We start from the raw sequence: 60,948 nt of genomic DNA on the forward strand, positions 1-60,948 counted from the left end.
TCACATTCACTCATAAGGAGAATTTAGAAACACCAATTAACCTAACATGCATGCTCCTGGACTTTGGAAAGAAGCCGGAGAGAACCCACGCAAAGGAGAACATGCAAAATCCATTTAGAAAGGCCCCGGCTGAGGTTTAAACCACGGCCCACGAATTTAAATAAATCACATTGTACTGCACTGTTTTTTTGTGGAAGAGAACAGCTCTCTGTGATGTGGAGTGGATGTTTCACATTAAAACAAAAAGAAAAAAAAATATTTAATAAATGTAAATTAATGACAAAAGCATAATATGACATGATCACTTAATTTTAACTATCAAACTTAAGAAGAGCAGATTATTAATGAATGTTTTTTTTCTCCTCTCAGGCCAGACTAACACAGGAAAAGCCAGACTGCCTATTACTCTAACAGATTGTTACACCTTACACACATTACCATTTCCTTCCTAGCCAAAATAAACTCTAGTAATGATAATAGTTAGGCCTTCTGTGTGTACCTGCAGTATATTTATGTACGTATGAAAGAATGGCTGGAGGATGAGAAGAATAAATGCTTCAATCAGACTGTGTGCTCATTTCTTTCTGGACAAATGAACACTCATTACTGCTCTTACCCCTTAATTCTCATAGTTTCTAATCTAAGGACTGAACATTGTCCTTCACTGCTTTCGATCTCTGTGCTCGAGATCTGATTGTTCAGTTATGTCATCTCCACAACCCCAGTTGTTGAATTACGTGTTCTCTAATCTACATAATCTTTTCAGCCACGCAAGCAGCCGATCCTTGAAATGGCAGAATCCATCTCTTGGACAGTCTAGAATACCGGCCAATAGAAATGAGCTGCTGGTGGTAACAACTGTAAACAGAAGTACTCTAACACGGTGCAGTGTTATTATTGTGATGTTGTGATTATGTTAAGTGTCTTGATTAACAAAAAAGGCAGGTTTTGAGTTCACTGAGTCCAATCTATGTCATTTTGAAACATAAATAATAATAAAAAAAGATAAATTTTTGAAATAAAGTCCAAAAAAAAAAAAAAAAAGAAGCAAATAAATAAGCTTCAGAAACCAACAAGCTTTGGACAAGAAGAGCCCAGGTTCCGTTTCCTGGACTGGCAACAAAGGTGAACCAGAACGTGAACAAGGCCTCTACACCTCTAACTGTGCCGAAATCTGGCCTGGCTATTGCTTGTAGTCTACCAAAGATGAATTAAATGCAGAGAAGGAATTTTCCAGCTAATTAATAAAGTAAAATTAAATAAGAAAAGAAAATAGTAGGGTAACTAGCTGGGCTAACACTCTAAGCTGGTTGCAAAGATTAATTTAAATACAGTGTTGGCCTGACTTTGGCAGGGGTCCTGTAGATGTGAAACCATATTTGATATTGCCTCCACTGGCAGCTACTCTTTGTTTTTTGAAGAGCATAGTTGAAATGCGGTGCTGCAGATGCTGGAGAGCTACACACCATGAAGAATCATCACATTCATGCTTGACAGATGGAAGTGTCAAGTTAAACTGGCATTGGACTGGTTCATTTAAACCAGTCTGAGATATGTCAGTCAGCATTTTTGACTTAGACTAATTAGTCTGTAGATTTTAGCATTAAAACAGATGCAAGAAAAGAGGTGAGAAATACATAGTCAAAGGATGTTGGAAATAATTACAGCACAGAATGAGTAACAACTCTCTTGGCCCCCAAAATAAGCATGTTGCATTACATCACTATAACTGGAAGTGTATTTATTCCGCATTTCCCTTGTCTTGGTACTGATTTCCACAAACACACCCAGTGAATAACAACAAAATTTATGATAATGGATTTCATAATGGTTATATTTTCTGATGAAGATCTTGCAAATATGTACAACAGATTGTAACATGTTTTTTTTTTTTTTCTTTTTTTCTTCACTGTCTCATTTGGCCTTTTTAATAGGAATTCATGTTAAACTCAGACATGCTGAAATAACCATGAAATAAGAAACATCCTGAGGATGATTCACATTTTTGGATGGAAATTCGTGGAGTTTCTTAATTTTCAGAGGAAAAGTCTTACTCAACATCTTCCCTGACAAAACTCCCCTCATTTCGAGTCCAAATGTACTTTTCTGAAGAAAGACACATTTATTAACATTTTTATAAGTGAAGAAATAAAGAGAGGCAGTAGCAATAAAGAATAAAGAATTAGAAATTGAGATGTATGAAAAAAAAAACAATTGGGATTTTTAAATTATTTGTCATATACAGCACATGTGTTTTGATCATTTTATTTTTTTTTCCCAAATTACCTATTTAAAATCTTCTATTTCTTTTGCTTTTGTTATGTTTTAGTAACTTTTTCTTTTACCTTAACAGGATTATCAAAGTGTTTCATGATGTGACTCATTCAAACAGTCATAATCCAAACTGCTTTGCTTTGATATGTTACAACACAAATTTATTCAAGCTTATGATGAAATTCGTTTTGCATTCTTTGGCCAAATTTGCTCAAGAAATGAAGAGGAAAGAGTCATTATAAACATAAATGAATGAACACATGTATGTTGGAATTTCATAACCAGTCCTAAAAAGATCTCTGATTTCTTTCTTGCATTTTTTACTGCACTTGTAGTTATAAGCTTTTCCATCAGCTTTAGAGAAACTTCTGCTTCACCGAGTAAAAGCTGTTTCTACCATTTTAGGTAGGTTTGATTTTTTTTTTAACAAAATGTGATTGTGTTGTGTGAAGTACTTCTGATAGTCTTCTCTTTACAGTGGGCAGCAGTCAGATCACTCAGTGTTCGAAGAAAAAGTAAGGAATTGTAATAGGGGACAGGAGAAGATCTAATTTTTACTAATGTACAACAACTCAGGCTTAAAGAATTACATAGCCGTCGGAGCAAATGCTATATATAACATTTTTTAATACCACGTCACCTTTGCATCACCAGACAGTATTGACCTGTCAATAATACTTGAGATGCCTGTGGTGTTCAGTTTTTTAACAACTTTGCAATCTTGTCCCTAAAACATCTGGGTTTTGCCACTAAACTAACTATTTATCTCCAGAAGAAAAATATGTAAGTCCATTTTTGTTAACACTTCCTGCACTCATGAGGCAAATCTGTTGGTTGGGCTGTGGTTGCATGGTGGCTGCATCACAATATCCAGCCATGCAACCCTCCCTTCTAGTATTTGCTGTCCACATCTTGTTTAAAATAAACTGAGCACAGTCATGCTTCTTGTAATAAAGTGCTACAAGTCTTGAGTTTAATGTGTGAAAGTTTGCAACCCTGATCATTATTAGCTGTTGGGTCTTAACAGTGTCAGCCACATCTTAGAGAAAAGAACAAGGTGGAGCTTGTTCATAGCTCTTAACATTATCTTCAAAATACAAGCTGATAATGTTATCAAGCCAAAGGCTCATTTTATCTATTATTATTTATTTAATAATGTGAAATGTTAATTTTGGATCAAAACCTTTATGGAACATTTTGAGGAATGTAGATTAGTTTTAAGGGGATTAATAGCTAATTTTCTTGGAAAAGGACATCAGCTCTCACTGCAATCCTCTATGTGGCGATACTCCACCTCCACCGTCTAAAGTTAAAGAGTAAACTGGTCTTTATGAAAAGACAGCATCCATCCTAATGACAGACAGTGCGGTTCTCTTCCAAACAAACAATCTCTCAGTGCTCATTACTTGTTATGTGCTGAACTGGACTTACTCTGTATATGGAGCCATCTTAATCTCCACTCAACCACACATGAGCAACTATAGCTGGATTGACTTATACTTAGATTGAATACAGTCTCTATGTGCCTCTGTTATTTCTATGGGAGGGAGCTGAGGAGAGAGATGGGCCATTCCTGTACCATTTCCAGTGGCAATCATTGAACGCTGGTCCCCTCACAGTTCAGGAGGCTTGGAAATGCCTAGAGCTCCTTGCGTGTTCAAGTAAGGACTCTCTTTTGGTCTGAGGCCCCTCCAAGGGTCAACACAGTGTTACATCACAAAAGCTGGATTCATGGATACTTGCTCTGAGGTCTGGAGGAGGAGGAGAATGGCAAAGGCCTGCTTCTCTTGTGCTCCTTGTCACTTTTACAAGATTGATCTGCCTGTCTGATCATGCTATTTTCTGCATTGTTTTTCTTGTCCCTCTAATCTCTCATTTGCTTCCCTTGTAATTAGTGTAAATATCTTTATTTTATACTGCTGCTGTTTGTCAGTCATTCTAATTTTGTTGGTACTGTCTCCTCCTTTCCAGTCTCCCCATGTTGAGCACAACACACACACTTTCACTGTTCTGTCTTCAATTTTTCCTGGATCCAGGTAAATGAAGGCTCAGAGAAGGAACCGGGTGATTATGGCCATTGGCTGCCCTCCCCAAAGATGCACAAACTCTTTCTCAGAGGTGAGAATGGTGGAAAATGTTTTTATTATTGAAAAACCAACAACATCACTTTCATAGTTGCCAAATTTAGAATTCTGGTCTGAGAACATCTGAATCTTCTTTGAATGCTTTATTAAGGAAGACCTAACCATCTGATTTATATGTAAAAATTATTGGAAGTTTTTTTTTTTTTAAATCTTGCATTTCAATTTGCATTCTTCTTTTTTTATTTCAGCACTGGAACAAATGTTAATGAAATGCTTAAGAGTCATGCATACATAAAGCAACAATGCTACCTCTGGTGGTTGCATATGCACAATGCATGCTGTAGAATAAGCTGATTCACTGAAGGCAAGGTATTTGCATCATCCAGGAGAACATACTGACACACTATATTGTGGATGGCAACCAAGGAAAAAGAAAAAAAAAATCATCATTAGGTGTAACAGGATACACATGACCTTAGAAACAGCCGGCAAAAACTTATATTTCTACAACAAGACCTGACTAAACACATCCAATCCCATAATCCCCCTTTACACGGAGAGGGCTTGTTACTGAAAGTCTAATAGTCAAGGGACAGAGAGAAAATTAGTAGCTAGCTACAGTCTACTATACTTTTCTTTGAGCATATACAATAATTAACTTTATATATACGTTCCCAAACCCAATCCTTAGCCATCCCCAGCTGTGTATTTTTAGTGCCCGTAACCAGGCTGAAGCCACTGTCATTTCCCAACAAGGATTCAATCGTATGCAGCCTTGTCTCATATGAAGCCTCCTGACTTTAAACCACCACACTTGTCCCAGTAAACCAAACCTTAATGACAGGCCTGTCTAAAGTTGGAGTCTGTAAAAATGCCTCTGGGCACTTCTATTTGTCTGTGTCTATTTCCTATATCTTCTGCTCAACGTTTATGAGCACTTTTCTTTTATATTTGTGGTTTTTGCTTCCGGTTGTGGGAGAAAAAGTTATTTCAGCTGTTAAAAAAAACAAAACACAAACACACACACACACACACACATACAAAAGCCTCTGGGGGATTCACCTTCAATGTTTCAGGCTACTACAACTGAAATATAAGATAAGTGTGGAGTTTACACGTTTTGATTTCACTCCTTCCTACTCTCTGAGGCTGGCAGGGGCCAGTGGGGTCCTGTTTTTCTTTTTTTTTCTTCCTTTTTTTCAGGGCCTATTTTGAATGGAGCCTTTCTACAAAACTCATTAATATCATCGCACAGTCACACCTACATTCGCTAGCTGAACTTCCTGCAGAAATCCAAACAGGGCAGAGAGAGACAGATGGACTTTTGAGAATTCCCGAAGTTTGCCTCTCACTATAACAGCAGGTCTGTGTAGAATCAGGGCCCTGCTCTATGAAGGGTGCTCACTAAGGCATCTCTGTGACTTGTTTCACTGAAAACAGCCATCAAAAGGCTTCATTTAAGCAGAGATGAAAGGTGAGCCTTTTAACTCCTTCCTCTATCCTAAGCCTAGCCTGTTGACTTTCTCATCTTGTTTACGTTCCAATGCATAAACATGGAAAGCACCTCTGAGGCTCCTTCCTTCATGATTAGTGATAGTCTGCATGAAGTTCTGATATTTTCTACATGAAGATAAAACATGGCTGCCACACTGAATCAAATGCTTCCTCTGTTTTCCCTCTGTATTCCTCATTATAACATGTTCGCTAGTGCTTATACAATAAATTGAAAACAGTAGCATTACTTATAACAGCGGCTGAAGGATTGCCTGCTGCTTGGCTGCGAGGCCTGCGTGACGTAAATTTGGTGATTACTCACCAGTTCGCAAAGTTCCACCGGGTTCCTCTGAAGCCAACAACCTAAATATTTGTAACCATGCTGACTGAGCGTGCCAAAGATGAGTAGGCCTGGAACAAACTCCATTCAGAAAAACCAACATGGACACTTGTTTTGTGGAAAGGGTTTGCAGGAGGATTACAATTATCCACACCTCCACATATACTGTAGATGTGTTTACATGCTAAAACATGGGAAGCACCAGCACAGCTAACCCAAAAGTGGGAATGTGTGGGACCACATGTGTTTCTGTTGGTTTGTGTGTGAGCACCTGGAAACCATGCACCCCATCCAGTCATCTGCACAGTACTTCATTCACAGGACATCTGCATAAGCTTCAATTTTCATGTCAAAGTTTGCTTGAAAATACCCATAATTCAAAGTAATGTATGACTGCAGGATATATTTGGTGACTGCAAGTATCTGAAAAGTTTTGTTTGTTTTACTGTCAGTTCCCTGATGGAGTGACATTTTCCAGTGAGACTGTAATATTTAAAACGTAGTAAGCAGAGTTATCACTTCTGCCATTTCTAACGTTTAACTACCTGCTCATACCCACATTTTCCCACCCTTACTATCCACAAATTAACTGACAGCAGGGCAGAATGCAACCACAAGTTGCAGCAGTTGAAATTTTAAAAGTTTCTTCTATGCTGGTGTCATCCATGAACAAAACCAGTTGTAACTGGTGGTAATGAATCTCTTGACTGGTTGCAAACTTTGTTGTTGGTTTGTGAATGCCAAATCAGTAAACACTACTACTTTGTTTATTCTCCTGAAAAGGTATCACCCCAGTTATGTAAAAAGCATGAACATGCAGGCAGATGTGATTCAGTGCACCACTTCACATCTAAAAGAAACGCATCATCTCATCATTTCTGGTTGCTACCCCTATATGAAAAGCATTAAAATAAAAGATATTCTAACAGCACTTAATTATGTTTTAAAGTTTTATTCTATATGTGTTATTTTGCAATCATCATTAATATACTTTTGAAACTGACAACTTCAATGAACTTCATATCATGATAAAGATTAAGAAAAATCTATAAAAAATGATGCTGTGGTTATACTTCCACATCACTAGTCCTATGCTGGTACACTCACCATCATTTAAAAACCTACCCTAATTATTATTTTAGAAGATTTTTAAAACAACACGCCAGCAACTGGATATTACTACACTGGTCGGCTCGAATATGGATTTAGCAATGAAATGCAAAAGGACATAATCGAGGGAGCAAAGAAAAGAAGGAGAGAAAGTGACAGCAAGAGATAAGACAAGAATCACCATCAGACTGACTTTTAGTGGCTGAAAGAGCTCAGAGAAGAGACAAGAGGCAAGGCGGATAGAGGCACCAACGTTCACTAGGGCTGCTTTAATGGATAATTTAATTGCATATCAGCCGTACCCTTTTTTCACTTTATTTCTTATTTATATCAAATGCCAAAAAGTGGATAAAACTTTTTTTATTGTAAAATATAGCAGCCAATAGTTTTGGTACTGCAAGATCATAGAGGGGTAGGACATACAAGACAATCAACAATAGCACAATGATCTAGAGACTGTTTGGAGTTCAAAATGAAATGAAACAGTTACAGGACTTATAACTTCTTACTTAAAGGGTGGTGCGTTTTTGCCGATTAAAAGACTACATTGAGGTCGGGTTAGAAGGAATGTATGTGGGTGTGTTTGAAGCATCCATACTGTATGTTCCATACAAAAAAAAAAAACTGCAAACATGCAATACATCAAAGGAAACCGCTCCTCATCCACAGAACACACACACACACACACACACACACACACACACACACACACACACACACACACACACACACAGAGAACACTGCTCATAAACACACCCAGCAACAGACTGGTAGAATTTGACTTTTATTACAAAGCTGCAGTAATTATTAAAAATAAAATAAAATAAAAAAATAAAGAATAACGGAGGCATTTACACCAACAGATGATCCTAAATCTGATATTACTATGGAAGGTCATGTAGAAATATTTACATACTTGTAGGTGCAACACTCTTCAGTACATTGGTGATAAAGTAATCTAAACCACAGCAGCTCAGCAATAAGCTGTAACAAATCATTCGGAGGTTAATGCAGTTTTTACCTGAAACAGTGGACCAGACAAACTGGCTGACTGACAGACATTAAAAGAAAAACATTTTCTTCAGTTGCAGTTTGTGTCATGCATGATCAAGATTTAAATGGACAACTAAGCTCTGTTTAAAGAAAGAAGCATAAAAATTAAGCACAGAAAATGCATGTAAGGCAAGTGAAGAAAGAAAATATAGCAAATTGTAGCTTTGTAAATAAAACTATTTTAAAGAATGCATGTTTGAAAATTCATCCAAAAGAGGAAAAAGAGGTGGGGGGTATTCAAACAATGCCAATACCAAAGCACAACAGTCTGATCCTGGGTATTTTCTCTGGTTTTGTTGTTCTAAAGAGGGCTTTTTTTTCATATTTCACCTAAATGGGGAAACATTTTTTTTTTCAAAGGGGCAATGCATATTCATGAACATATAAATGTAAATATGCCAGAATTAGCCTGAAGGCTACTTTACATCTGTAGTCCCTGGCAGGTCAGGGAGATAAAAAAATCATAAAACATTACACGACACACAATAAACATACTAAGATCGAATTGTCAATGACAATTCATAGGACATAGTAGAAAGCACAATAAAAGACAATCATGACATGCAACAGTAACATTTTCATAAAAGCATAATGATCACAGATCAGGTTCCTCTTGAGCCATTTCTTCAAATTGGTTTTAAATGTATTGAATGTAGTAGAGACTCGTATTGCAGCTGGGATGTTGTTCCAGATTTCTGTACCCTTGACTGATAACACCTGCTGACTGAATGTAGTGCGTCTATTAAACAGTCACCTCTGGTGGAGGCTCTTGTTACCCTGTCACTAGTACTGCTTTTGACCATACTGAACAGGCTAGTTTAAAATTTCTAAAATTTGCAAAACTTAAAAATCTATATTTCTGGAGTATGAGGCAATGATGAAAGGATAACGTTTTTATCTCAAATACTTTTAAAGCTTTATTTAAAAACGATTCTATTGCTTTAAAGGTTGTCATACTTGTAATACTCGTCAATGACCAGTTAGTATTCAATGTGAGACAAAATCATACCATATATAAACTTTTTAGCTGCACTTTCTGGCAATGATGATCGAATTTGCCTAAAATTGTGAATATTAAAATGAAGAATTTTTGATAGGTATTTTACATGTTTTTTAAAAGATAAAGTAGAATCCAAGATAACTCCAAGGTATTTAAATTCACGTACAAACTGGAGCTCCTCTCCTTTCAGTAACGCATGTAAAGAGACATTTGATGGTAGACATTTGGAAAATAGCATACAGACAGTTTTTTAGTTTAGTTAGTTTAGTTTTAGTTTTTTGTCTTTTCACTTCCTTAAAATCTCAGATTGTAATACATTCTAGAAAAACTGGAGATTATATATATATATATATATATATAAACTTTTTATTTTACTTTTATATAGAAAATTGTTAAACAAACATACTTTTACAGACTTTAAAAGAACTCCACTGATTTTTTTCTAAAGGAGTTTAAATGAGTCAACAAGTCCTTCTAAACAAGCTGTGGTATTATGACAATTTAGTGACAAAACATTGTCTCTGTAGCCGTTAGGTCACGTGGGTGAAAACATTATCTGGGAAATATAACATGCTCATGCTGAACCCATCACAGATAAAAATCTGAGGCACAGTGTCTGTTATGGATCACAGACTCTGTAGATACTGGCTGAAAAATAGTTGCCAAAATAACCATGTTTAATGATTTTTCAATCCCTGGCATGATCCAAAAGCAAGGATTCTATATTTCAGCTTTCGTCATAATTGGGGGGACATTGCCAAGGTTAGTGATGTTGATACAACTAAAACGATCTTTGTGAGTAAAATCTATATAGATCCCCTTGAAGAATTTAAAAATATGTATGTGATTCAGGGATAAAGACTTACCAGACAATAAAGATTCACACCCAACATTCTTCACATAGCAGCTGAGCAGTGAAGAGTGGACCGAACAACAACATCCAACCCTATAAACATCTTTGAAGTTACGAGAATCAGAACCTGCTTACAGTGCTAGTATAATGCTAGCGGATGTTAACTTCTGCTGTTTCACAAGCATCTTTACATGTATGGATATGTGTGTGCAGAAATGTAAAAGACTAAGAAAGACAAGAGTGAAGGCAGAGGAGCATTTTCTGGACTTAAAAAAGAAACAAGAATAAAAGGAGGGTTAGCAACAAAATCCTTAAAACCAGCGATCTGGCACCTGATCTAATAGACAGAATAATTTGGTACCACAAGAGAAGTCTTATAGCTTAGTGCAACAAGTCAGAGGTTTCATTACAAAGTAGCTGCTTTTCTTTCACAATATAAAGGAATAACTGTCTTAATTTAGCGGACATATTTTTATATCTCAAGCTACATCAACTGCATTGCTTCAAATAAAAATGAACCTTACACGACTCTCAATAAAAGAAAATCACAAATGCAAGAAAAATTTCAAGTTTCAAGCAATGAGAGCAATAAAAAGTACAATAAGATCTGCCATGATATAATACACAGATAAAAGACACCATTAAAACCCAACTCTGACTAGTTGAAGAAGCAAATATTGCAGTGAAACTTCACATAAAAAGTAGCTTACAGCCGAGTGTCTCGCGTATGAAAGGTTGAAAGTCATCCCTAAAACAAAACCCTATTCAGACCAGATTAAGATCACTTTCTGAAGGAAGACAATGGGTCCACTGATCTGGGCCCAGGGGAAATAGAGAAGGTTGCTCAGCTGATTTTAATGTGAGATACACTTCTCTCCACACAAACGCTGCAACTACAAGGCAACTAAAGCCAACGTTGTACACACTTAAGGTAAATCTTTAATCCACATTGATTGAGTGGCAGTATCAACTGGTTGTGCAACACTTTAATTAGAAATATTGAATATAGTTAGCTCAGAGAACAATAACTACAGCATTTAAAGAGGGATTTTAATTCACTGCAGGGGATCCCAGAGTTTTTCCATTGTCTTCTTTTTAGCTTCCCCTGCACTTCCTTACCAATCTATAATCAAATACACAACAAACACAACTGGCTGACAAGCAGTATGAGGAGGTTTGAGATGTGAACTCCTCACATGTGGCTTTTTTAAGTGAGGTAGTGACCACGCTGTCACACTGTCAATGATTTGTTACTTGTTGAAGCACCAACATCCACAGGAACTGGCTGGGGCCAAAAATAATCAAGGATAGATTTGTAGGATGCTTGTAGCTCCAAACACAAAAATAGTATAAATCTCTGGACAGTGTAGCATTGGACGTCTAAACCTCAACCATGACCACAAGTGTTAGGTTTGATATAAATATTCTACGTACGTACTTAAGTAAAGCTTTCTTTGGCCATGTCATAGATTTGGGATGTTGATAATCCATCAGTTTACTGTGTGCTTCCGCTGTAATGAGATGTGTTGATTTTATTGGACACTCATGTTTTATAAAGACTAATATGAAAAGACAAGCCTGTCTGTACAACACATGCTCACACTGTCCTGTCCAGTGTGACCAAGTAGCATCAGCTCTTTTTTTGTAGTTTTCATAACTATTTAAAGAAGTCTTGCTGTTTATTTATTTATTTATTTATTTATTTATATGTTTGTTTGTTTAAAACATCCCCTTGAAAGTATGCTGTCGTTTAGGGAGCTTCCTATTCCCATAATTCTCAGACAGTCTCAAGAACTACTTGTTCCAAATGTGCCTTTAAAGGGATATTTCAGTATTTGATTACTGAAGCCAAAATAAGCACTTTCAGATCTCCCTGATATTTATTTTCATGATTTGACTTTGATATTAATTTAAAAGTTCGGGTTTGTGGTTCTGTACATGTTTCTTATTTATTTTATAGTAATGCAAGAGCATTAACTTATACTGTGAGTGAACTTTATATTTTATTACTCCCAGGTGGAGTACTTGCTGCCAAAGTAGTGGAGCCAATTCCAGCAGAAATTGGATGATGTAGACCCTGGACAGTCCATTACAGGACTAATACAGAGCCAAAGAAGTGCTTGTGCTGTAATGGGCTATCAATTTAGAATTTCCAATTAGTCTAACAAAAATGTCATTTGCATACTGATGTCCAGACACGAAACCTACATTACTACAATAAGAATATTAATAGCTTGTTATTATGCTTATTGAGTAAAACACAATCTCTTGAATTTGATGAATGGGGATGCATTTAAGAGTTAGCACTTCTTCTTCATTTGGTAGTGAAAATTTGAGACAGAGTAAAGGAGAAGATTCTGTTTCCAAGCCATATACAGATGCAGTACAAGCCTCTAATAACATGATATGATATGCTCCATTACAGACTGAGTCTCCACCCAAAACTGCTGCTGACAAGTAGGAGAAAGGAACGTTTTGATAAATTACCCAGTTCTTAAGTATACTTTGACAAGCCCAACCCATTGGTACCAGTAGTACCAGTAGCAATTATGTATTCCTTTTGAATTGCCCAACATCAAGTATGATGAGGCCAATCATATGCTGGTGTTAGAGGAGTTGGTTAGATTAGATGGATAGATTCTAAAAGTGCACAACATTTAAATAACATAAAAAGATGTTTTTAAGGAAAAACAAAATTGGACATGCAAACAAAATAAAAAGCAATAGAATAAGTCTTTTTTCAGTTTTCTTGTTTATAATTTTGTGTATTGGAAAAAGAAGCGATTTTCAGATATATAGAATGCTTAAAGAAACATTAAGAACACAAAGAGAGGAAAAAGAGTAACACAGGACTAGAAAACTTTCAAACTGGAGGAAAAAAACACTGAACAGAAGAAGACATGTAGATATAGATAATGAATACAGATAGAAGGACAAACACAGGCAGAAACACAAGAATAAATCCACAATGTTGGAAGTAACATGAGGAGACGTTTGGTGAACTTGTCAACTGAAAGTAAAACATGACACTAAAGACAAATTAAATGGTCTTTACATCATTACATTATCCAACATTTATTTTTCTCTCTATAAAATGTATGTTTTAATGTTTTAATGATGTTCATGCTCAGTTGCTAAATGTCAGATAAAGAAATGCAACTGGGGCTTTCATGTTATAATACATGTAATTTCATCCAGATGGAGTTCTTTTTTTGGAAAAAGAAAAAGTCATTCTATAGAATCAAAAAATAAAACACAAGAAGTCAAATGCAGCTGTAACCAGTGGCACAAACTTTTGGTTTGGCTAAGTTTCCAAAACCTCATGGGACAGATTATGGAGTCTTTTTTATTTAAAAAAAAAGGAGCAGAAACCAGAGATGTCGTCAGCTTTTACGTCAACGAACGTATACTGGAGGGCCACATGAATACTGAGCCTCAGCTCAGGATTGTACACTGATGAATAAAAACGAACACTATATGTTTCCATGAATGACATATGAGCACATACAAGTTAAAATACTATTATTTCTTTCATCAGTTGTGTAACTCCCACTCAAATCAGCAACCATGGCCATAGAGTACCAGGCTTCTTTCTTCAGTGTAAACACTCTAAATAAAACAGTCTTCTCTGGTTTGATGAGTCCCACTCTCTTTAGAGATGCTTCTCTTTGAGGAGAGCTATTCATTAGAGCACACCACCCACATGCAGCTTACCGACCCCTCAACCTCACATTAACAATCTCTACATGCCGTCTTATAATTGCAAATGTGTGGATGTGTGTATATGCATTCACTTTGGTCTACGTGTGGTTTGAGGGGGATGATGGATTTTCCCACTCCGCTGACCCTGTTTCCACTTTCTCTTGGAAAATCCTACCAAACCTCAGCAGAACTGTAAGCCAGCAGTTTATGTTGAGGAGCTCGAAAGAAGAATAACTGCACACATGATTCAACTTTTAAAATAGATCAATAGCAAAAAAAAAAAAAAAAAAAAAAAATGTTTGAGCTTCTGGTTTTCTGTGCTTTTAGGTATTGTAATTAAAATATACTGCCAGTCCCAAATGTTAACATAAACATGAGGATCCTGTGTAGGTAGTGATTATATACATCATCAAAGGCAGGTTTCCTCACTCCGTCTTTGCCAATTCTTTTTTCTGAGTTTTGTACTCCGTCTTTAACTCTGCCAGTAAAATGAAGCTCAGTCAGTTACAGATCAGGTGATGGACTCAGGCATGGTAAAACATTTCTACTTGTTGCCTCCAAAAACTCCATGGTTGCTCTCACAGTATGTTTTGGGTCACTGTGCATTTGATCTGTGAAACACCGTCTAATTGGCATTGCTGCATTTGATTGAGTCTAAGCAGGCGGTATCCCTGCATTACTATGCTTTTGGGTACATCATTGCTAATTCTTGACAATCTGGAGATACTAATTCCTGATCAACCTATTTTGCTTATATTGAGTGATGACTCCTCCATATGTACCAGATTAGACCAGAGGAAAATCTGGGGGTCAGATACTTCTTTATTTGTCTTGTTTTTTATTATTTAACTTTTGATCTTATTTTACATTGTTTCATTATGTTCTTAAATTTATTTTAATTCTTTTAAATGTTATTTATATTATTACTGCTCAGTACTTTGATCAGTACCTACTGTTTTTAATGTGCTTAAGAAATAAAGTTGGCCTGGTTTGGCTTCTCTCATGCTTCTGTCCTGAGTTGACATCGGTGAAGAATGGTTGATCTGTGATTAGTAAATAGTTAAAATAGATAAAATAAGTCTGTGTCCAAACATTTACGTTGTGTGGAATGTCTTTCCAAGCAATAAGGTGTTGCAAAGTAAAGTTTATTTTGGCTTAAAAGCTAAATTTCTCCTGTCTGCAGAGGCAGAAATATTTGTTTCTGTCATGGCTGTTTAGATCATGTGCTGGATTATTCTTACATTTTTCTGTTGTGATAATGATCTCAGCCTTCTCTCAGTAACACAGTAATTATCATAACAACAACTGTTATCATCTTCAGTTGTTTCCTTACCATTAACAAACAACCAAAAACTTGTTAAAAATTAAACAAGTAAGATTTTAACAAATATTACATGACAATATACAACTCAAGCATCATGGGGTAGGTTGTTAAGTAATAGTCAGACTAAGGGCCATTAATCATTGTGGGTTTAATGGTGTTTAGACTCTGGATGGAACATGTTGATGCTAATTAGTTCTGAATAGTCCTGCAGAGAAATCTGGGTTCACGTTGATAGTATCTCCATCAAATTATTGCTGTAACTAATCATCAGCCAGGATGACTATAGACATCCAGTGATATTATTCTCAGAATAATTTTGCCTGATGCAGAGAGCCAGACATCCAGGGAAAGCTCTGCAGACACAATGGAACCTTGCCAAGGTGGAGTCGAGTGTTTCAGTGTGAACTATTGGCAGGAATACAGGAAAGAGGAAGGTTGTAGAACACACACATTTTGTTTGGTCAGCTCATTGTGCTGGGATAGAGGCCAAACTTTCCTATGTGGAATTTAAGGAGAAGCTTGAGCAGCATTTACAGTTGGTTCATATATTTAAGTTATAAAAAACTCACTGATAATGACAATATAAATATTTCTCACTGAGAAAATAAGTATTCATTAACAGTGCAAAGCTTTTCTGTGTGAATTTTCTGTTGAAGTACAGAAAAATTATATACGCTGCTTGAAAGTGTGCTGCTGTGCCCCATACTGGCCGCTAGATGTCCTCCTTAACACAAAACGAATGCTTCTAGTTAGTATTATATGGGGTTAGTATTATTCTGGATGACTGTTTGAAATGACTGAAAGAATTAACACAAAAAATAATGTTTGGAAAGTCAATAAGTCGATCACACTGTGACTAAATATAATTATTTAAAAAACTAGCAACTACATTAAATTAACAAATAAAATAATCACAGGGAAAAAAGTCTCCAAAAATTATGAGTTTGCTTAAAAGAGAGAGAAAGAGAGAATTTCAAATTTAGACACAAATCATAAAAGTATTATCAAAAGTTCTTCCCCTCTCTCATTTCATTTCCATCCACCTGCCTGTAACCAGGACATCATTTTCAGCAAAAAGGTTTCTTAATTACTAAAATATGCAATAGCCTTTACCAGCGTTTGTTCAGCTACTTTATAAACTATAGATTATTCCCCAGAATCATCCCAGTCTGTAAACTGAATTAAAAGTAAATGTTTCCTTTATTTATTTATTTTTAACAGAACAAAGAGATGTGAAAAGTGGGTAAAGAAACAAAGAATGTAGAAATTAAGGAGAGAATAACCACAAAGAGGAAGACACAACAAAACCACACTCAAAATAACCTTAAATAGTCGCAAAACCACTGTAAAGACAAACAAGAGCAGTCCAAGACTGGATTTTCATGGCAAGGTCTGAAAAAAAATCTGGAGACAAATCCGGATCCGCATCAAAAGACAATCACTTAAAATAAAAATAAAATAAAATTTTGCTACAAGGCCATCCTTACCATTTTTAATTATTCCTCAAACAAACAATATCAAAATGTTAACCACTGGCTTACATAATTGTTTTTGAATGAATGAACTAATTATATCACTTCACAGGGATAACAAAACAACCACAAAGACACTCAAAACACATCCTCATCCTCTGAAGTGGATTTGACTTTAACATGCTTGTGCTCATTTTCTGTCTCGCCTAGGAACTGATGTGAAAAATAACATTTCCTGAAAATACACCAGTTATATTTGAGATAAACTGTCTTTAAAGCTATAATATAATAGACAGCTAAACATGAATTAAACTCTCCATGAAATAAAGAGGCCATCTCACATAGTTCACGAACAAAATAAAACCATGTCTTCTTTAAATTTGTTATAATAGTTATATCAAATTTTAGTTAGATACTTTAAATCAAGTTTTAACCAGGGTTTTAGATATCAGAATTTGTCCTTTACTGAAGTATTTTTGTTGTCCTGTCTTCAACAAAATAAACACTCACCACTGGTTATTATTGTTAATTATTGGTGCCTGATTAGACCACCTCTCAGGACTGTGTGTACAGACTGTGCTTCTTTAATGCTCCATGACTCATACACTTGTTATTTTGCAGAACCAGAAAGGGCGAAACATAATCTTCACAGCATGCTTCACCCACATATTTTCAATGATTAAAGCAGGCAAAGCACACTAACATATCCAAAAAATGTTCAACTGTCCCAGAGAATTGTGAGAATGAACAATACCAAGATGCAGAATCCTAATGTCACACAGCCAGATACTGTATATGTGAAGTCATTTAATCATCTATCTGATCTTAATTTGATCATGTTGTTCATGTTCATAAGCCTTAAGGTCTAAGTGAGGGATGTACACAAGAGACACAGAGATTGGAAAATTGTTTAATGTAATATAGTCCAGTAAAACATGATCACCCGCATCATTGATAAAAATAACCCACAACACATAAACGCTTTTTTAAAGAAGAATTTATGGCCAAAATGTTTGTTATGATGAATATTTGTTCACATGGAAACATGGAAGCTTCATGTTGTTACAGACAGAGAAATATTTTGTCACTACAAAACACCCTTTTGTAGCAAAGTTAGCCTCAAGATGCTCACATCGGCAATAAAAAGACAAATTACATTTAGACTGTGATCATTTAGAGCGACTGGTCTCGTGGGTAAGTTGATAAGAACCAATGACAATCATCCCATCAACCTGAGCTGCTTGCTCACTTGAAAGTGTCCGGGTGTCTTATTTTCTCTATCTTTGGAAGAGAATCATACAAGATACATAGATATATTGTATTTGATTGCTGTAGATTTCATTGGGGCAGCTACAAAAGTGGGTGCAAAATTAGACATTTCTAGAATTTGATGTAAAAAACACATCAGCAACAATTAAGTTGTGAATTATCTTTGCAAATTCCATCCAGCTAAATTAAGAAATGATTGATTGTTGAGACTAAGAAAGGGATAAAATAAAGCTCACAGGGTCAACTACTGACTCTCAACTATTAACTATGCAATAAAGTTTGTTTCTGTGAGTCGTGGAAGGATGGTTTATGTAAGTTTATCTAAGTATGTGTATATCTTGCACATCACCAGGCTGTAATAGGTTTTAAAATATGAGCATCTTCCACCTTTCTGTCCCAAGTCTGTCCACACTCTCTCTAACTCACGGCTCCCAATTCCTGCTGAGCAAAACAGATGGTGGTAGCAGCAGGCGTTGTAGTGGATATGTTTCTCTCCCGAGAACCAGGAACTGTGAGTTGGTGCAACACCAGCCCTCTGAGCACAAAGACCCACAAAAACATCAACTGGCACAGGAGCCAGAACTGCTGTAGATGCTACATATATTTTTCGGACCACATCCTGAGACAGAATAAAAGCAGTTCCATCACAGTAATCAGGAAGGTACTTGTTGGGGTAAAGAGCTGGCGGCAGGTAGCCAGGACTGCTGGGGTCCCTGTTGGGGGAGTCTCTCTGGATCACCCTACCTAGGTACAGGTCTTCAGGGTGCCTGTGTAGCCCCAGCAGATAGCTTCCAATGGCAGGGAGGTTGACAAACACATTCTCTTTTGTCAGCAGAACAAAGCGTGCAAGAGGACAGAAGGTGATCACCCAGCGCAGAGCCAGCTCTGTCCTCTCAGTTGGGCCATGGAGGGTCGACTCTTCTGCAGCGTGACCCTGGATCATGTCTCCATAAAGATCAGACTCTCTCATGATGGCATCCTGAGGAACAGAAGTTTGAGTTGATCCTAAAAAGAAGAGTATCTTCACTGGAAAGCCTTGGATTAATGTTTGGTTTGCCCATGTTCTCCTGATTGCATCTCTTTGAGTAAAGTTAGCTGGAGAGCTGAAGACCAGAGCAAGGAGGAAGAGGTCAGAGTTTCTGCAGGCATCAGGGTTGGGGATAGCGTAGGCCTGGGAGATATTCTTCCTGGCGTTGCTTAGATCTAGTTTCCGTGCCTTTTCCCTCACACCTACAACCATGACATCAGTGTAAACCCCAGGCGTGGGCTGCAGGAGGTATTCCTCGACAAAATCTGCTCCAAACAGCAAGGCATGGAAGAGCAGCACATTGAAGAGGATGAAACACCACTGATGAGAGCGCAGCTTGCACAGAGAGCACTGAAGCATTAAAAAAAAGAAGAGAAGAGAATGAAATACCATAAAAGCAGCTGATCACATTCAAATTTAAAATTATAAGCCACAAGGGACCAGCTCTGTACCTGCATGACAGCTGTTTCAGTCGCCTTCTTTTTTATCTGGTAAATAGTCGCAGGTGATGAGCAGACCTGCTGGTGTGGTCTGCTCCACAACAATAACAGATGACAGACAGGGTTTCCACTTTCACGAAACCTTAGTAGCATGTAACTCTGCACCTAATCACCAAGTCAGGTCCTCATTAAGAGGAGTGTATTCTCCATCATTCATTCAATATTAATGACATATAGCAGGACAAGAACAATAGAAGAAGAAAAACAAATAGGTTGGTTGTGATAAAAATTTTAAATCAAAACATATAGTATCAGTCTTCTGGTTATGACATCGACTATCCAATTAGAGAAGTTACATGTTTCACATATTTACACACAGAAGGAAAGAGTGGGGAGAGACATTTGGTAGGACTGGGATTGTTCACAGCAGGGTGGCCAGCCAACAATCAAGATCGAGATTAAACTTTAGGAGCAGCCAGGATTGTAAGTTAGTAAAATTGTTATATGGATTGGTCAAAAGCCAAATGTATAAAAATTTATTATCTGAGCTCTGGTCTGCGGCTTTGCAAAGACACAGGGGAACCTGGCCAAGTCGCGGAAGAGTGTGCTATGTGAATCACAGATGTGAGTTGTAAACATACCTACTGGCAAACAGGAGAAAAGCTACACTCGACACAAATTCAGCATGTTTATCTGATGCTGAAAAAATGGGACTTCGGGCCATAATAACAGTATTTGTTGTTATTTTAGCAGTTTGCTTCATTCTTTAGTCAAAAGTGTTGGTTTGATTTCAGCAGGAGCTCTTCTTATGTTCACTATCAAGCTAAGATCAAAATTAAACTGCAAATTAAGCAATTTATAAGAGGTCAAATTACTGTAATCCTACAGGCAAATCAATTATATGGCAATTATTTATGACTGTCCATTTACTAAGCTAGCAAGAGGTTCATATGTCAATAGAAACAATGAAGGTCAAAAAGATGTAGAAGATGGAGAAGATATGTAAGTTAGATACGAGGATAAACATTTGCAGGCACTAATAGGAATAAAGTGGTTTATGATAAAGTTGCAAAACCTTAAAAGAGAATTGACTCTGAAGTCACACAATATTCAACATCACAGTTTTGTGGCTTCGCAGAATAAAACAAGACAAGATAAGATAAGATAAGATAAGATGGCACAATTGGATTTATGTAAGCATCAAAAGTAAATCCAACAAATTGTTAGTAATTGTTTGCTCAAACAATTGCAGCCCACTACCTCCGAAAGCTGGTTAAGGTTTTTGCTTGAAGCTGCCATCAAGTTAAATCGGGGAAAAAAAAAAATCAATATTTGAGGTTAATTAATTCTTGCTTTATGGTTTTTGGCTTTTATGACCTCAGATGTATTTCAATGTAAAACTGTTTGTAAGTGAAAAAAGAAGGGAAATTGATAGGTGTATCCACATTGTTCACTTTTAATAACATATAGCAGCAACTTGTCTAAAAGTGCCAGTCATACTATGTGAACAAATAGTAAGGTAAGAAAAAAAGAAAGACTTAAAATAGGAGTGAAGCAATAATATGGTTATTTAGGGCATTTAAATAAAATATATCGAATAGAGCTTCCCACATGGGACACCAGGTGGCAATAATGTGCAATAACGTTGGAAGATTACATTGTAAACTATAGAGAAGAAGAGGCAAAAGTCACGTTGGTAATAGGCGGATATATTTGTCGGTAGTTTCCAAACATTGAGTCATGGCTTCCTCCATTCAGTGTTTACTGGAGGAAATCTCCGGCGTTGAAGACCCAATAGAAGAGTTACAGAGTTTAAAAACAGCTCTGTTTTCGATACCAGTCAGTGCTTTGAGAGACTCAGTGAGCGGTCAGCGTTTCGATGTGATTTTCTCTTTGCTCAGCTCAAATGAAAGGTTGGTTCGGCTCAGTGCATCTTGTTTGCAATGATAAGTGCTGCCTGTTTTCTGCTGAGTCAGTGCCTGTCAGTTTTGTCCCCAACAGTTAGCTACTTGAACGATAGGGTAGCAAAACTCTTGCAAACATTGTCAAGCTAAAGAGGCTGTATTTAAGTTAGGCTAGTTGTTAGCAAGCTAATTGGCTACAATGCTAACAATATTTTATTGTTTTGTTTTCTAAAAGTATTGTGGTTTTTTATTTTGCTTCTTTGTTTAAGCAAAATATATAAATGCCTGAATGCGTATTCCATGCTGTCGAGATTATTTATTAACTGACCTCATATTGTCCAACTAGGTCTTTGACAGGTTCGTACCATTTAACTTGACCAATGCAGATCAATAACATCAGATTAACTTAGAAAATATCTAGTAAACTGAATAACTTTTAATCGCAGATATAAAGCAAATACTTAAATGGTTGCTAGTTTCCAATGGGACGTGTGTTCACAGGGAGCAGGTTGAGCTATGTGTGGACATCCTTGAACGCATCCTAATGGCCCTCAGCCCCGTGCACCTGGTCCAGAACTACAGAGCAGAGCTGCAGGGGGGTTTGACCCATCCTAATGAAATGGTTAAGACACTGGCTTTGACACAGGTAGGGTGTGTGTACACACAAAGAGCAGAAAACTAAATAAAATGTTTTGTTCATAACATAGTATTTATAATATCAACAGGATCGATTATTCCTGTTTTTATTGTATCAGATTGGCAGAGTGGTGGAGCATCCAGATGCTGTCACTGAAATCCTCAGCAACCATGGCATCCTTCAAGCTGTGATCCTCAGTATTGGGGAGGAGAAGATGGCTGTGGCAAAACAGGTAATAACTGAGGCACTGAAATGACATTAATGATACTTTAGTAAAACAACAGTTCCTGTTGTAACATTTTTTTTTAAAATAACTCCCCTCAGGCGATTCAGTCCTTGTCTAAACTGAGTCACTCCAAACCTGGTTTAGACAAATTATTCCACAGTGATCTGCTGAAAGTCATGAAGGATGTGATGGCCAGAAGTGACATAATCAGATACAGAATATATGAGGTATGGTCAAATGGCTTTGCTTTTGTGGCTTAAAATACAGGAGAAATATCCTTGTTTGGAGCGATTTCTAATTACATTAATTTTGATAGATAAAATAATTATTTTAGTCTATGTGTTTCCATGGAAGGTGCATTGTTAACTGAAGGTAACTCCTTTGAAATTCATACTTTCTGGTAGCTTTTTTTTCACTCTGTGACACATGAGATAAATGCAAATTTTTGTGATAATGATTTAAAGAAGTTCTGCTTGTTCTTTCTGCTTGCAGCTGGTGATTGAAATCTCATCGGCTTCACCCATTTCTCTTGGTTACTGTGCCAGCAGTGGCCTCATTTCTCAGCTGCTCAGTGAACTGACAGGTGATGATGTCTTGATCAGGTAATGACTTGAGGACAAACATATGTCATTATAACTGCATTTAAATTAGGTTTATTCAACATCTGACACATTCTCATGCTTTCACAGTCTCATTTTTATCTCTCTTCATAACGATAAGTTTATGCCTTTTTCCATCAGGGCTACAGCCATAGAGATGGTAACCACTCTGGCTCACAGTCAACATGGCCGGCAGTATTTGGCTCAGCAAGGTATAATGGATAAGATCTCAAATATGATCAGAGGAGCAGATACAGACCCCTTCTCCTCCCTCTACCTTCCTGGTGAGTATTTCTGAAAACTGCTCTGAAGTTGAACACCAGTCTATTTGCATGACTGAATACTGACTTCCAACCGTTATCAATCTCATCATAACAAGAAGAGGGCGTCAGTATGTGAAATTTTCTTAGCTTTAAAGGATAAACAAGCACTAACTTTGTGTTTAGTCCCTTACAATGTGAATATTACTGCTTTAGGTTTGGTCAAGTTCTTTGGGAACCTGGCCATTATGGACAGCCCACAACAAGTTTGCGAATCCTACCCAGCCTTCCAGAACAAGGTGTTCGAAATGGCTCTTGATCCAGACCCTGTGATGATGGGAGTGGCCCTGGACACTTTGGGATTACTTGGATCTACAGTGGAGGGGAAGCAGGTTCTGCAGAAAACAGGTAGGTCTGGTATCTTTGTAGGACTTGATCTCCTGGGCCTCCTCCAAAAATCAACAATATGAATTGAATGTTCTAATGCAGCTGAATCAAGAGATTTTGAACAATTTGTAGGTTTAATCAATTTTTACTCCCAGTTTCTTTATTTTTCTTGCAGATATGAACAAAACTAGAGGTTATGATCTGTCATATAAACCAGTGACTGTATTTACAAAGTGATAAAAAAAAGACTTGTTTTACTATGAGTTAATCTTCTAAGATATTTAGAAAAAGAATGCTGAAATGCATGCATCCCATTGTTTATCTTGTGTTAGTCAAGCTCAGGTGGAAGAATAGTTTTTCTGTATTAAGTCAAAGGTGCTATAGGTCTCATAAAAATCTGTGTTCAGGGGAAAAATTCAAGGCAGTTTTCTCAAGAATGAGCCAGCTTGCCAGTTCTGGAGCTACTGAGCTTCGAGTTCGCAGCTTGGAGGCCATATCACAACTTCTCACCTTACAGGTATTTATGTTGACTTGTGAAATATATCCACAAGCCGAAATTTAGTTTTGTTCCACACACAAAACTTTAATCAGTTTATGTGTTTCCATTTTTTCCCTCTTTAGCCAGAACATCAAACAGAGGACCTTTTGGCCCTGACAGAGTCCTGGTTCCACCTTCTGTCTAACCAGCCAATGGACATGATTTGCAACATCAGCACTCAGCCTTTTCCAGAGCTGCATTGTGGGGCTTTACAGATATTCACTGTAAATATATTATCTCTCTGTAACAAACTTTTATAACCTGTGAAATGAAGAACTGCATCTGATACTGAATTATTCCTTTTAATTTGACTTATTAAATCATTCCTCTAAGATTTTACATAAGCATATGTCGTGACCACTCTCTACTGATGATTGTTTGATTTTGTGTGCATGTGTTTGTTTTCCAGGCCATTGCCACTCAGCCGTGGGGCCAGAAATTAATGATAAACACTCCCGGATTTATGGAGTTTGTTTTGGATCGTTCAACCGGTCAAACAAAAGATGCCAAAGATGCCAAGTTTGAACTGGTGGGGTCACTTGTGGGTTCATCTACAGCAGCAGAGATCCTGGGCAGTCAACATTATATACGCCTGAAGAGTTATCTGAAAGAAGGACCTTACTATGTTTCAGCAGTGGCTGCAGTCAGCACAGAAGGAGCAGACTGATTGAAATAAAGTCATGTGCACATTATGAGGCCTTGTCATTGCTTAGGTAATGGATAATTTCCTGAGTTCTGTGTTATGGTTAACATACCAGTTTTATTCTCTCCTATATCAGTCTGTGATTAAAAATGTGGATAATTCTTACTAATCAAATCTTGGTGTTGCTCAGCTGAAAAAACTTCTTTAAACAAAAATTTACAAATATAGTACAGATCCCAAAGAGTTTGTGTTTAAGCATTCAGTTACTTTAAGTTAACATTAACCACCTGATCTTTGTCGTTCCTTCTCTTTACTTCATTAAAAAAATTTATCATTATTTGCCACGTAAATACATTAGTAAAGTAAGCCCCTAATGTGTGTCCTTAAAGAAGTACATGGAAAAATATTTGATATTTACAGAGTATTTTTAACAACAGGGTTCAGCTTGGGGACCATGACTATTGCAGAAATTGAGAAACATTCATGTTGGACCTTCTTAAGACATTTGTCATCACATCAAATCTGAAATAAAATTTTTAGAAAAATATTTGAGTAACATCATAAAGGAAGGTTGAAATAACTGGAATAAAATATGAGTAGTTTGTCTTGCAGTAAGTTTTCTATCTGCAGTTTGAGGTTTTTCTCCCCCTTTTATCTTAATTTTCTAACTTTATTAAAAAGCAGTGTTGGTGTATCCTTTAATAAGAAATACTTAACATCTCTGAAACATGGTGTAAACATGTGAGCTTTCAAAATAGTTTTGTCTGAAAATCCACTGATAAGAATTCAGATGTGATGGCTTAATTGCATAACTGAATCCACATTGTATGACAGCAGTTCAGCAGAGTACACATGGTATGTTACTGTGTTTAGTTTACCAATTACTTAAGCAATGACAGCACAACCTTACAAAATATCAAACATTTTCAACCGTTTATCATCCATTGAGTTAAACAAATACATTTTACAGAAAATGAAACTGGTAATTCACACAGAGCAAACAAAAAACAACTTGATTATTGAAACATTGCTCTCAAGATTTAACGTTTATCAGATCAGCTTTTATTGTGGGAGATTTTTGATTTATTGTTTTCTAAATAAAAAATAAAATACAATTTCACAGCTGTTGTTTTTTAATCGTTCCTGTTTTACACACACATTTGGAAAATCTAAATGATCTTGTTGAATGTTTTTAAAGCAATATAAGTATATGCAGATATATATAGAGAGAGAGTGAAAGTACCCTATAGGACCTCTAGCTAAGTTCTGACAAAATTATAATAGTCAGCCAAACAGAAAGTCTTGACTGATGTAGCCATTCAGAATGATAGCAATATCAGGAAAAAGGAACACAAGAAAAAAGAAATAATGGCTTAAAGTGCTAGAGAAAGCCTGAAAGGTGAAGGCAACAGTAGTGCCTGTGGTCATGAAGCACTTGGAGCAGGCATGCCTGTCCAGAAAACCACAATCCTTTGAACATTTAAGATGCTGCACAGGACCCTGAAGCTCCCAGGCCTCTGGTAGAAGACCCAAGCTTAGGAGGAATGAACAGCCATCCAACACAGAGGAAAGAGGAGTAATGATGGAAAGGTGTAAATTTATTTATTATTGCTCCTAAGTGTTGATTTTAAATATATTATTCTTACCATGTCATTTTAATGATTATACTGCTTGCAAGTTTCTTCAAGATAATAAAATCATATAAGACAATGCAAATAATGGTTTCTTTTTATCCTTTTAGCCCTAATCAGAGAGCTGAAAGAAATATCCCTATTACTGCAAATTTAAAGCTAGTATGGTTTCAAATAAAACACCTACTTTGTGCAAAGAAACAAGAAAACACTGCAGAAGGCATGGAGACAAGTGACATCTGGCCAATTTAGATTTCCTTATGGTTTCCAAATTTAGCCTCTAGTTTATGCATGAGTTGAGGGCTGGAGTTCAGGCAGCACAGTGGCTGCAGACACCAGATGGAGATCACGACATCACAGCGGAAAGGTCCGACTTCTGAGTGAATATAGCCGGAAAGTTTATGTTCACTCCTCCACATGCAAGCTGAAGCCGTGGTAGAGAAACCTCTTATCTTTCTTACTGTCACATCACAGTGATTGTAAGCATATTTGCAGATGTGGCTGAATCTGTAATAAACAGCTTTATTTGTGAGCATTTTTCCACAGCGTAAAGTTTTTAAATGAAGCCTTTTTAACCTTTTTAGCCCTTCACTCTACATATTTTACATAATCATCATACAACTTAAAAAATGTTGGTAAAATTTTAATTTTTCACATTTCTTGAGGTGGAATCTCACAGACTTACCTTTTCATTCACACATCAGCAAAAAAGCTTTTCAGTCTCGAACATCAAGCACACGCTTGAAACTCTTCGACTCATGTCACCTTCTCCACTGTGAATCATATCACTTCTCCCACGTCTTCTCATACTTTTTCCTGTTGCATAATCAAATAGTCAAGTGATTAAATTATAGAACATTGAGTCTTTTTACTCTATACGAGATTTTTATATTTAATATTTTTGCATGAGTAACATTGAATAACAGCACAGGGAGAGAAATCCAATTTATTGCCAAAGAAAGACACATGTAGCTGTTTAAAGATTCTCCTTTACATATGTTTTATCAGTCTTAGGATGTGCTGGAAATTCTTTGTTATGAAATTAATATAAACCTTCAGCATTACCTCCTATCTCTATCAGACGTCTTTATGTTTCCTGCTGTCTGCTGGGAAGAACATCGTTGGGTAAAAGGCCTTAGAGTGACCAACAAGAGGCACAAAGTAGAAAGAAATACAAAAATTTGAATGATAAATAAAAAACTATATATTCCATCTATTAAGTTATTTATTTATTTAAATTTTTTTAACTTATATTGTGTAGGACCACCAGAACTGGATGAATTAAAAGTAAATTAAGCAAACTGATTAATATAGAGTTACAATCAAAGCAAATATCTTGCCTATTAGGTGCAAAACACACCAATAAAACCAAAGCCTGGTCTACAGATGTGTTTAGGCAGATGGAGAGTGAGATAAATGCCAGGTTGTAGGATTTTCCATCAGGATATTTCATTCTAACATGATAAGTTGTGAACTTTACTTGAATGGTTTCATTCTTGTGGCTGATTACTGCAGTCATGTCTTAAATAACCTGCTGAAGCTGATAGTTCTCCTTGTTTATTCAAGTAAAAATATCCATGTGCCCAAGTGTAAAACAGAGAGCTGAAAGAACTCAGAGCCTCCAACAGATGGAGCTCATCTTTCTTGCTCCTGAACAAGAGTTGGGTGATAATTCAACAGTTATGTTCACTGCTGCAGACTCCTCTGCATCTCCCACAATATTTCCCCTTTAGACGCTGCCAGTTTGCTTTTCTGCTGCCAGACAAGTAGTTCCACGTGCATCTTCTTAGTTTATCAATTTTAATAGTTCATGAGACATCTGTCACTTTGCCTGCATACGTTATCTGCGTAGGCCGAAAAAACAAGATCAGCTTCAGAATGCACCTGTATAGGTGAGACACAAGTACTGGGAGGAATCACTTTCTTTTTCACAAAAGCCCACTCCTGTCTGGCAGGTCACCCTCCGATGCAATTAACCCAGGAAGACGACTTCGTAAAGGGGGACTCAACGCCGACCACCGCAGCTCTCCGGTCCGACGGAAGCGCCGGATCTCCGGCCAAAATGTGCAGTGAATGCTACGTGAATCAATCATTTGTGAACGACGATGGAACCGTGAACAATCAAAAGCCACGGTAAGAAACACACAGACACGCAACTTTTTTCTGCATGTTATGCATATTTGGTTTGTACACAAAGTGTTTCTAAAAGTTAGCTTTGGAATAAAAAAAAAGCTTTCTATAAGGTTTCTTGTGCAGCTAATAAAACCTGAAATCTACGAAAATCTATTGAAGTATTATATTTTTTATTGTACAGTGGCTGAACATGTAGATTTCACCATGTTTGTTTTTCATTCATAGAACCTCTCCTGTCAGCACTCAGCTGTTAAGCTGTTCACTGACCTGCTGTCTCAACATAATAGATGACAGATCATTTCTACAGTGAATATTATTACAATGTTCATACTAAACACAGTCAGTCTGTTACTACAGCTAAATACCTCCAATGTGTTACATTGAACCAAAAAAGCCAAGAAATTGGCAGGTAATAAATAAATTAATTAATCAATTAATTAAAGACACGTCCACATGACCTCAAAAGGCAACTTTTCTCCTAGCAACCCTGTTGTGCTTTCTTCATTTGTATCCCTAAGTAAGTCATAAGCTTTGGTGTGTTCACAAGGTCTGACTGCTCCTCGTTGCTGTTGTGTTTGGTTGGATTTAAAACAACCACAAGAGAAATAAACCCTTCATCAATTTTACAATTACTTAGACAAGCAGGATTATAACAAACAGTGATGGAGAGAGGATGTGAGATATGTTTTTTTACTTTCTGATTTGTGGATGATAAATCCTGTGTTTCTAGGACACTTGAAATAGCGCCATCTTTACACCATAACATAAATATAAACTTAAGTTATTGTGTTAACTAAGGGGATAATATTTATTTATTTATTTATTTTCTGCAGCCGGTGATTTGATTGATATTAAGACTCATTCATCTAATCTGAGGTGTCTAATTGTTCTAATGTTTTTCAGCATCCCAAATGTACTGTTTCCTCTTCTCATGCCACTCAGACTAAACAGCTGAGCCTCTGCAGGCATTCAGAAAAAAACCTTTTAAGTAATATTGATAATTAGTTAAGGATTAGCTCTTCCTGTGTCAGCGCTGGCTCTCAAGGGATACTCTGACTTCCTCCCACAGTCCAAAAACATGCATGTTAGGTTAATTAGTTATTTTTAATGAATTCCTAGGCGTGAGTGTGAGCATGCATGGTTGTTTGTATCTTTGTCTGTGTGTTGGTGATGTACTAATTACCAGTTTAGGGTGTGCCCTGCTGCTAGGGATACGCTACAGATGATCTGTGCACCTGAATTTGATAAATTGGGTATAGAAAATTGATGGAGGATGTCTAGAGATTATGATTAAGCAAAGCCATGAATCTATGACAGCAGTAATATAGGGTTGTGCTTCATTGTTTAGGTGATGGAAGAAGTAATCAGACCCTTTGTTTATTGAGAAGATTCTGCTTATTCCAGAGGGTTACACTGGTTGTTGTGAGATGACCACAGAGGAATGTAAAGGAAAGCAAATCTACTTTCCTCAACTGTTGCAGCAACAAAATGAATAGATTCATTTTTGGACACTGATGCCTTGAATGTAGTTTTCTTATCTAAAATATATCACAGAGCGAGCTGTATTCTGTGTTAATATAATAAATAAATTCTTCTCTTAAAAGAGAGAAGAAGATCTAGACTTCAAGGTGGTTGTTCACATTCCAAACCTACACCTTAAAAAACAGAGCATTTACTAGAACACATCAGAACTCTTCTGCGTATGCTATAATGATCACACATTAAGCTTTTAGAAGCAATTACTGTGTTTATTGCTACATCTGCTCCAGGGTAATAAAGTAATTTCATATGGTGTTTTTCAATGAGCATATGTTCATTGCCTCTAACAGTACAACACAGTATTCATTTTTGACAGTGTCTTTTTTCCTTACACATGATTGTATGTATTTCTGTAAAAACTCAACATTTCACACTTTTCCATCCCATGTTTCTTTCTTTGCTCTCTCTCTTTGCTCGTGCGCCTTGTCCTTCCAGCTTTCTCCAGTTTTACACAGCCCCTTTTTTCCCACCCTTCATTTTCCTTCCGCCTCTTTACTTTTCTCCTCTCGCTCCTCCAGCTCTTCCTCAGCACCACTACAGACCAAAAGCAGCAGCAGCAGCAACAGTGGAGTCATCTTGGACATCTCATCTCTAAAGATGGAGCAGCTGGAGAGTGAGGTGCCTCCACTGCCGCCCCGCTTCCGCTTCAGAGACTTGCTACTTGGTGACCAAAATTTTCAGAATGATGACAGGTATTCAGCAGCGTGGATATGAAGAGAAGCTGTAGGGTGAGAAGAGTTTGTCATGGTCAGAGACAACAGATAGGGAGAATATTCTGTCAGTGGTGATTAGAAGTAAAAAAAACATTATAAAATTTTTGTTTCCATAATACTGCAACCATCTGTTATTGTTTACTTTCTCAGCAGTTTGTTGAGTTATTATTTTTCCCAAGCAAAATGGATAGAAGTTTAGCTAAAAATTCATATATTTTATAGGGTTTTTCCACCATATGAATATGAATAGGCTTAACTGATTTAAATTATTTGTAAAAAAAAAAAAAAAAGAAAGATTGCCATTTTATCCCTATTTTCTGAGACTCTGTAGACTAAAAAAAATTAATTGAGACAACAAACAATCGGCAAAAAATTTGATAATGATTATCAGCTGCAAAGTCATTGTGTTCTGGGCAGTAGTAACCAAAATTAGACCTCTTTTTTTGTGTTCATTGTAGAGATGCATCAATACCAGTATTGGTCTGATTGAATATGTGTGGACTCATACTTTTTTTTCTGATACAACACAATCCAATACCCGTATGAAAAACTAGGGTTTTCAAACTTAACATGTTAATGCAAAGAGATTAACTGATGATTTTTATCATCAGGTGTCCAGAAACAAATTTATTACCGGTGCTATTTCAAAAATCCAAATTTGGCATTATCTCTGTGAGAGTAGCTGACAGAAGTGCCTTGTCACAGAGATGAACCAAAGAACCACTTTATCCTCCATATTTATGAAGATTTTGACAGTTTTTAAGCCTTACATTTAGAGGATTGCCGCAGGATGACCCATTTAATGACCCATTTGTTGGATCACACAACCACCCAGTCATCACATTCTGATCCACTCTCCTTACCAGTGAACTGTAATGGGATTTATTAGTACTCATATCAGTACTCAGTATTGGCAAGTACTCAAATGTAAGTACTTGTACTTGTACACAGTTTGAAAAAATGTGGTATTGGTGCATCCCTAGTCCATTGTGTTCCCTCTGTTTTGTTTAAAGTAAAAGCTTTTTGATAGCATTTGTTTACATTAAAAGCAAGTTAAAGTAAAAGTCGTGAGCCACTCCTCATTTCTATATACTTAGCCAGGAATACAAGCAATAACTGCAAGAAATCATGGAGACGTGCAAACAGAAATGAAATGACAACAGATGAGGCAAAAAATAATACATTTTAATGAGCTTGAAAATCAGTTTTCTGTACGAACACCTTTCAACACAACCTTTAACTGTCTAAGACTATTTTCTTATATCTTTAAGTATTCATCAGGAAAAATTCTTTAGGCTTCTTGAAGTACTATTCAAAGTTCTTCTTCAGATGTTTGCTCCCTTTTGTTCATCAGTCAGATCCAGGTTTTGCTGAAGTTTTCTTGTTTTATTTTAGGCCTACCACTTCTTTTGTCTTTCTCTTGACCTTCAGCTAATAGCTCTTTGGAATCACAGTGCTTTGGGAGCAGTTTGTATGCCTGTCAAACTGTATCATTGGTATTTTCTTGCAGTTACGAAAAAAAAAAAAAATACTTTCATCACAGATAGTTTTATTTTATTCAAGCACTGGTTGCCTCAGATTATTTCCACTTAACATTTGTTGACTTTTTTTAGCTAATGTCAACAAATGTCCCCTATTGACATTTGAACCCACTTGTTCCACCTTTGTGACTCTGTTTTTAGTGGTTATGAATTAACATAAGAGTGACTGTGCATTTAGTTTTCACCCCGTCTACCCTGTGCAGTTCGAGCATACGCGAGTGTCGTGTGAAGTGTTCTCCAGATTCAATGGGAAGTAGAACCAGAAACAGAAGAGCTTTGGTGCTGTCCATGGTACTGAAAACCAAGTTTTATGAATGCATAGTAAAATTGATTAGTCTTTGCATGTTTTTGGCATCTGAAACTCAAATGACTTTGTGGTGTAATTCACAATTAAAACTGGGAAAGAGCTCCCATCACTAGTCTTTCTGTTATTTTCTGTTATTTATAACTTTTCTCATTAATGTATTACAGATGAGAAAACAAAACCAAATATAAGGATATTTTCCTAAAGAAAGTCTCAACAACAAAAATTTAAAAGAAAAATGTGATTTTTAATTTTTTTTATATATACATATATATTTTGAAGAGCACTTACATGCAGTTCTGTGCTTCTTTAGATTGTGATGGTGATAATCACATGTAGTTTTACATAAATATGTAGCAGCATCAAGCCTCTCACATTGCTGTGATTTTGTAAGATTTATTTATTTGATGAGAAAAAACAAGCTATGCCAAAGCTTTTAAGTCAAAGATGACCTTTTCCCCCAGCTGTTCTTGCAGCAATCATCGTTTTCTCCTCGATAAAGCAGCCTGCATTTCCAATTCCATTTTTGTTATCGTTTTCCTGTTCAGTCCCTGCCAATGAACCTGCCTCCTGTTCACGGTTGATAGTGTTTCTGGAGGTGAATGATGCTTCAGGTTATGTTTGCAGTGGTCATCCTGCAGGCCGGTGTAGAACTGTGTCATTGAATTTGCAAATGTCACCGGTCACATCTTAACTGGGTCATCCGTCACTCAGATGTCCAGTGAGTAGCAGCAAAACATCAGCTTTAAATTTAGACCTTGTGCATTACTGCATTCTGTCTGCAGTTTGAGGTTTTTGCATTTTTTCCATTTTAAATGGTGTCATTATCCTGTTTCCAAGTGGAGTCTTTATGTGCTAAATATAGCAAATTATTAAAGCAGAACACCGAAGAGATTTTTTTTTTCACTGGCAGATGTCACAGTATAGGGGTAAAGTGGTCACATGTAGCTTGGAAACCACATTAAGTGGCTGTCCCTGTGTGGGCGAAAGGGGCTCAAGTGCAGTGGCCGATTCCCATATTTTCAAAAGCACTGACTCATGGAGGAGGTCATCTATAAATTAATGCTTCAGACTTTCTACCTTCTGAGCTGAAAAGAAAGGTGGGCAGTACAGAAGAGAGTGGGAAAGTTTCTTTTTCTCTGATTTCAAGCATCAACTGCTTCTATAGCTGACGTCTATCATTTTGATTCCAGAAGCTCCACATCATTAGAGAGCCCCCACCACCACTGCCACAATAAAACCTCTTGTGCTTTTTCCTCCTATTAGACAAATATTCAGAGAGGACATGCCTCTAGGCTCTGTTAGTTATAAGTCATAAAGACTATTTGAATCATTGATACAACTGACGTGGTGTGAATGCCATTCAAAGAAAGACAAAGCAGTTTTTATTTCAGTTCTCCAGTAAGTTACTGTGAATGTTTAGAGCTGTGTCAGATGCTGCAGTACTGCTGGAGAGAGGCATGCTGCAGCAGCATCAGTTAGGGTTATTCCTGTCATGGTAGCGTTGCTGTGGCAACAGGCCCGCGCATCAGAAAAAAAAAAGAAAAAGAAAAAAAGCGAAAGCAATTGTATACAGTTCTAAAAATAGTTTAATTCCTCCCAATAAATGATTAATCATGTTGCAGATTCGTATTTTAATCAGTGTGCATTTTGTTTTCTTAGATGGCATTAAAGCTGGAAAATAATCATTTACCGAGAGACATAGTTAAAGCTGTGTTATTTTAGAGCTGCAAGGATGTGCGTTGGTCAACAAGCCCCATACTGGAAGAATTAGGACGACACAGCTACAAGTGTCCTGCACAATGGATCCAGAGATCATCATCCACACCTGGATCAGTCCATCTGTGGGAACTGGGAGGTCAGAGACTTTTGGTAGTGACGCTGGGCAGAGGTAGGGCCATGTGAAAAAGGTTTGCTCCGTAGCATGCGTGATGTTCTCATTTAAGTGGACGTAAACTGGTTGTACAGTGAAGGATTAATATTGTTAAGTGTAATTACTGCTTTGTGGATGAGCTAAAGTTAGAAAGAAAAATGCACTCTGTCACCCGACACAAGTGTGTCCAAAAAACTGCTAAGATACACAAAACTGCCTACCTGCTTATTTATTTTATTAATAGACACAGTAATTTATCTTATTCATGAACACACCTGTTGTAGCATAAAAAGTGTTGCAGCTGAAAATGATTATTTTCTCCTTCTCAGTCCAATTTGTCAGTTCTCAACGCAATGACAGTTAAAATTAATTTCCAAATTGGAAATTTGCTTAAACCTAAAAATCTTTCAAAATGTGCCTGTATTGTGATGAATCTTCTTTATTAAATTCTCCCTTTGCACTCCATATAATCTCTTCAATATTCATTAAGTCAAATTGCTAAGGACCAGCAGCACCAGTAGCAAAGTACTAATCCACAAATGTTCTTTCACTTGACTATTTGATTATGCCCTGGTTTTAACTTTTTGGGTTCAGAGCAACATGGCACTTGTGCTGCTGATGAGCCCCTTCCAGGCAATGTTCCAGGTCAGATTGCCAGGGCATTTGCAAAATTTGCTCAACTGCAATTAGTTGTTTAAAAAGATCTAATTAGCTACCTGGAGCTCCAATGTGCCATTGCTGTGTAACTGATGTCAAACCACTTCGGTTTGCAATTTTGTACTCAACGAGAGCTAATTAAAGGTGAGTGTGCCCTTATGTGCATGTCTTATTATGTGGGTAGAGGTAGGAGAGACCAGAAAGAAAGACAGGGAGCAGTCTGTGTGACTCTCATCATGTGACATCTAGCTCTCAGTTTGAGTGTTTCTACCTCTAGAGCCCATCTCTGACTGTCCTGCTGCTGCTCTGCTGGATAGAGCAGATGTTACAGCTGTTTTCAGATCTCATTTCAGAATTTTTATGTTCCTCTTCTTTGTCCTTGGATGTACTTGTACTCTTGCAAAAGCAGTGGAGAATATAATGCTGATCATCCAACTGCTCATGTTGTACTCTTTTTCCCATAATGATCCTTTTAGCCTAAACGTGGGATTTAAACAGATGTATAACCTCACAAGCTTCTCGGCTTTTCTAAAAATCTTCTGATGTCTTAGGCGTGCACTTTCCCTCGTCCTAACTCCCTGTTTGCACTCCTTCCGTGGTCTGTACTTTAAAGATTATACACTAATAAAGCAAAGATTTATTCCTAAGCCACATTCCATTGCAATTTGTGCTTGTTCATGTCTTTTTCCTCTAGACTTTGTCTGAGAATGTAGATACTTTTGCAAAGTTAATCTTTTATATATATATTTTAAATATTCTACAAGAACGCTGCTCCTTCTTCATGGTTCAGAACCAGTACCATGTATGTTGCTTTTGACTATTGGAATGTGTAAAGAGACATGAGTGAAAATTTAATTTTTTTATAGTTGATTACATTTCTCACATATAAAGTTTTTTTTATATGTGCTTTTAAATGAATACTGGACAGAATATCAGTTTGACAGGTCAGTGTTCTGTTATCTAACATTTATTTACAATCTTATTATCTTTAATACTTAAAAAAAACAGGCACTTGCTATCTTTTCTGGTTAAAACTCTCTTTCATATTGGTTTTGATTACTTTGGTTTACGCTGCCTGTGGTAATCCTGGTTTGTAACTGGGAATAATAAAGAAGATAGATAATTATCTAACTCTCCTCAGGCTGATGGTTAGTAAAACTGCTGTATGAATATTTATGCTGAATTAATATCTCTGTGGCTTTGTTCATGCTGCTGTGATGGTTGCTTTTCTTTTCTCCCTGTTAGGGTGCAGGTAGAGTTTTATGTGAATGAGAACACCTTCAAGGAGCGTCTAAAGCTTTTCTTCATCAAAAACCAAAGATCAAGTAAGTGGCAATCCTTATATGTACCTAAATTGGCTGTTACATAATGCATGGAAGAAACAACACAATAAAAGCAAACCCAGAAAGTTCCTCCTAATGAGGCTCAGATATATGATTTTATGGGGGGATTATATAAAAAAATTTGGCATGCATACAAGCACATACATTGTACAATGATGCTGTAGAATTGCTCTTTCTCTTTTCTTTTGTCATCAGGCCTCAGGATTCGTGTGTTCAACTTCTGCCTGAAGTTGCTCACGTGTCTGCTGTACATCATCAGAGTAATGACAGATAATCCCGGTCAGGGCACCGGCAACAGCCACAGCGCTGCACAACAAAACACTCAAAACAACAAATGGTTTGTTCCCACACTGAGACATTACATTACTTTAGTTTGTCAGAGGCTTTTATCCAAACTTGTGTGTTAGTTTAGCTAAGAATACACCAGTATTACCACACAAACATCTCTCAACACTCTCTATGACAGTGACAACAGATGAGCATTGACTGTAGAATACTTATAAAGTACTGATTAGAGACAGATGGATTTATCATTTTCAGCTGCCAAACTACAGATTATATCATATATTCATTAACTTTGTTGTCTCTGTCATTTTGCTTTCTTTTCTGCACGACTGATGCTCTGCAGTGTCGACTGCCAGTGGAACGGATCAGTGCAGGACAGAGAAATTAACTGGTAAGCAGCAGAAGGTGTTATTACAGCTTGTTGCTTCGTCTGTTGCCTCATTTTCTATCACTCACCTTATTAGTTAATTTGGCATCAGTGTTTTTTATTACTCACGTTGCCTGTTGTCAACACCTATTTAAAGAGATACCCAGCAGCTTCATCACTAATAGCATGTAATATATAAACATAATATTGTATTTCCTCTGTGAGAGTATTTCTTATTAAATACAGTTCAGGTGTTGTTGTTTGCTATTTTTTTGTCAGGGAGTTGATCTTCTGGGTGGATAGGAAGGTTCCAGTCTGGGCCATTCAAGTGAGTTAAAACAGATTCATGAAAAATAAACAACAACAATTCAAATGTATATATACTTTAATGTGTGTTTTACATGATGGTGTTGATCAAATGTGGGATTGCCTAATCTGAACTTTATTATACACTACCAGTCAAATGTTTGGACACACTTTCCCATTGAATCTAATGGGAAGATGTGTCCAAACTTTTGACTGGTCATGTATGACCCTCTTAAATTTAAATTCTGAGATTTTTGCTTTTGTAATTAATTTATTTACATGTTCATTGTTTATTGTTTGCACAGGTGATTGTGGCCATCATCAGCTTCTTGGAGACTATGCTACTAATGTATCTGAGTTATAAGGTGAAATACACAAACAAAAGTTACTAAAGAAATAACTATACTTTGCCGTCTAGGATAATTAATGCATTATGTACGATTGATGGCTTTAAGTGTGTGAGACTGACAGCCTGTAAGTGGTGTAATTAGTGCCAGTCATTTGTCACAGCTGTATCAAGGATGGATGGTAATTGCAGGATCTGGTTGAGGTTAAGGAATAAGTGGATGGGGAAGATGAGAGAATACAAAGAAAGAAATTAATGTGTGTGTGGACTGACTCATTGTCTTTTGTATGCTTGAAAAAAAAACTGAGTAAGTATGTGCTTGTTTTTACTTTTAGGGGAACATTTGGGAGCAGATATTTCAGGTGTCTTTTCTTCTAGAAATGATCAACACAGTTCCCTTCATTATTACGGTAAAGCTCTGAAATCACTAATTCTTTCATGCACCAGCACAATATATTAAATGTGTTAACTGTTTTACCTTATCTGACTCTCACTGTATTTTTAGTTATTTCTCATAATACATTAGTAGCAAAATTCTACCTGCTGGAGATTATTAAAGTCACATAGTCATATGCTCTGCTTACTTACAGTACTAAACTTAGCACAAAAGTATGTAAATTTGTGTTTGGGGGTTATTTCATTGTTACAACAATGCTTCTTGGAAATAAATGTTACACTGTTCTACACTGTTAGAAAGCCTGTTTATTTCCCTATTAAAGAAAAATACTTTTGTGGGATGAGTAGCAGGGTTGAATAGAGTTGATTGGTGCCTGATTGGCAGCACCCATGAGCATGGAGCCTGCTACAGCGCTCAGTTGGGATCATAGGGTCAAAGAATGAAGAAGATGTAAAAAACATTATGCTGATTGCTGCACCAATAGGATAACAAGTTCTGGTGGAGGCAATGTGGTGCTTTGGGATGACATCTTCCCCAATGGAAAAACAAGGCTTGTCATCATTGGAAGCAATCTGAGTGCAGAAAGATACTAAGATGAGATTCTGCAACTAGTGGCAATCCAGTATTTCAACAGTCTTGATCTCAACCTCTATAAAGATTGTGGGATCAGCTTAGGCATGCTAGTCATGACTAAGTGACCAATACAACCACATTGACTGACTTGGGACAAATGCTGGTTGAAGAAAGGGATGCCATCTCACAGCAGTGTGTGACCAAGCAGGTGACCAGCATGAGGACGAGAAGCCAGGAGGTTGTGACTGTGTATGGTTCTTCCACAAGCTAACGAGGCCCTTGTTTGTTAAATGAAAACATTGTTAATCTACTCACCAATTTCAATCATCCGAGTTTTTCATTGGTGCAACCCACATTCTCAACTCTGCTTCTCATCCTACAAATGCATTTTCTTTACAAACGTAGCAGCATTTAAAAGGAAATTAAACGGGCCTTCCAACAGTATAAGATTTATTGCCAAGAAGCATTGTTACAATACAGAAATAGTTAACAAAACACAAATTTATTTACTTTTTGTGCTAAGTTCATATGATTGTATATGTTTTTCCAAAGGTTGGTAGGGTTCAAGAATAGTCTTCAATATTCAAAGAAGTGGTAATACGTAAATGTTTAATTTCTAAACAAATGTGTGGACAGGACAGGACAGTAAAAAGATCTAAGTGGGCTTTCTTTTGTCTTTTTTTTAAAGGTCAGTTTTATTTATTTATTTATTTGCTATAATTGATAACCACTTTGCTCTGTCTTCAAATTCTGTGACACCAATGTGGTTTACTGGGACTTAAGAGCTCCTGCAGCACAAGCTGAAGATAGAATGATGTCACGGTGCATTATAGCTGGAGCTGCATAGCTGCAGACTCAGACAGCCCATGCTGAGCAGTGTCCACCTCAGGAAGAATGGACACATAAATGTCAGTCCTTGACCATGGAGCAATGGAGGTCTGATGAGTCATGCAGACAGGTGTTTGTACATTGTTTACCTGGGGAAATTGCAGCAATAAACAATACATGAAGGAGTCAAGCCAGCACAGACAGTGGGCAATAGTGGGCAAATCTTTCTCCTTGCCACGCAACAGGAGCAACACACTAAAGTGTAGGATTTGTTAACCAATTTACTTAACCAATTTAGTAGCTATTTGTTAACAGTTAACAAATAGCTACCAATACCACAGGACAGCTTTTGGAAATCATTTGGAGCTGTTTTTGTTCTTATCTTACAATGTTAGGTGAGTGGTTTTAATGTGGCTGATCATGAACTGATAACTATCTGTATGTTATCATCTTTATATTATGACGATGCATTCACTTTTGTTCTATAGTTTTTTTCTGTATGTACACTAGCAATCAATGACTACATTCAGAGGAACACAAAATTTGCCTTGCACAAATCTGACAAACCAGCAGATTGCACTTCTTGTTTTGGGTGTTCAAACATCGGACAGCCAGGGAATTTAGTCACTTTCAAAGGAAAAACATTTAAACTAGAAATAATTGTTTTACATAAAGTATATAGTTTCTACTAAAATCAAGCATTTCACTTTCTCCTTAGATCTTCTGGCCTTCAATAAGAAACATCTTCATCCCTGTGTTTCTCAACTGCTGGCTGGCTAAATGTGCTTTGGAGAACATGATTGTGAGTAGAAGCCATAAACCTAATTGCGTCTGTTAATGATCTCTTATCAATCAACATTTTAATAACTCTGTTTAGGTGGGATAATCACCATTACATTTTATTACTCTGGTTTATGCAGCAGTTCATGATTACAGTCACTCACTCATCAACAACACACTCTTCTCCTGCTCATTGTATCATGTTCATTATTTTATGCTGTAATGATGGAGAGGAGGGCAACTGAGACTCATTTACAAGAGCAGTAGGTTTAATGTTTTGATTTTTCATCTTCAGATGTCCATGTTTTTTTTCATTATTGCATAGAATGATGTCCACAGAGCAATCCAGAGGACCAACTCAGCCATGTTCAACCAGGTCCTCGTTCTCATCTGCACTCTGCTCTGCCTCGTTTTCACCGGGTGAGGCTGCTTTTTCAAGTTTAAGTTTACAATATGAAATGTGGATATATGCAATCCTTCTGTGTGTATATTCAAATGGAAAAATAGATACAGAAAAGTAGAGGGAAAACAGATAAATAAGTTTAAGTAGCATCATTATTTAACTGTTAGTTTACTACAGGCTAGCTGAACATTGAGAAAATGTGGTATTTTTTATTATGCAAAAGGAAAAAAGAGTCAGTAATATTTTAATTATTATTATTATTAATTTAATTATCTATACCTCCACCCAAATATTTTAATAATGAATAAATATTTTTGGATCTGAATAGAGGAGGTCTTTCTTTAAATTTTCTAGTCCTATTAATTGAACTCTTAGGTTTTGTTTTCATTTGTGCTGAATTTCATGAACTGCATTACATTACATTTAATTACTGGAAACTTTAAATCAGCTATCAGGGAGCTATTGATAAATAATAGTTTTATAAAATTTAATGTTACAGTAAAGTGAACAACTGTGGGTTCAAAGTTTCAAAATTATGTTCATATTGCCCAAAATTACCCAAAATATATCTTTAAGCTAGACTGGGATAGGCTCTAGCCCTTATGACCCTACATTGGAATAAGAGAGTAAAGCAAATAAATGGGTGGATGAATGACTTTAAACTCAATAATTATTATTTAAACAGTTAATTTATTCACTTTATCCTGTTACTGCCTGTTTCATCTGTAGATTGTATGTCTGGTTTCCATAACAATAACATTTTGCAACCAAAAATACTGAGTTCGTGTATTTTTGTCTATTTTGTAGAACATGTGGGATTCAGCACTTAGAGCGAGCAGGCAAAAACCTCTCCCTCTTCAAGTCCTTCTACTTCTGCATTGTCACCTTCTCCACTGTGGGCTTTGGAGATGTGACTCCTCGCATATGGCCCTCTCAGCTGCTAGTTGTCATCATGATCTGTGTGGCTCTGGTGGTGCTGCCTTTGCAGGTTGGAATCATGTTAAGGCAATGTTTACTCAGCACTTTTCTTTGTGAGGTCTAGTTTAACTAAGCTTTTTGTCAGTTTGAGGAGCTGATCTACTTGTGGATGGAAAGACAGAAGTCTGGAGGGAACTACAGCCGCCACAGAGCTCAGACAGAGAAACATGTGGTGCTGTGTGTCAGCTCCCTCAAAATCGACCTACTCATGGATTTTCTCAATGAATTCTATGCACATCCCAGGCTGCAGGTACCGAACAACACCTATACGTTGTAAATTTTTCTTCATAGTTTGAACAGGAGACATGATTCTTGTGTAATCTTCAAGGATTACTATGTGGTGATCTTGTGCCCGAGTGAAATGGACCTTCAGGTGCGGAGGGTCCTGCAGATTCCTCTGTGGTCTCAAAGAGTCATCTATCTGCAAGGGTCTGTCCTCAAAGACCAGGATCTGCTGAGAGCCAAGTGAGTAACAATCAAAACACATTAAACTATATGAAATGTCTGAGCTCACTGCAGTAGACACAACAAACTAAGCTTAAACTTGCACACACCAAAGGAAAAAAACCAAAAAAACCAAAAACAGTCATTAGCAAAACCACTTCTGGAAAGATTAGTTTTTTCTGAGGATATTCTGTCAGTGACGTGTACACTCAAGGACATAAGCTCCTAAGACCTCACAAAATGTGCAGGTTGGCCAAATTACAAAACTTACATTTTCATATAGCATGCTAATAACTAATGATTATTTAGTTTATTTTCCTTTAGCTTGCAGATCAGAAATGACCAAACAAACATGATCTCTTTTAGGTACAATCATGTTATGAGTCATGTGCTAAACAAGCCCAGTTTAGTAAAACACTGACAAAAGTTGTTGGAACACATTAGAGTTTTGCTAAGTATTCCTGGAAAATTTTCCTAAAAAAATAAGTCTATCAGCAGGGATCTTATCCCCACTAAAGCTGGGGGATGTAGTTGTGCTTCACCGTACCACTGACAACAGAGAAGTTTGTGTGATAAGCTTATTTCATGGTTCTACCTGGAACGTAACATCTGACTTGGCTTCACATCTGAACAGCTCACTGACTGACACATTTTCAGACCAAACAGGGTTTTGGTATGTACAAATTTTTTTATACCAGCTTTACTGATTTCTTCTGAAACTTAGCTACTCTATGGAGACTGTAAGAAATTTCTAGCTGTATGCAAAGCCAAGTATATTTTTGTAACCTTAATGACATTAATAAATCAGTCACATTTCATTTAAACAGCAGCTTTCATTAAGGCTGATCCAGTTGGCCAAACACAGGGGATTTTAAAAAAGCTTAGGAATATTTGTATGTATTTTTCATAGGTAAGACCATGTAATGAACCCTCTACTTTTACAGATCATTATCTCACTTTGGTGGTAACTGACCACCTGTAAAGCAGCTGAATAATTTGTTATTAGTCTTTATTAGTCACAAGATATATCTCATTTTTTTAAGTGAAACACATTTAAAAGAGAGCAGTTTAAAGAGAGAATCAGTTGAACCGAGTATGATATATCCTATATCAAAGTAAGTATTTTGATGAAAATAATGTAGGTTATATAACTACACTGTATATATTGGGCAGTGTTTTGAAGGAGCAATTAGAGGTAAAAGGCTGGGTGTGTGGCGCGCTTACATCCTGCATCTGGCTTCATTTCAAATCCTCCCACACTTGTTTTGAATTCTGCACTCCTCTGGCTGTGTTAATCATATGCAGAAACAGTTTCACATTTTCAGCACATTAAAATACAGTACATTTCAAGTCTTATGTGTGTCTGCACAAACTCTATGAAGGCAATAAAAAACTCAAATTAGAATGAAAGAATGCTACTGTTTTCTCCTTGCACCCTAAATCTCCTTGCAATAGATTTGTCTGTGACAGGATTTGACTTTTGTCTTTTTTATCTATCTATCTATCTATCTATCTATCTATCTATCTATCTATCTATCTATCTATCTATCTATCTATCTATCTATCTATCTATCTATCTATCTATCTATCTATCTATCTATCTATCTATCTATCTATCTATCTAAAAATAATAATAATAATAATAATAATAATACATTTTATTTCTAGGCACCTTTCATGATAACCAAGGTCACCCTACAGTATCAGTCAGGTTGTGGATAAGCTGAAACCTATCCCAGCAATTAGCAGGCAAGAGGCAGGGTAGACCCTAGACTGGTCACCTATTCAACGCAACCTTACAGTTAAAGATACATAAAATTAAATAAAATACAGTAAAATAGGTTAAAAGAACAACAGAAAACATTAAAAATGAACAGGATCATAGGGAGTAGCAGAGTTTTAAAAGAAGAGTCTTGAGTTTGGATCTGAAGAGTGTCGGTGAGTCTATATTGCAGAGGTCAGGGGGAAGTGAGTTCCATAATTGGGGTGCAATTGAATGCTCTGCTCCTCATGGATTTAAGGTGTGAATGGGGTACAGTGAGACAGGTGGAGGAAAAGGATCTAAAAGTACAAATGGGTTCAGCAACATGGATGAGAGCTGAGATATATGCAGATTTACAATGGCCTTGTAAGTGAGTAAAAATTTAAATTGAATGTGGTATAAAAAGGGAAGCCAATGGAAGTGCATCATGACAGCTGTGATGTGGCGGGAAAATGGAGTCCTAGTTATGACACAAGCAGATGAACCAGTTGCAATTTGTGTAAAGTTTTCTGAGGGAGACCAAGTAAAAGGGAGTTGCAGTAGTCTAGGCAACACATGACTAGAATGTGAACTAGGATATAAGCAGTGTGCGGTGTGAGGTAGTGGCGTATATGGTTGATATTGTGGAGATGAAAGTAGGCTGTGCTGGTGATGTTATTGAAGGAAAGTGTGCTATTAAGGATGACACCCAGACTCTTGACCTGAGGGGAGGGAGAAATAGAAGTGCTATCAATGACAGTAGTGAAGCTGTAAGATTTGGCTAGAGTGGGTTTGGTACCTATGAGAAGCATTTCAGTTGAAGTATGGTGTTTCTGGAAAATAGAACCAAGGGGAAACATGTAAATGCTGAATAGCAGAAGCCCCAGGACTGAACCCTGGGGCACACCTGTAGTGACTGGAAGCAAGCGAGAGGTGAAAGATTTTAAAGATTCAAATCAGTTGAGGGGTGTATGTGTTATGCCAGTACTGGAAAGTTTGTCAAGAAAGATGGAGTGTGAAATGGTGTCAAGATCAGCACTTAGATCTATTGTTGTTGTGTTTTATTGTTTGTCACCCTTCTGCAGGATGGATGATGCAGAGGCTTGTTTCATTCTGAGCAGCCGTAATGAGGTGGATCGCATGGCAGCAGTAAGATAACAATTCATTCATTCATTAGCATTTATGAGTTATTCATTAACGCGATCTATAAGAAAGACAGTCTCTCATTAAATAGAAAATTCACAATGTTTTGGTGTTTCTTCTCAGGACCATCAGACCATCTTGAGAGCTTGGGCAGTAAAGGACTTTGCTCCAAACTGTCCTCTTTATGTCCAGATACTGAAGCCTGAAAACAAGTTCCATGTTAAATTTGCAGGTGAGTTAAAATGTGAGTGATTTTTTTATTTTATTTTATTTATTTATTCGTTTATTTTATTATTTATTTATGGAATCAAATGATAAAAAGGCATTCCAAGGGATAACATGCTAAAATATGAAACTTGTTTCCAGCATGGTCCTTGGTGTTAAACAACAGAGACAAGAGCAAGAGAGCCAACTTCTATAAGAAGATATACTTAGTTTAAAATCACATATATACATTCTATGAAGAAGTCACATAACAGTAGTCAGTCCATCACACTTTACTAAACAACATTCACCTTGTTCCATAAAAACTGCTTAACCTGGCTTTTAAAACTTCTCTGTGATGTTACAAACCACAGCTTTTTGTCCATCAGGTGAACATAAAAAATATGATCCCAGACTTTCATGGCACATTATAATTTCTTTGATCACTCAACTTATTGCATGTGGAAGACATGCAAAAGTAAGGATCATGGTAATAAATCATAATCAGAGATAAATGGGCAGTGTAGGCCACCGTAGAGTCAACAAGCACATCTGTTAATATCAAGGAGTCTGTAGTTCATCAGTGACTCAGGTGTTATAAGCCATACATGCACAAGCATGATTATCTGGTCAGGTAACTTTTTTGAAATTCACACTTTGACTCAGTGCGAAAAAAAGCATTTGTCTGGTATAAATAAAGTCTCCCATAAGTGTAAAACTTCACTCTTCTGTTTTTATTACATTTAAATTTGTTGTTTTTTTTCACGTTTCTGAAAATGTGGAACGTTAATATAGCTGAAGAGGTGTCATTAAAGTCTAATACAAATAACAACAACAATAAGGAAAATTGTTAGGATTTAATAACATTTAGCTATTAGCATTACTTTCTGTTCACCCTTGTAATATCCCTAAACAACTATTGTTGCAGAGCATCTTATAAGGAGACATGTCAATAATTTTGCAATGCACTGTAATTTTGGTCAGAGATAATTCCAGTTAAAAGCAACATCATTAGAAAAAATAAATAAAAAAAACAAGAAGCAAACTTAAAGGAAAAAACAAAACATGAAGATCAGTAAAACATTGTGGTGCAGCAGGTGTTACATAACTCCATATAATCAGATTCATGGTTGTGTTAGATTAGTTCCTGTCAGTCAGTAATAACACAACCTGGCTGTTGTTCTGATAACATCTTCTGGCTTTACGAAAAAAGCTGCATGAATGATGAATCTTTTCTCATAAGCTGCTTTTACACAAGAACTGGAATCCTGACATGTTGTATATATAGATTGAAAGTGAAATGCAAATTTCCACAACATTCACTCAGGACTTTCTGCAAAGATTCGCCAAATCTCCAGAACATCACAAACAATTTGTGACTGTGTTTCATGAGTGTGTTTGCTGTTGAGATTTGACACAATAGGGAGCCTCATCTGATTTAAATTCACCAAAAAAACAGTGATTTCTACAACATTTCTGCACCACATGTTGGCTCCTGAGTTTCTAGGCAGCCATTCCCTTCCCAACTTCTCTCTACTTTTCTCTACAACAAATATTCTCTGAATTTGATTTGCATGTGTGAACAACAAATGCGAAAAAAAGACATTACCAAATTGTCTAGACTTTTTTACTTATTACTTTACTTTTCACTGTTTGCACAGTGACGTTTTCAGCTGTATTTTTGGAGAAAAATATTTTGAGGAAAAATTGCTTATAAACAAAAAAGGTGAATAAATGAAACACTGTACCCCTCCTTATCAAATAACAGAGACTAAATTAGTAATTTAGCAATGCATTGGCAACGTTAGACTTAGAGCTTAATTTGGTTTTGGAAGCCAAAAACAAACTACTTTAAACACAACATTGGACTTGTATATTTCAGTGTTCCAAAAATTGCTGTATGAAATAAACATCACATTATCAGGCAAGTTTGCCATATAAACCTAAAAGGTGCTATTTTGTCAACTTGTTTTTGGGTTTTTAGCTCAATCAGGTCATAAATCAACATAAAACACTCCAAAAACTCTAGGATTTGTTGTTAAGTTTTGTGTGAAAAAAAACTCACCATAAATATTTAAATGATTGAAAATTCATTCTCTCATACGTGGAGTTAAGTGTTGATATTTATTTATCTCTGAAAGCAACCAGCAGCACCTCTATATAACTGCTGCAAAAGGCCAGTAGCCATAAAGAAAAAAGGTTACAGCCCAAAACTCACTGTAACCTTTGAAAGGGTTAAAGATGTGAGACTTCCTCTGTTATTAAGGAAGAACTAGAGGTGTTAAGTGGATTTTTGAACTTTGCCAGACAAAGCAAAGTGATGTTAGACCTCACTGATCTCACTGCATTACCTCCTAACTCTATGTAGCGTTACCTTATGCTGTGTACAAGATGGTACTGATACTCATGAAACCCTCAGCTAGAAAGTATATCTTTCAATGTTTCATACTCAAGCATATTATTCAGTATACAATGTCCTGTAAAATGCTTCCTTACTTCTTTTTTGAACATCAAAAATTTAAAACAGCATGACCGCTTGAGAATTGTTTCATATTTGTTCTTACGGACACAGAAGGAAGTCAACAAAAGTTAGAACAAAAATCATTCATTAGACTCAAATCTTTTATCTGTAACTTGTGCATGTTTTAGAACTTGTATCACCATGACTGAATTGTCAAAAAATGTACCACAACAAGTAAAATCTCAATATCTGCAAGTAAAGAACAATACAAATTCAAAGTTCAAGTGCAGACGAATACTACAAGTCTGAACACAGTGAACATAAGACATGTGTTCACTGTTTTCGTCTTGTCATAGCCACATTTTAACTAACTACAGATTTAGACATGTTTTAAATTTTCCTTTTCACCAAATTTAGCTGAATTTTAACATAGACGTTTGCATCAGTTTTAAGATTTTTAAGTTTTGTGCCCTTTTTATTATTTAAAAATGGGAAAATAAACCTCAATTCTGCAAATGCAAAGCTTTTGTCTCATATCTAAAATGTATAACTGAATACCTAATGCAGATGCTTTGCTGTACTCACATGTATATTTGGTCTTCTCTAATTGTTTATCAATCAAAAGCCCTCTGTGTCTGCAATCAAACTTTATAATGACTTGCAAATCACTGCTACAGTAATTAGTAATTTGGACTAGTGAGTCAAACAATACAAAATCCACTGGGTACTCAGTAATGCATGTATAAAAAGCTTTGTACTGCAGAATTTCCCTAAACGTTCAGGCTGGAAGAATGAGTCTGTACTTGTAGATTTGATTTGTATTTGTATTTATTTTCATGTCTAAATATGATGATACAAGTTACAAAACATATATCTCTGCCTTAGCTCCATCAATTTTCCTCCCACAATTTATTATTTCAATTTCTTTGGAAATTCCTTTACATGTGCAGCAATAATACAGACAGGACCCCTAGGTCCAGGTAATTTTATAATCATGTTAATGCTGCTAGACTATCAGAAATCCCAGGTCTTCTTAGTATACCAGATTTTCTATCCTGTGTGTTGGTTGGTGATCACAAATGTATTTTATATTAGTGCAGGGTGTTTTTGCTGGGCCTGTATTTTCAGTATAATCTCTCTAAAATCATCATAAAAAGAAATAGTGAATGCCAGCTTAGAAATATCATAGCTATGAAGAGATTAAATTAAAATGAATCATTTGACATTTCAGTGTTATTGCAATGGGTTGTACCACTTCTATTATGTTCTGTAACTGTTACATCTTGTTCATTTTCAGATCATGTTGTTTGTGAGGAAGAGTTCAAGTATGCCATGCTGGCTCTCAATTGTGTGTGCCCTGCCACTTCCACCTTGGTCACGCTCCTTGTACACACCTCACGTGGACGGTCAGTCATCTTCCATAACCTCCTCAGGCTATTTGATTTCCCTCTAGTGTGAGGGTATGCAGTTTCTTTAAATGTTTCATGTCTGCTCATGTATAGTCAGATCCATGGACAGTACAGACAAAAGTCAAAGTTTATTGAGGAGCTTAGCGGGAAGTAAATAGAGTGCAGCAATAGGCTGCTTACAAAATAATACATTTTACTTTTTAGAATCCTGTTTTCCCTGAGAGGGTTTGAAAAGCTCTCTGGTAGAAAATGATTTTCCACAGCATGCAAAAAGATCACCTTTACAGTCAGTGGCAGTGACTGATGGACGTGGCTTGAAAGAAGAATCAATAGACTTCACCACTTACTGTGTTCTCGACATTTCTTCAGAAAGTGAAGCTTTGTTGTTTTTTTGTTTTTTATATATATATTTGCTATACAATCTGTATGAGTGTCTACATATACTGTATATACTTTATATAGTTAATATATATCTATATATCTATATATATATATATAGATATATATATATATATATATGTGTGTGCGTGTGTGTGTGTGGGAGTGTGTTTGAGTGGATATGAGAACATATTCGAGCCAAGCTGACTGTCACAGATGGATCAATCTGTCTGTTTTCACCAAGAGACCCAGTGCGACCCTGGGGGTCTGAAGGGAAGTGTGACTTGAAATGAAGAGCTTTCTATTTCCAAGTGAAAATCATAAATTGGTGTTAAAAGTAGAGTTTCATTATTTATCATTTGCCAGGACTTTGTGTTATTACATCAACTTATATTTTAAACTTAAAAATGTATTTGGTTTACTCATCTGTCTGCATTTTCTCTGAATGAATGCAGAGAAGGACAACAGTCTCCAGAGCAGTGGCAGAGGATGTATGGATGTTGCTCTGGCAACGAGGTCTACCACATCCGACTCTGTGACAGCAAGTTCTTTGGAGAGTATAATGGCAAAAGCTTCACATATGCCTCCTTTCATGCTCACAAGAAGTGAGTATGGCAAAACATCTTTTTCAGATGCAGGAAAGTAAAAAATATATTTAGAATTTGCAGAGGTTTTAAAAAATTTCTGACAGTTTATAATAGCAGGTGTCATCTTGAATAAGTACAGCAGAGGCACTTTAATATTTTGTTTCATTCTGTTGAATTTCACAAGTTAATAAATTGTAGCAGGTCAGGAAGTCATCACTGTTGCCTCTCAGTCCATCTGCTTTTCTGTTTTTATTATCTTAGCGTCTGATAAAAATTTTAGGTTTGTCTCTCTTATTTATTTTAAACTTTTATTTAATTTATTTTATTATTATTATTAACATTTTAAAACAGAACAGGCCAGATTGGCCTGGAGGCAATGTAAATAATACATACATGAACAATGACGGGCAAATAGGATCACTAAGGACAAGATCAACAAGGGCAGTACTACAGATTTAAAGTCTGTATGTCTCTCATACTCAATAATTTATGTAGCCCTGCAAATCCCCAACTGTCTTAGTTGTGATATGAATTTTACAGATCCAGAGCATTTAGGAGGTCAGATTTCTGTCCATTTAGTTTGACTCTGGATGGTCAATAGGTAAGATGAAACTAGAAAGAAAAGTAAGATATGAGAAGGAATACAGTTACTTTTCAGACCTAATATTAGCATGTATCAAGGAAAATATAAACCATTACATTACATGAATTTCTTTGACAATGCACCCAGAAATTAATGAAGGGTGTTTTTTCCTGGTTATTGCTTTCTTGCTTCCTGCAAGTAAAAGTTTAAATAAATATCCATCCTATTTTTTCAGAGCACTTTCACAAATTAATTGCATTGTAGTTCAGATCAAGATCCAGACTAGTAATTAATCTGATCTCCTTTACACTTTTCATCCAGTAGAAGGATATGTTGCTGCAGTCTATATGGAAGTGACCATCAGATGAATTACTACACAGTCTCCAAAATTGCCCATAATCAGAGTTTTTATGTTGTAGTTGTTTTAATTGTGGTGTAAAGAAACGTTTTGTTGTTGTTGTTTTTATTCCCTTCATTGACCCAAGCTGGGGGTAGCATAATACAGTATATCCTGCTTATGTTTAAGCAAACATCTTCTAGAAGCATTATATTGGCTTCCTTTATCTATCTCTGTTTAATGTACACTGCCGAAAGATGCTGTTCTAATTATAGAAGTAAGAAGATCCTTGAGGTCAGTTTTTGGGTAGTTTTGCCTTTGTAAATGTCAAAAAATTAAAGTGATGTCTCATTTGGAGGTATCTAAAATGGTCTTATTTCTCAAGTTTGTGACTTTCTAAGAGTTTGTAAACCCTTTCTAAAATGTTCTTAAGCCACTTCTAAAAGTTACTACACACTATGCCTCCAGTCCTTAAATCTGCTGTCCTAGACAGCTGGTATACAGGAAACCCTGTGTCACATGCATAATATTCTTAAGTTACTTTCAAATTTGGGCACTAGTTCATTGTACGTAAAGCTCATAGGGGTCACTGTCCAGGTAGAACATTTATTTAAAAAAATGTATGTTTTTTATTTTCTTTTTTATTCTATTATAGACTCTTTATAAATTATAGATTCTTTTAATTTTGCCTCATAGTTAGGGTCACACAGGCAGACTACAGAGTGCAGTTTGGCTGCTCTATAGTAATCTTGTAAACATGGGAAAGACACTCTACCTTTATCTCGAGAAAGCTGTTAATGTTACATCTAAACCTGGACCCACCTAACCTTTTTTATGCTCTCTCTCTTCTACATGACTTCCACAATTGCTGCTTGCCAACTTTGCTGTTACAACTTTGTTACTATTACAAGTTTTAGTGAACTCTGTTCCCTGCCCTCGGTCCTAATGCTAAGCCAAAGTAAGCTAAAATTGCATATTTCTGTCTAGCATTACCAAAAACATTAAAACCACCCACCTAATATTATCCAGGACTCCTGTGTCCAATGAAAACAGCTGCTATCTGGCAAATTACACCCTCCACAACATCTCTGTAGGAAATTAACAAGATGTTAGTGCAGATCTCTCAAGTTAAATTGTAAAGTGGTGCCTTCAAAGACAGACTTCTTTTCCAGCACATTCCCAGAGATCTGGAGACTCGGCACCTGAATCACTCACATAGAAATATAAAAGTTCTGCAACAGTGGTCATGTTGATGAAACATGTCAAATTAGCATCAACACTGATATAAGGAGCCAGTGTTCCTTATGTTTTCAACTGACCTTCACATTGTCTCAGCTGATTGCATGTCCTTCAGACCCTTGTTTTTCCCCATATTTTCAGCTTCCAAACTATCAAATTCAACAACACTGTTCACTAGCTTCCTTACATAGCCCAACCTTTACAGGTGTCATAATCATGACATAAGCAGAGTTATTCTCTTCACCTGTCAGTGTCTTCTTCAGGTGCTGTATGCTAACAGCATGAATGTGATCTCCAGGTATGGTGTGTGTCTCATCGGTATAAAGAGAGAGGATAACAAGAGCATCCTGCTGAACCCTGGCCCACACCACATCATGGCTGCCACAGACACCTGCTACTACATCAACATCACCAAAGAAGAGAACTCAGCCTTTATCTTTGGTCAGGAGGAGAGGAAGGGCCGTCCTGTCGGGGGAATCTACGATGGGCCTTCACAGCTTCCTGTGCACAGTATTATTGCTAGCATGGGTAAGAAAAACTAAACATGTTGATGGGATAAAACAGGTCAACCAGGTATTGAATAAGAATATATTTGTTATTGCAGGTACTGTAGCCATGGATCTTCAGAATACAAGTCCACCTGACATCCCAGGTGGTAAACTGCTCCCACCTACAGTTAATGGAACAGGCGGTCGCCGGCCGAGCATTGCTCCAGTTCAAGAGATAGCTGACTCTACATCAATCCTGCCATGTGACCTCCTCAGTGACCAATCAGAGGACGACTCTGTCTTCACAGATGAAAAAGGCCACTCATCTACTGAGTAAAATTTAATTGTTTGTCATACTCAACCCTTCAATCTCATCACAAATTGACCAACCAAATCAAGAGTTTGTTTAAAACAGTAGTGTGAAGGGAAAGAGTAACAGAATCCCAGCATTAGCCATAAATACGGAGTTCTGGGGTAGAGATTTCCTTTGGTAAAAGCTACTGACAGAAGTAGCTTTATTTCAGAACAGCAATGTCTATGTATCTTGATTTGATTTAATTTAATTTTTGTGATCTTTATTTCTGCTGATTTTAATTTCTATGACTCATCACTTAACATATTTTTAGTAGGTTTTTGTACATTTTATGAAAGTTTCGCCTCAATGTTTTTCATATCCTCAAACCAAGAGAGACCAGCTGCAGTCTTTTCAGAACTAGATACATTATTTTTTTTTTTATTTTATTTTTTTTTTATTTTTTTGTGAAATATATCATTCATGCTTTCTGGATTTGCTTTCAGGTATGTGAAAGGTTATCCTCCTAACTCTCCGTACATTGGGAGCTCGCCCACCTTGTGCCATCTGTTGGCTGAAAAAGCGCCGTTTTGCTGCCTACGACTAGACCAGGTGGGCAGTCGCTTTTCCTTCAACTTAGTCACTGAATTACACCTTGCTTCAATCACTCCATCTCTCTTCTCTGCCCTTCACTTCATGAAAGCATACTTAAAATACCTGTTTTTCATTCCTTTTGCAGGGGTGCAAGCACAATAGTTTTGAGGATGCAAAGGCTTATGGCTTTAAAAACAAGCTCATCATTGTGTCAGCTGAGACTGCAGGGAATGGTCTCTATAACTTCATAGTGCCTCTCAGAGCTTATTACAGACCCAGGAAAGAGCTCAACCCTATTGTATTGCTGCTTGATAACCCGTGAGTTTGTCTTCACACACATATGCAACAATGAATTGTTCCTTTTTTTTCATGCAGTCTGTCACCATGTCATGCTGGGAAACATTATGTATGTTGAAAGCTTGCGTCAGTGGAGCACTTATGACAAGGCTGTGGAGGAGGAACTCCATTGTTAGTCCTGATGTTAGATTACCACTATTGCTCACAGTTACTGTGTTTTTAGTGAGAAAGAAAATAAAAACTGTGCTCTCTGTACCTCCTGACGGTCACCATGGTAACTTACTTTGCCTTGAACCTGAATAATATATTCTGATACAAGGAGAGAAAATTGTTTCTTTGGAGTGCCACGTAAGCTTTCATTTACAGCCCTGATGTGTCCCTTTTCAGCCTCCACATGCTAGCTTTCAGGATTCTCATAGAAACACACACATTAACTATAAACTCTCCATGCATTGCTCTGTCTTCCCTCCCTATCGCTGTTGCGCACATAAACACCCACGCACATGGATACGCAATTCAAGCACTTATGACAGCCTTGGGTCTGTAGTCAGCAGGACTGAGCAGATGCATAAAGTAGGACTCAGTCAGAGGCGGTGTAGAAGGACAGGCAGTAAGAAAGCTACCAAATCTCAATGAGAGCATTCAGTACCAGAATACTTACTCCTCAGCCTAAAACTACTTCACTCAGTGAGATAAAACTCCTGAAGGTCTGGTACTTACAGTTACTTATAGTACTTACAGTTGGACATCATCACATCAGAACTACCTAATCCCTGAAGCAGCTATAAACAAGTTTGTGTATTTAGTGTATATTAAATCAGAAAACTTTGTGGGTTTACCTTGAATACATTTAATATGTATTTGTTAGATGCAGCTGTATGATGGATAAGCAAAAAGTCATATTGAGACAGCGATTTACCAAAACAAAATCAAGTCACAGTTGTGTATTGAGTCTGGACTTAAGGTGCAGACTTTTGGTTTTGAATTTCAATTGTAGAAAAGTTGTAAAAGTCGCAGAATTTTAATGTGTACAGGAATAATGGCTGCACAACTAATGAAAAAAAAAATAAAAAGATCTTGATTCACATCTAATCCCATTTCTAATTTATGGTGATTCGCTTGCATTTACTGGGCAACACAAATTTGGGGTCACCTAAATGACTGTAAAGTGCTCAAGTCCTGTGGCTGCAACACCATGTTTGACTCTTGAGGTCTCAAATGCAAATATGAGGCCTAGAGAATTTTTTAGCTCTTGTTATTTTACAGTTTCATTACACAGTCTGTCCTTCGGGCGAACTTTCACTTCCTTAAAATGAATTAATTATTTAATGAATTAAAAAGATTGGCAGCTGTCTTAAATGTTTCCCTCATATGAATAATAATTCTCACTGCTCCAACTTCTTTACAAATGGCTTTATAATCCTTCCCATATTGATGGGTTAATGGCAATAGTTAACTCTAACATCATTGCTAATGCCCTTTCTTTTTAGCTTTGCACTACACACCTGAATACTTCAGACCATCAAACTGACAAAATTTCTGCTGTTACAGCGATGCTCACACTTGCTGATGATCAATTAAACAAGTGTATTTGATTAGCAGCACCTGGCTGCTACTCTTCAATCACTTAGCTTTCACACACATGCGTTGTAGAGATCAGATGAATATTTCTATTTTGTCCTGATGAGTACAAAATCACAACTGAAAGTGGCTGTTTTTCCTCACTTTCGCCTGACTGCTGCTCTTTTTCAGGGGCTCCAATGCAATCAGATAACTGACTCAAAAGCTTTTTTGTTGGACCTGTGTGGGCTGTTTCTGTCGATTCACATGACAAAGGTTGAATTGTGTCCAATTGCATTTGCAAATATGTTTGCATAAAGTGTAACAGAGCAGCTTTAGACTGCAAAACTTAGTAAATCCAAAAAGTTAGCAGGAACATTAAGAGCAGACAAGTCAACTGTTTTGTTCCTTTATAACGAAACAGAAATGCACTGATGAGATCATCAGCTTAAAAGATGTAGATGTCTACAGATAGAAAATGATGTGGTTGATCACAGGGCATACTGTAAATAGGATTGTTCAGATCTACACTTCAGATTAATTATTCCTTTGATCAAGGTCAGCTTCTCCATCAAAATTCATTAAATTTGGCTTAGTCAGTTTTACTAAATGTTGGTAAGAAGCAAGCAATACACTGCAAACATACCTCTGGATTAGTGAAGAAACAGTCTAAACTAAGAGTTAACTGGAGGAAGAATTTTTTTTTCCATCTCCCATCTGTTAAATGTTTCTTGAGTTTATAACAAATTTGTTTATATAGTGTGTTTTCTTGTTTGTTAAGAGAACAGAAACAAAATAGTCTGATTTTGTTTCTGCTTATCACACCTGCTTACTGCAGACCTGATAACCACTTCCTGGAGGCTATATGCTGCTTCCCAATGGTGTACTACATGGCTGGGACCATAGACAAGTAAGATACCCTTCAGCTTTCATCATAATTGAATTCTCTATTACATTTATTATTTCATTAAAATTTATTGAAGAGGAGTTTGTACTTTGCCTAATTTGATTATATGTTCAGTGTGTCTCTAGCAAATTGGTGCTTGCTGTTATTATGTTTTTTTTTTATGTGTGCTGATGTGTTTCAGTCTGGACAATCTGCTCCAGTGTGGTATTATCTATGCTGATAACTTGGTTGTCGTGGATAAAGAGAGTACCATGAGTGCCGAGGAGGACTACATGGCTGATGCTAAAACTATTGTCAATGTACAGACGATGTTCAGGTAGTTAATTCCTTTCTATCACTACCTCCACTGGAAGCTGTATTTAGATAGCAGTGCTGATAAGATTATTTAAAAGTCTGGTTATAAATTGTAATTTTGCATCTCACAGTGTTTTTTTCTTCTTCTTTTTTTTATTTTCCATGACATTCAGGTTGTTTCCGAGCCTCAGTATCATCACAGAGCTTACTCATCCATCTAACATGAGGTTCATGCAGTTCAGAGCAAAGGACTGTTATTCACTAGCTCTCTCCAAGCTGGAGAAGGTCAGACAAAACCTTAAAGCTTACAGTTAATTGCGTATCAGAAATTGTTCTTCCAATAAACAGGCAGAAAGTGACGGGGCATTTAATGTTGCTTTTACAAACTACCACAGAAAGAGCGTGACAAAGGCTCCAACTTGGCCTTCATGTTCCGCCTACCCTTCGCTGCAGGCAGAGTGTTCAGTATCAGCATGTTGGACACCCTCCTCTATCAGGTTAGTACAGCAAAACATGGAGCCTCCGATGACTCTTCTCATAACCAGGTGAAAGAATGTGTCACAGCAGCAGATTAAGCAGATGCAACTAAAGAGAGAGATGTATTTCTATCACAAAGCACAAGTGCCCTCTTGTGTTCAGTCACTGAAATCTCTTACTGTTTACAACATGTTAAGCTATTTTTCTGTGATTCTGTGTCAGTCTTTCGTAAAGGACTACATGATTCTTATTGCAAGGCTGCTGCTGGGACTGGACACCACTCCAGGATCCGGATACCTATGTGCAGTGAGTCAGACAGAACAAGTTAATCTGGAAACACATAATCTGCATTAGTTCCATGTTTATTTAGCCAAACTGCTGTAAGAGTATAGCCCTTCATCTCTGTCATCTTTAGATGAAAGTAACGGAAGAAGATCTGTGGATTGGTACTTATGGGAGATTGTTCCAGAAGCTCTGCTCTTCTAGTGCTGAAATTCCTATTGGGATCTATCGCACAGAGTCCCACATTTTCTCTACTTCTGAGGTGAGATAGCAGAGAAAAATGTGCTGAAATTGGTTTAGGATTATATTTATTGGATTTTTTTTCCACAATGATAAAAGAGACATAAACAGTTAAATCTCCACAAAACATATGAATTACTTTATGTCTGTCACCTCAGTCCCAAGTGTCGGTCAGTGTTGATGAGTGTGAAGACACGAAGGAGAGGGGAGACGAGTCTCGGAGCGACCAGTCAGATTATCCCCTTCGGAGGAAGAAGAGCATGCAGTGGGCAAGGCGTCTGAGTAGGAAAAGCGTGAGGTGGCAAGGGGTGACCCGGGACTCAAGCAAAGACCATGCCCAACGCATTGCTCAGCAGCGCCTTAATCTCTACAGGCGCTCTGAGAGGGAAGAGCTGTCCGAGCTGGTTCGCAACCGCATGAGGCACCTGGGTCTCCCCACTTCTGGATATGGTAAGAGTGGACTTTACTCACTCTAAACCAAGTGTTCTGTTTTTCTTCCTCACAACTTAATAGTGTTTTTGTGCTTTAAAGTGTCTGTTTTTTCTCTAACTGCAGAAGATCTGACAAATCTGACAGCCAGTGATGTCATGAACAGAGTCAATCTGGGATACCTACAAGGTGATGTTTTGATCCCATGCCCAGTAATGTTTAAATATATCATTGTGCTTACTATGGTGGTATTTCTATTTCAGATGAGCAGAATGATCACCAGAACACTCTGTCATATGTCCTCATCAACCCCTCTCCTGACACCCGGCTGGAGCTTAATGACATTGTGTAAGTATTACTACTTTATTCATTCTGAAGTAATGCATATAGCAGGAACCTGGTTACATGAAAACCCAAAGGGAGCAAGGTTATCAAGTCCTACTTTAATTTAACTAATTCAGACCCAGTGCAACATGTTATGTACTTTTACAATTCAAGCTTGATGCATCGTGAATAGTTCACTGTAATTTTTAAGGCATATGAACAATTATACATAGAAATATTAATAAGCTTAAGGCCAATACCATTAACCTATACCACAAGGCATATTTTCCTGAGCAGTTTTAAAACTCTCAGCTTTGAGAAGGATTTTTTTCTAGGTTTTTATAGATTTATGCAGTTCATATAGTATTTCTACATTATTTATAGCTGAAAGTACTATGAGAAATGAAAATGGGACAATTTAAGAATTATTGCTTCACACTTTTTCTGTGCACTGCAGTGCTAAATTCTAGTTTAATGCAATTTTAATGCAATCGCTATTTGGGCTTTTAGACACAGATGTTGAGGATAGAGTATTTATCTTCTGAGGAGCAAAATACTATCCTTGGTTGTTAATGGAGACCAAAAAAGACTGAAAAGAAGAGATAAGATTGAGAACATTGGTCATATTGATGTAATGTAATGTTATAGTAAGAAACCATGGGTCATGACACGTATGTACCACCTATGTTAATATTGCTGCAGACCCAAGGATGTTTCTCATCCATAGCACTAAAGGCAGGTGCGCCCCCTGCAGAGCACTCTAATATACAACAAAAAGCCTCAGAAACAATTCTCACTAATACTGTTGTTTGCAATATGTCTTCTTAGAGATTCAGAAGTAGTCAACATGAATTATATTACCACTGTGTAACTTAAACAACAAGGTGTATCCATGTAGATGGAGAGTTAAAATTAAAGCTGAACCTCATTAAGCTAATTGTTGTTTTGTATAACTGTCTGTGATCTTATTACTGTACTTTACTGCCTCTCAAATACATGGATAACTACTCTGGACTAGTGTACAGAAACATCATGTACAACCCTGTTGCAATGTGATCACGCCGCCTTGACTTGATTTTTCTAAAGGACACTTTACTTATTTATGTACTATGTCATATATTTTGTAACATTTAAAACTTAATAAACACATTTTTTTTGTCAAAAAGTAATGGAGTAGTCTGAGTGTAAACATCTTTGTTCTCTCTCAGGTATTTGATTCGTTCAGACCCTCTGGCTCATGTCCCCGAGGAACCCCCTGTTCACAGCAGCAGCTTGAAAAAGAAACGGGATTTCAGCATAGACACCAAAGAGGACACCCAGCTTTGATACCACATTGGCCTTTGCTGCTAATTCCTCTCCATAAACCCCCTCTCTCAGCTTTTATGAGGATCTGATCACATCCATGCAGGATCAATGAAAAAGGACGGTTTGGGCTGAAATGTTCCCACGATGAAGTCTACAAATGTATTATATTAGTGCCTACAGCGTGTTCGATGGCATATAATGTCATCTATGACATTTTTACCCTCTTGTCACAAACACTGGACAAGAATAGTGCATTAATTTATTTTAGCTCTTTAAAATGGGCTGTCAGGGAAAGTTTGCTAAAAATTTTTTGCTTACTTAATTGATTTAGTGCAATTACAGCTGGAGTGTTTCATTTAGTTAGAGTTAATCTGATGTGCCAAACAAAATATTTATGATCTCTGGAATCAGCCTCCTAAGGGTAAGGTTAAATATCAGTATCATATATTTTGGAACTTCTCTAATCAGTTGTTTTAAATCACATCTAAATTTCCATAGTTCACACTCTTGCCTTTTCATTATCAGTTACATAAAATCTAACATAACTTTAAGCACAAAGTGACTTGAATGAAACACGTGCATTAATATTTTAAAAGATTTTTTGTAGCTAAACCTTAGAGGTAATTTGTTAGTGGTGTTGATGTCTAAATTAGTCAGTCATGTATAAATGCTGGTAGTTATTTATGTGTTTGTTGTATTTTATCTCTGGTTTTAGATTTTAGCACCACAAAAAGTGAGTTAACCTCTTTTAACAGACTCTGCTTAATATTCAGTATATAACCATGAAGAAAGTGCTATTTTACTCCCATCACTGCTCAGTTAAAAGTTGGCTTATTTATCTACACTTGTGGTTGTTTGAGTGTCTGTATTTCTAGGATTTTTTTTCATTTGTACATACAGTATTTTAATGTTGAATATATTTGTAATCTAGTTTTTTTGTGCACATTAAAAGTGCTATTAAATACATTGAAACTGATGTGGTGTTATTATTTTTACTTTAGCTGTCTCTCACAGAAGGAAGATATTTAAAAAATTGTTTAACGATTTGCAGATATGCCAATTATATGCCATTAAAACTTTTTCTTGTTTATCAATTTGAAGTTTGAAGCTACAGTCGAGGTTAGCTTTGCTTACTGTAGTCAGGCTGAAACGGCTAGCTCAGTAGCTTAATGAGCAGCTTGTTTCACAGGTACACAAACTTCCAATTTCTTGGAAAATTAAAACTGAAGTTCTATAAGTTTATCTAACTGCATAATTTGGTTCTAACTTACAGCCAGTATGTCACTGTGTATAAAAATGT

General features: G+C 36.7%; 3 protein-coding genes across 7 annotated transcripts; 2 read left to right on the top strand and 1 right to left on the bottom strand.

The window, feature by feature from the left end:
• Positions 1-18,223: 18,223 nt before the first annotated feature.
• On the bottom strand, positions 18,224-19,362 carry LOC121630624 (beta-1,3-galactosyltransferase 9). Its single transcript, XM_041971030.1, has one exon. The coding sequence runs from the start codon at positions 19,360-19,362 to the stop codon at positions 18,283-18,285; it is 1,080 nt and encodes a 359-aa protein (XP_041826964.1). The 3' UTR covers positions 18,224-18,282.
• A 1,768-nt stretch (positions 19,363-21,130) lies between these two features.
• Positions 21,131-25,758, top strand: psmd5 (proteasome 26S subunit, non-ATPase 5). Its single transcript, XM_041970849.1, has 10 exons — positions 21,131-21,355; positions 21,848-21,992; positions 22,102-22,215; positions 22,308-22,436; positions 22,702-22,811; positions 22,950-23,092; positions 23,285-23,476; positions 23,863-23,972; positions 24,077-24,217; positions 24,403-25,758. Exons 1-10 carry the CDS (start codon positions 21,183-21,185, stop codon positions 24,658-24,660), a joined length of 1,515 nt encoding a protein of 504 aa, XP_041826783.1. The 5' UTR covers positions 21,131-21,182; the 3' UTR covers positions 24,661-25,758.
• Positions 25,759-27,922: 2,164 nt separating this feature from the next.
• Positions 27,923-60,623, top strand: kcnt1a (potassium sodium-activated channel subfamily T member 1a). 5 transcript variants are annotated; one of them, XM_041970970.1, is made up of 31 exons: positions 27,923-28,400; positions 30,458-30,631; positions 36,273-36,352; positions 36,566-36,707; positions 36,999-37,046; positions 37,302-37,350; positions 37,634-37,693; positions 38,010-38,084; positions 40,191-40,274; positions 40,578-40,672; positions 41,463-41,643; positions 41,719-41,883; positions 41,962-42,098; positions 44,904-44,967; positions 45,085-45,205; positions 48,924-49,032; positions 49,869-50,018; positions 52,458-52,687; positions 52,764-52,980; positions 53,446-53,551; positions 53,679-53,851; positions 56,229-56,300; positions 56,479-56,613; positions 56,765-56,876; positions 56,987-57,088; positions 57,291-57,374; positions 57,484-57,612; positions 57,749-58,040; positions 58,146-58,208; positions 58,283-58,367; positions 59,552-60,623. In XM_041970970.1, the coding sequence occupies exons 1-31, from the start codon at positions 28,234-28,236 to the stop codon at positions 59,667-59,669; spliced, it is 3,819 nt and encodes a 1,272-aa protein (XP_041826904.1). In that variant the 5' UTR covers positions 27,923-28,233; the 3' UTR covers positions 59,670-60,623. The 5 variants fall into 5 exon arrangements, with proteins under 5 accessions (XP_041826904.1, XP_041826905.1, XP_041826907.1 ...); XM_041970971.1 differs by having other exon boundaries at positions 45,085-45,193; XM_041970973.1 differs by lacking the exon at positions 27,923-28,400 and having other exon boundaries at positions 30,581-30,667.
• The last annotated feature ends 325 nt before the right edge of the window (positions 60,624-60,948 follow it).

Source organism: Melanotaenia boesemani, chromosome 19 (assembly GCF_017639745.1).
Source record: "Melanotaenia boesemani isolate fMelBoe1 chromosome 19, fMelBoe1.pri, whole genome shotgun sequence".
NCBI classification, from domain to species: Eukaryota; Metazoa; Chordata; class Actinopteri; order Atheriniformes; family Melanotaeniidae; genus Melanotaenia; species Melanotaenia boesemani.

Coding starts and splice junctions, on each gene's coding strand:
- kcnt1a (XM_041970970.1), top strand. CDS start 28,234: ATGCAATTAACCCAGGAAGACGACTTCGTAAAGGGGGACTCAACGCCG. Junction 44,968..45,084: donor AGGTGGATCGCATGGCAGCA/GTAAGATAACAA, acceptor GTTTCTTCTCAG/GACCATCAGACCATCTTGAG. Junction 58,041..58,145: donor TCTCCCCACTTCTGGATATG/GTAAGAGTGGAC, acceptor CTCTAACTGCAG/AAGATCTGACAAATCTGACA.
- LOC121630624 (XM_041971030.1), bottom strand. CDS start 19,362: ATGCTTCAGTGCTCTCTGTGCAAGCTGCGCTCTCATCAGTGGTGTTTC.
- psmd5 (XM_041970849.1), top strand. CDS start 21,183: ATGGCTTCCTCCATTCAGTGTTTACTGGAGGAAATCTCCGGCGTTGAA. Junction 21,993..22,101: donor AGACACTGGCTTTGACACAG/GTAGGGTGTGTG, acceptor TTATTGTATCAG/ATTGGCAGAGTGGTGGAGCA. Junction 24,218..24,402: donor GGGCTTTACAGATATTCACT/GTAAATATATTA, acceptor TTTGTTTTCCAG/GCCATTGCCACTCAGCCGTG.